This window comes from Lissotriton vulgaris, chromosome 2_1 (assembly GCF_964263255.1).
Source record: "Lissotriton vulgaris chromosome 2_1, aLisVul1.2, whole genome shotgun sequence".
NCBI lineage: Eukaryota > Metazoa > Chordata > Amphibia > Caudata > Salamandridae > Lissotriton > Lissotriton vulgaris.
The window spans coordinates 518,382,081-518,454,169 of record NC_141687.1 but is presented as its reverse complement, the minus strand read 5'-3'; positions in this window follow the sequence as shown (position 1 = coordinate 518,454,169).

Genomic DNA, 72,089 nt, shown 5'->3' with positions numbered 1-72,089 from the left:
TGCACTGTGCAAGGTGTTCCCCCAAGTCAGTGGGCAGCTATCTTGTGGCTCTCCTTTGAGGGTAAAGGAAGAGACAAGCTCCTCACCACAAGGGTGGAGGATGCTAATGATTACCAAGTCTTGAAAAATGCACTGGTTGATGGGTTTGGCCTAACCACTGAGCAGTACAGGGTGCTGTTCAGGGATACCCAGAAAACTCAGTCTCAAGATTGGGCTGACTTTGTAGATTGTGCCACTAAGGCTTTTGAGGGCTGGTTGCTGGGCAGTAAGGTTACTGATTATAAAGGATTGTACAATTTGATGATGAGAGAGCAAATTTTAAACAATTGTCAGAACCAGTTGTTGCATCAGCATCTTGTTGACTCAGATCTGACCTCTCCCCAAGAATTGGGAAAGAAGGCAGACAGATGGGTTAGAACAAGAGTTAAACAGAACCAGGGCCAGAATCAAGGTGGTCAGAAGAAAGCAGACCAGAAGGGTAAAGATTCTAAGGGGGAACAAAATGACCAGAAGTCTTCGACAGGTCCCCAACAACCCAAAGAGGGTGGGGGTCAGGCTCCCCAAAAGAAGAAAGAAGGCCAATCTAAAAGGTGGTGCCAATACTGCAAAAGTAAAACTCACTGGTTTAGTGAGTGCACCAAGAAAGGAGGAGGGCAGACTCCTGCCACTGCAGCCCCTAAGGCACCTGTGCCCCCTAGTACAGCCAGCAGTGGTAGTGCACCTCCCAAGGGTTTAGTAGGGTTAACCCTGGGTTCTGAGGGGGGTGACAACTTAGTTGGTACACTCACTCAGGCTGTCCTTGTTTGTACAGGGGATGTGGATATGTCCCCTGATATAAGTCCCAATACTTTGGGCAAATACAGACAGACACCTTTCATTAATGGAAAGATGGCTCAGGCCTATAGGGACACTTGTGCCAGTGTCACAATGGTGACACCTAGCTTTGTGGACCCTGGACAGATCATGCCAGGTACAGAATTCCTGGTGACCAATGCAAGCAATGTCACTACCAATCATAGTATGGCAATTGTAGCTTTCTCCTGGGGAGGGGTAACTGGCCAAAAGAAGGTTGTAGTTAGTTCAGACCTCCCAGTGGATTGTTTGTTGGGCAATGATTTGGAGTCATCACAATGGTCAGAAGTGGAGCAGAGGACTCATCTGGAAATGTTAGGTTTGCCAGCACATGTGTTTGCTGTGACTAGGTCACAGGCCAGAAGATGCCCCACTGAACAGGTGCTGGATCCTGGAACAATGGACCAGACACCTTCCAAGAAAAAGAGCAGTAGGGTTAAGGCTGTGCCTTCCCCCTTGCCCCAGGTTGTGGATCAAGTCTCAGAGGAGGCTGACCTGCAGGAGTTGAGGGAAACTGAGCCTAGAGAGTTTGAACTTGATCAAGTTGAATTCTTGGGTTCAGGGGGACCCTCAAGGGAAGACCTGGGGAAGGACCAGTTAGGCTGCCCTTCTCTTGAACCCCTCAGACAGCAGGCTGCTGCTGAGGCTGCTGGGAACGCCACAGGTACCCACAAGGTATACTGGGAAGATGGACTCCTGTACACTGAGTCAAGAGACCCCAAGCCTGGCATGACCAGGAGGCTGGTTGTACCCTTGTCTCAGAGAGGTTTCCTACTTACCTTGGCCCATGAGATTCCCTTAGCAGGACACTTAGGCCAGACAAAGACTTGGGACAGGCTTGTCTCACACTTTCACTGGCCTCACATGAATGAGGATACCAAGGAGTTTTGTCGCTCCTGTGTCACTTGCCAAGCCAGTGGTAAGTCAGGTGGCACAACAAAGGCCCCCCTTATACCAATGCCTGTGGTGGGGGTGCCCTTTGAAAGAGTGGGGATTGACATTGTTGGTCCAATGGAACCCCAGACAGCATCAGGGCACAAGTTTATACTGGTGGTAGTGGATCATGCCACCAGGTACCCTGAAGCTATTCCACTTAGGACCACCACAGCCCCTGTGGTGGCAAGGGCCCTGGTTGGAGTATTCTCCAGAGTGGGCTTCCCTAAGGAGGTTGTCTCTGACAGAGGTGCAAACTTCATGTCAAGCTATTTAACTGCTATGTGGAAGGAGTGTGGTGTCAATTACAAATTCACTACACCCTATCACCCACAATGCAATGGGCTTGTTGAAAGGTTCAACAGGACCCTAAAAGGGATGATTCATGGACTACCTGAAACACTCAGGCGTAGATGGGATGTCCTGATGCCCTGCCTTCTGTTTGCTTACAGAGAGGTCCCACAAAAGGGGGTTGGCTACAGCCCTTTTGAACTTTTGTATGGGCATCCTGTGAGAGGCCCCTTGTGTTTGGTGAAGGAAGGATGGGAGAGACCTCTCAAAAAGCCTGCAACCAACATAATGGACTATGTACTTGGTCTCCGCTCCAGGATGGCTGAGTATATGGAGAAGGCATCAGAAAACCTTAAGGCCAGTCAAGAACTTCAAAAAGCTTGGCATGACCAAAAGGCTGTCCTGACTGTTTATCAGCCTGGACAGAAGGTGTGGGTGCTGGAGCCAGTGGCCCCAGCAGCACTCAAAGACAAATGGTCTGGGCCCCACACAATCCTTGAGCAAAAGGGAGAGGTCACCTACCTGGTGGACCTTGGAACTCCCAGGAGTCCCCATAGGGTACTCCATGTCAACAGGCTCAAAGCATATGTCGACAGGAAGGACATGAGCTTGCTCATGGCCATAGATGAGGGACAGGAGGAAGAGAGTGACCCTCTCCCAGACCTGCTCACTCAGAATCCTGATGATGGGTCAGTAGATGGTGTTGTCTTTTGTGGCAGCCTCTCTGAACATCAGCAGAAAGACTGTAAACAGGTTCTTCAGTCTTTCAGACATATGTTCTCTCTGACACCCAGTCAGACCAATTGGTGTACCCATGAGGTTGACACTGGTGACAGCCTGCCAGTCAAGAGTAAAATCTACAGGCAGCCTGATCATGTTAGAGACTGCATAAAAACTGAAGTGCAGAAAATGTTGGAATTGGGAGTCATTGAACCCTCAGATAGCCCTTGGGCTAGTCCAGTAGTTCTAGTGCCAAAGCCTCACACCCAAGATGGTAAGAGAGAGATGAGGTTTTGCGTAGACTACAGGGGTCTCAATGCAGTCACTAAGACTGATGCCCATCCAATACCAAGGGCAGATGAACTTATAGATAGATTGGCTTCTGCCAACTACTTAAGTACATTTGACTTAACAGCTGGGTATTGGCAAATCAGGTTAGCTGAGGATGCCAAACCCAAAACAGCATTTTCAACCCCTGGTGGGCATTATCAATTTGTGGTAATGCCCTTTGGTCTGAAAAATGCACCTGCCACCTTCCAAAGGTTGGTGAATCAAGTCCTTACTGGGCTGGATGACTTCTGTGCAGCATATCTAGATGATATTGCTGTCTTTAGCTCCACCTGGGAGGATCACCTGGTCCACCTGAGGAAAGTGTTAGAGGCTCTGCAAGCAGCAGGCCTCACTATCAAGGCCACCAAGTGCCAGATAGGGCAGACACAGGTTGTATACCTGGGCCACCTTGTAGGTGGAGGCCAGGTTCAGCCACTGGAGAGCAAAATACAGTCAATCAGGGACTGGGCTCCTCCAACCACCCAGACTCAGGTTCGAGCTTTCTTGGGCCTGACTGGATACTACAGAAAATTTGTCAGGAACTATGGTTCCATTGTGACACCATTAAATGAACTGACAAGTAAGAAAATGCCAAAAAAGGTTCAGTGGACAGCAGGCTGTCAAAAAGCATTCGATGACCTAAAGCAGGCCATGTGCACAGCACCTATCCTTAAGAGTCCAGACTACTCCAAACCATTCATTGTCCAAACAGATGCTTCTGAGTTGGGTGTGGGAGCTGTTCTTTCTCAACTGAATTTTGATGGTCAGGATCAGCCCATTGCTTTTATAAGCAGAAGGCTGACCCCCAGAGAGAAGAATTGGTCAGCTATTGAGAGGGAGGCCTTTGCTGTGGTTTGGGCCCTGAAGAAGCTGAGGCCATACTTGTTTGGCACTCACTTCAAGATTCAGACCGACCATAAGCCCCTCTTGTGGCTAAATCAGATGAAGGGTGAAAACCCCAAACTGCTTAGGTGGTCCATTTCCCTACAGGGGATGGACTTTACAGTGGAACATAGACCTGGTACTGATCATGGCAATGCCGATGGGCTCTCCAGATATTTCCACTTAGAACAAGAAGACTCACCTGGTCAAGGTTAGCTTATTGTCCCAAAGTTTGGGGGGGGGTCATGTAGGAGAGTAGGGTCTGCAATCCTATGATCACCCAGATTTTTTGCTTTTGTTTCACTGGTTTACGACTTTCTCTGGCTGTGGGCCTGCCAATCAGACCCACAGCCTGGCTGTTCTCTTTCTAAATTACCTCATGTACCCTAGGTGCATCTACCAATTGGTACTGGGCCACCTTATCAGACTCTGTAACTCAGGGCATAGGTGTACCCAGGGCTACCAGGGGCTGCAGCACGTATTGTGCCACCCCTGGCTGGCCTCCTAAATTTGACACAACTGGCTGCATGACAGCTGGGGCAAAGTCGTGTAATCACCCTTTGCTGTAGGTGTAGTATACCTATACCTAACCCTAAAATGGACACACAGATTCCTATCAGTCACTCCTATGGCAGGCCTTGACAATCCTGAAGGCAGAGTGCTTGGAATCGTGTGAGATGGTGCTCTGGCATGAGCTGAGCCTGTCTGCAGCTTGCGGAATCACGTCCTAATAGCTGCTCCATGATATCGCATACCATATACTCTTAAGTGCATTATAATCCTCGCGGTTAAATGCTATCTTTGGTATTGCTTTATCAAAACATGTCGAGTAAGGTGTCATACGAATTGGAATACTAACCCCTCGCCAATTCTGGCGACGGGGTTAGCATTCCACCCTTCTAGAGGGACACGACATGTATGTAACTGTGAACCCCGGTTAAAGTTAACTGAAGCCTCAGCTCCACAAAATGGATGCTGCCACCACAGACACAAGTCTGACCCCCTACAGCTGGGAGTCCTTCCAGCGAGGGGAGCCTGGACAAAGGGTTTCCTGTCAGGGGCGGTGCTAGCACCGTCCCAGACAGGGTTTTGTGTATCCTGGGTAGGCAGGGCTTTACAGGAAGGTGACTGCTGAGTGGCACCCCGATGCTCACTACGCATAGGCCGGTCTGAACCAGTTCCAGGGGCACACCAGCCCCTGGCCTGGGGAAGTCCGGCATGGCTGAGGGGTGTAACCACCCCCCACCTAGTCCCACCCATAGGCAGGACCTAGTCACCGGGTCAGCCCCCTTTTTTAGTATAAAGATGGGAGCGGGCCCCCTGTTAAAATTAGATCATCTTTGGAATCAAGATACCACTTTCTTCGAAAGGACTTCACGATTTCTTCTTCAAGATTCTCCCTTGTGGCTAAGGAGTAGTCACCCTGCATCAAGCGGGCACCATCCTAAAGAACACTGCGGTCTGCTGCAAGTCCTTCATCACGAATCCGACGACCCAGCTCGACGAGACCCGGCTTCCCTGGCACCTCTGACCTCTACTCACCTCTACAGCCAAGCTGAGAACCGTGAGTGCGACGAGACCTCGAGGGACCGACGATCGCCAAGACTGCACGACATCTTTACTGCAAGCCCACCGTGTCCTCCACTGGTGAGTGCTTTGGGGTCCGAGAAGCCCCGACCCTGCGCAGCTCCAGCACCCAAGATCAGCCCCCCTGCATCTCCACGATCTGCGTGGGGCCCTTCTGCTGTTTGCTGTGCACCGCGTTGTTTGGCTACTAGCCGGCTGGCTTGTGGCCCTCTGAACGACGCCCAACGACTTCACGACTGCTGGTCTGGTTGCTCCAGGCTGGCCTTTGCTTCCTTCTTCAAGAGAGGCACCCCGGACCCTCCTGGTCCACTCCAGACGCCATTTTAGGTCCACCGCGTGGGCTTGAATTTGCCAAGGCTTTGTTGCCCAATCCTGGGTCCAGCGACGCCGACAGCTTCTATCTTCGTGGGACAGCTCGATCCTCCATCCTGGTCGCCGACAACGCCTCCTGGTCCGTGAGATCTTCGAGTCAAGCGTCACCCACTCACCTTGTCGAGGTGGCTACCATCCGGTGCCCTCCTGGTGCCCACTGACTACTGGCTAGTAGTCTCGAACTTGGTCCCCTCTGCTTTCAGGTGTCATCTATCTTCGAGATCCAGGCTTGGATCCAACTGAACTTTCTTCACTGGTCACCGGCCAGCATCTTTTCTTCCGGCTCCTGGTCCGTCTACGAGGATTCCCGACGTCTTTTCAGACCTATGCAGCTGCAGCCCCTGGGCTAGGTAACTTCGGCATTTCGGTGCCCCAGCATAGCCTCACTATCCAAGGGTCAGAATCTACTTTCGTTTTCTCCCTACCAGGTCGGGTTCGCCCGAGAACACTAACTTTCTAATTTCTAGCTACCATAGACTTTGTCCCGCATCTCGCGTGAGAGTGCACACACGGCACCCGAGTCCCCTGGGTCTCCTAGAAGTAATCTAACGATTCTATAGTCAAGTCCTAGCGATTCCAAAGCCTATTAGTACTGTACTTACCTGCTAGTAATTTCGCATTCCACTTTCAGAGTATATGGTTTTCCGTGCCCCTCGGGCATTTGTGTATACTGTGCTAACTTAAGTATTTTTGTAAGAGTTTTGGTTTGTGCTTAGTACCCTGTCCTCATAAAGAGTACAGGGCTGTTGTGATTCTTAATAAATATCTGTTTATTTTCATAACACTTGTGTGGTGTCCTTTCACTTGGTATTCAAGGGGTATATGTGTGGTAAACAGCTGGCTTAACACGCCCTCTCGAGTCTTTAGCCTTAGACTGCTCGTATCCACGCTACTAGGATAGCTGGTCTATAAGGTTGACTTACAACCAATCATCAATAAGGGTTGCTGGACTGATACATAGTGTTCACTAGAATAGTGAGCACTGCATATCAGGCCACCTTCTCACATGTCCCATCGGGCCAGGTGTATAACTCACAGGCTCGTTTTTTGTTTGAAATAAGAAAAGAAGAATTCATCTACATAATTCTGGGGGCCATTGACCCTTTGTTAGTAAGAGACCACGACCGCCAACTCCTGGACCTGCTCCTCACCTTGGCATGCAAGGTCGTTCTTTGTCACTGGAAGGCAGCTTCCGAGGTCTCTTTCATTGCCTGGAAGGAGTGGTTGGCTTGTATCAGAGGAGTGGACAATCCGGCCCTGAACTCTTCCCCGTGGCAAGCTACCAGCAAGAGACTCTGGTCCTCGCTGGACGCAGCCTCCCTTTACTTTAAACCACCATAGTGGATCCATCACTTGGTGGATACATGATCATATTTTAACAGGAAGTTCCTGCACATTGTTTGTTGAGCCCATTCTGGTTGCACAACCTGTTTCTTATACTGATAGGCGCATTAGCACGACGGTTGCTTATACATTGTATAATTTTGAGAACTGATTGTTAATCAGAACCCACACTGTGATCACAAGGATGTTGTATTGTATTATCGTATTGCTGATCGACAACTGTGATTCCCATAATCAGTCATTTGACAGTCTACTGTATATATTGTCACCTCAAGTATCAATACTATCTGTATGAGTGTCAAAATTTTATTCAGTGATGACGGTGTGGCTCTGGATCATTCTCTGTGTTAACTTATATTTCTTTGACCACTAAAGTGTGCTGACATGACTGTATTGCATTAATGTTTGTACATTTGCTTTTCTTTCCTTATTTTCTGATTGATTGCTTAATAAAAATGATTTGAACAAAAAAAAAAGAAATAAGAAAAGAAGTTGCAACATCAGTTGTTACAATCAGTTGTTACAACGTTGCTACAACCCAATAAATAATAACCATGGCAAATAGATTCATGAAAAGAGTGGAAGCCAAACATTGTTTGAAGAAAACAATGAAACAGCAATAAACCTAGAAACCCCACTGGGAAACGTCAGTCCCATGCCAAGTAAATTGATTTAAGATCTAGAACAGGCAAGCATCATGGAAGTGATAAAATGGTGGGAGATGACCACTTGAAAAAAATACAATGAGGTTGCACGAGTCCCAAGGGGACTGACGATTTTTGTATTTTCCACCTTTAGTGAAATGGACCAGACTAGCTCAAACCGTGGCAGCATGACACTGTGGAATGCTCAATGAAGCTGATGAATACTCTAATTGTTCATGCGGAACGCAAACTCGAAAAATCAGCATCAACAATTAGAGAGATAGAGCAAGCCAAGGAAGCAGGCAAATCCAAAGGGGAAAATAATAAAAACATTAAGTGAAAGGGAAAAAAGATAGAGAAACATGATAAAGAAGTACAATCGAAGAATTTGTTTGAGATAGTGTGGATGATGATACTGGGAGGGTTTACGGTTTACACCTTTGCAAGAAGATTTGACACCTTACATAACAGACAAACAATAGACAAAGTACTAGAAAAGTAAATGGCACTATCAAGTCTCTAAAGCTCAAAGGTGAGCTTGGGGGACGATAACCCATCCCTCCTCCCCCGGCTGATCATTTCTCAGGGGAGAGGCGGCTATACTAAATGCAGACCAGCACAAATTCAAGCAAACCAGAAGGTCCAAAAGGAAGAAGCAAAAGAGGAAACAACAAAAAGGAATAATCACATTTGACAAAGATCGTGTCATCAACCTATCCTAAAATTGGAACACAAACATCTCAAGCTATTAAATAAGGGCTTGACCTCCTGCCCTATAAATTGCATGGACTTGCCAAATGCAAGGATAGACTTGTATAAAATACTCAGAAAACCTCAAATAAAAAAAATTTGAATCAAGAACAAGAGAGTGATGCTGGCATTAAAACCAAACATCTCCCCAGTCACAATGGCAGATGTGAGCCACCTCAGACATCGAAAAGGAATCAATAGGTGTACCTAATGGATTAGAAAGGGGAGCTTTCTCAGATAAGGAATTCTGTGAGTCGATAGGAATTACAGTAGATGCCACTGTAACAAGTCAATGCAAATGAAATTAAAAATTCTGACCCCAATTACCAGATGGTAATAAAATCGACACATTCCAAGAAAATATGATAGAAGTTAAATAAAATCTGTGTTACAGACCTAAAGAATAAAAAAATTGAGATATTAGACATCGTACAAATATGACAAAAGATGAATGGATTGCTCTAAGAAATATTCAAGATGAAAGAAGAATAGTGAAGTCCTCGGACAGAAGAGGACATATTTTGATATATTGCACCCAGTACATTAAGGCGGCAAAGAGACACATCTGTAATAAAGATAATTATCAACAACTAAGCAATGATCCAGCAGATGAACATGCTAAGATTTACCATCCGAAGTTAAGGGAATAGCACAAAAAAGATCTATTGGATGAGTCTCCCATGCATACATCTCTGCAGATAGTGTACAGCTTCCAAAATTACGAGCATAAATCTTGAACATTTAATACATAAGGTCTGTATATGCCGTGGAGGGTATATTCTCTAAATATGCAAATAAGACCATCTTATGGGCACTGGGAGTTCAAAAGAATATATAACAACGGTAGCAGGTACAAGCAAAACAAAGGCACATATCACATCTAGCCATTGTCGTTGTTTGCAAGTGTAGGAGACTCAGGCCAATTTCGGGCCCAAGCCAGAAACGGTTCCCATATGTTACGGGGTCTCGAGGTCTGGGGCATAAGTTCCCAAAAAGTGCTCAGCTGTGTGTGGCCATGTGTAACATAATTCAACCAATCCTTGCTTGATGGTGCCCTCTTCCTTCCCCAACGGATTGCAACCTGTCTTTTGGCATAGAGTAAGAGGAGTGTGTGTAGCTTACAATGTGCCGGTGGTGTGTTTTTTACATACCCCAGGAGGCCCAGAAGGATCATCCGTTCTGCCAATTATTTGGTTTCCTGCCGCAAATATTTCCAGCCAGAATTCGGCTATCGGTGGGCATTCCCTTGCAAAATGTAAGAAAGAAGCCGGAGTGTATCTGCAGCGCCAGCAGCCCTCGTCTTCCCGAAGCTTCATACGACATAGGCTCACAGACGTCCTGTATTATCTATGCAAATATTTAAAATAGATTAGACGTGGCCTATAATTTGGAGAAAGTTCAGTAAGCTGCCCACAGCAGAAATCCCACTGGGTTTGTGTTTTGCATTTGGGTATATAAACGTGTGACAAGCTTGCGGGGGGGGGGGAGGAGATTTCAATACATTCTCTAAGGCTGGGAGCGATGGTGGAGCTGCAGGGAAACCGTCCCATAGGGCACGGCATGCTGCACCCAGTTTGTCATTTATGAAGAGCACAGCAAATGGTGTCACTTGATCTGCACCTGCTTCTGGGGAGGGGCCTAAACGTGTCATCAGGATATAAACCTGCAAATGTGTGCAGGTTCATGACGTGGCTTAATGTCTTACTGACACCATCCTGAATACAGGGCAGAATGGGATTACACGTCAGTGGGATGGAAGGAGCATAAATCAAAGGGATGCCAGCCCTCTTCTGCAACTCACCACCATGGATGGACATAATGCAGTGCTGAGAAAATTGTTTGCAAGTTGTGGGCAGTCGACCTCCCAGGAATGATCCCGATTGATCTGGGAGTGCAATCATAGGGAGCATGGGTTGTAATCTATTTGCAATCAACTTAGGAAAATGTTAACATCCACGTTTATCGAAGAAAGTGGCCGATATGAGTCCATCTCTGTTTCTGACTTCCCAGGTTTTAACAGGGTGATAATTATTGCCTGTCTCATGGACTGGGGTAGGACACCCTCCTTTAGAGCCTTGGCGCCAACTCCACTCCATATGTCTTAAAGAAAGAGGTAGTCAGGCCTCGGGCCTGGTTGAGTGGCAGGCTCTTTATAACCTGTGCAACATCCTCCACCGTGATGGAGAGGTCCATATATTCCCTATGGCCATTATGGAACCAGGCTAGTGCAATTGAATCCAAAAATTATTGCATCCCCTCTGGGCACGCCTATTGGGTAGCAGTGTAGAGATTGGAATAAAATGTTGAGAAGGGGTCTAAAATGTCTGTCTGTCCCCTAATGACATCACTACTTGTGGTATTGAGTTTGTGTATAAGCATAGCCGATCTAGATGGACGGATTAAACCAGCCAGTGTGCGACCCAATCTGTCACCCTCGCTATATCTACGCGTCTCCGCATATTTACCCAGGAATTTGACCTCAGGTTGGAACTCTTCGGCAAATTCCAACAGTTTAGTTTTCAAAAGGGCAGCGGTACCTGGCTCATTTGTGGAACAAAACTAGTTTTCCAGGACTTTTATCTGGCTTCTAATGAAGTGAGTGTGCCCCTTATAGCCTTCAATACTCCTGCTTGCCTGGCAATACACTGACCTCTAATAACAACTTTAAACACCTCCCACAGGGAGGCCTCAGTGTCTACTGAGCCAGCATTAATAGTAAAGTAGTCCGTAATATCCGCACGGATTTCTTCCTTGAAAGCCTCATCTAGGAGAGCATGTGGGGGAAGGCACCAAGTGAAAGCACGGGGGGCACATCAGGAAGTTGTAACTTAAGCAGACAGGGGGCATTGTCTGATAGAGAGCGTGACAAGTGCCGAACCTCAAATGTCCAGGTTGCTATATCTTGTGAAATCAACCAGCAGTCTAGTCGAAACCAGGCACTATGGTGGCTAGAAATGCACGTCCCCTCCCTGAGTAAGGGATGGCGACTACTCCAGACATCAAGTAACTCACTATTAGATATAATAGCTTCTAGGGCACTGCTGGCATTGGGGTGTAGGGAGCGAGCCGCACCTTGTCTGTCCATCACATCATCTAATATAGCATAAAAATCCCCACCACATAATATCGTGCTAAAACCAGTTGATCTCATCTGAGACCACCCGCTACGAAAGAACTCTGGTGAATCCACATAAGGGCGGTATATCGCTACTAAAACTAAGGATACGCCATCCAGTCTGCCATGTGTGAGAAGACACCTCCCCTCTGGATCAACCACTGTGCTTTTCTCCCTCCAAATCCACTCCCCTCCTTATCAATACCGCCACACCACGAGCATAGTTGGAGTAGATAGATGAATACACACTCCACCTACTATGTCTCAGTCTTTGCGATGGTTTGATATTTTGATGTGTTTCCTGCAAAAAACATAGATCAATGTTGTGCCTGGATAAATAGGCATGTACTAGCCTGGCTTTCCTATTATCTTTTAACCCCCTTATATTCCATGTGAGAAAGTTTATTGTATTAGTATGCAGTTTGGCATACAATACTCATAACCGCAATACTATCAAAGATAACGCGTTGGTACCCAATAGCAGTCACATTTCCTGGCCTACAATGCACAAGCTTTCTGGCTGTAAACAACAAAACATCCCCCACCCACCACCCACTACAACCCCCCAATCAGGTTGTAAAGTACCCACCCCAAACCTTAAACACAAGAAAACACAAATCAAGAGCGGGTTATTTCCCATGAGAGCGAGGTAGCACAGGCGAGCTTCCCTGTTTTCACAGGGTGCCCGGGAGTACTGTAGAGAAGCATGCAGTTAATATAGACAGGCAGAGGTCTCATAATTATTCCCAGCCTGCAGGGTCACAAAACATCTCATAACAACTTGAAGGTGCAAAATGGCCTACACATGTAGAGTCAGGTATTCATGATTGTTTCCTTCCTGCCTCAGTACGGCATTTGGTTAGGTTGAGCAGAGGTTAGGGATGATGTTAGTCGTTTTCACTGAGATTACCCATGAAAGTGCCCATGGCAGCTCCTGAGTTCTTTGCGTTTTTCCCACCTACATGTTTGGCGAATTTCAAGGCGGATTTCGCATCTGTGGAATAGTGAGCAGTGCCATCATGTGAAACCTTCAGCTTGGCGGGATAGAGCAGGGAGTAAGGGACCTGCGCCTGCATAAAAATGCGCTTGGCGGGGAGGAATTCCCGCCGTGCTGCATGTACCGCTGGTGTGAAGTTGGGGTAGAATGAAATAGTATTAACTTTATGAGAAATTTGTCCTTTTTCTCTAGCCAAGCGCAAAATAATATCTCTGTCCTAATAGTTCAACAATTTGGCCAGGATTGGTCTAGGTGTGGCCCAACAGGAGGATTCGGCCCCAGAGACCTGCGCACCCTCTCCACCACGAACACTGTTGACAAATGAGGGTCGAAGAGTTCATGTAGGAGGTCAGTGACAAAGGTCTCCATTTTGGAAGTGGCGTTGGTCTCCAGAATGCCTGTTATGCGGAGGTTATTTCGCCTAGACCTTGCCACCAAATCATCATTTTTGGCTCTGATGATGCCCAGTAATTTATCCATGTGTAACAGTTGCTCTTTAGTGTCCACCTGGAATTCATGGAACTCAGTGTGCCGATTTTCAAGACAATCCAGTCGGATCTCATGTGTAGCCACTTGTGTCTTAACTGAGTCCAATTGCGCAGTCAAAGTGTACAGTTTAGTGTCTATGTTACGCAGGCTTGAGCGCATCTCTGACATGAGGGTCCGCAGATCTTCCCCGTGATCTTCCGGCAGTGGTTCGTGTTGGCCATCCCCTTGTGCATCCGAATCTGTTTCCGTGTGTCTCGTAGAGCGTTTTTTCAAAGGTTAGTTTGGGCTGCTTGGCATCCTGTATGCCCATTGTGGCAAAAACGCAGGAGTTCCTCAGAGCAAATCGCTGTTTGCCCACAGGCTAGATCTGCACAATGGCCTGCAGTTGTATGCGATGTGGCAAAGCAAATCCAGGGCACCGGGCCTCACCGTTCATCAATCCAGCATCACACCCCACAATGCCTGCCTGTAGTCACCTAGGGCAGTGCAACAGAATCAACGCAGGTGGGACAGTATTTGGCCCACCCTTATCACAAGTATATGTGTAATGCGATTTATGCAGCTTCTTGGGCAGGGGTGCAGATTACCAGGAAGCGCAATGGACTGCGGTTGCTGCCCTCTGACGATGCGATAATCCATTCTTGCCTCACCAGCTGCACGCACACATGTCCAGCAGGCCTAGAGCGCTATAACATCCTTGTATTTTACAATTAGGGCTAATCCAGGCGCCACCAGGCTCTGAGCCCTAATAACGTGGTGTATAGATGGCGGGGTGGGCCCGATGTAAGTGAAAGTGAGTCTCGGTGGGAACTGCACCACAAAAGAGGCAGCTCTCTCTAATTTTCTCCCTTCGGCGCTGCCTTCACCAACCGGAGCACATCCTCTGAGCAGGTAATGGTGGGAGCAGCGCAGCACAATCACTCCAGCAGATCAACCTCCACTCACCTCCGGGCGCCGATGCCTTTCCCACAAGATGGGGGCCGCGGCCTCTGGGAAATCGTGCCTCGTAGCTCCACGAGTGTTGTGCTGCCGCCTCCGAACACTCCGCAGCTCACCAATTGGGTGCAGGCACCGACTTAGCCCCAATTCCACCGGTGGAACGTAGGTAGGAGCCTCAAAGCTGCGCGATCCGCACAGAGCCCAAGGCCCATCCGCAGCCTCAATTTACAGGGCGGCCCGGCCACGATGGGGAAGAGAGGCCAGCAGTTAATCTGCGGTACAGCAGACTGCCCCATAACGCTGGCGCACAGCACACCCTATCCGTGGGGACACCAGCAATAGGGTCCTGTACCGTTCCGTAGTCTCAGGAGTGGTGATAGACACCGCAGCAGTTCTCCATTGTGAGGATTAATAACAGGATATTGTCCCGGCCAGCGGAGCTCGCTCATAGAACGGCCATTCCGCAGCACTGCAAGCCCCGACCGCCCAAGAATATCGATACTTGAAAATGATCACCTGATTCAACCTACTATATATTTCTTGCCGAAAGTGCACAAAGACATCATTTACCAAGCCCGGTAGACAAATAGTCAGTGCCATTGGATGCTGGAGAATATATCTAGATTTATGGACATCTTTCTCTTTCCACATGAACTTACACTACCATCTTACATAAGAGACTCAGTGGATTTTCTAAAATCAAATTCATGGAATTCCTTGGGAGAAGGGATATCTCATGGCAACGATTGGTTTTGTTTCACTGCATACATCAATAGAACACACAGATGGCATGAATGCATGTAGGTATTTTTTAAGATCTATGACAGCAATGGGTAAATAATTTGCCATCATTTAAACCAACCTCAAAATGGGCCATTGGGAGGGAGAGAAAATATGGTCTGCAAATACATGGAGGCTCTGGAGCATGTGATCCTAAGGGTATGATTTAGAGACAATTTATTCCTGATACGGGAAAGAGGTGAGCAAGATCTAAAAAACGTCATTAAATCTTTGGAGGACAATCCACAAAAACGTAGATTTACCCATTAGTTCATTGCTACTGAAATAAACTACCTAGATATAGGATTCTATATTCAAGATGATAAGGTATGTACTCGGATACACAAGAAGCTTACAAGCTGCAACAATCTACTTCATGCCAACAGTGGACACCCACAGGCACTTAAATGGAGTATACCTTTTAATGAACTCCTAAGGGCTAGACGAAATTGCTCAAAGGGCACTGAATTTAAAATACAGGCTTATGATATGTGCAAAAGATCCTAGCTAGAGGTTACCCAAAGTCCATACTAGATGATGCACGCAAAAGACCATGGACACAATAAAGAGATGAACTGTTGATCCCCGATATACCATCTCAAGAAATGCAAAGCAAGAAGTGGACATTAGATATATAATGAAATACAACTCTTCAAGTTTTCAGATTAAAATGTGTTACAAAGAAATTGGCCACTAGTAGGGTTGGATGAGCCACTGAATGAGATATTGCCAGATCACCCCATGATCACAAACAAAAAGACTGCATCATTAGGAGATAATCTTACCAGCAGCTTCATGACAACCCCATTAACAACAATTCCAACTGACTTACAAATCACCACGAAGGGTTGTGGCGGTGTCTAAAATGTAAAGCCTGTTTGTTTGGCCAAAATGAAAACTTAATTCCAGAGCCACAGTATTAGAATGCAGCTGTGGTAGGAAGTACTTTGGCAGCACTGTCAATAAATCAAAGTTATGCATTTTACAATATTCATGGGCAATTACAAATCAAGACTTTACTTATGCCATGGTCAAGTATATATGGTAAGATCATGAAGGAGATAAATCAGCCTTATGTTATTAGGCATCCATCATGTCAGCAAAGGACTTAAAGGGGGTGATCGAGAACCAGCTTTAAGAAGATCTGAATCTAAATGGATCATCCTCATGGACACAGAGGTTCCATTGGGGCTTGAATTCAGATGCTAAATTATATGTACATTTAAAATAATTATTTCTTGTTCTCTCCCCATCCCTCACACTTTTCTTGAACGCTAAATGTTTTCTACTGCTTTTTTAAGGTTTTAATCTTGAGAGTGCTTGTCATTACAGTCTAGAGATGAGAAAATTATGAGGTCCATGTATGTGAAAAATGAACACATATCTGTATTTACATACTGTGGGCGGATAAGATGTTTAGTTTAGGAATCAGGAAATTGCTATTTGTCTATGAGAAAACTGCAGGGCTAATGTTATATACGTTTCCCCTCTTTGGATCTGATCATTTTATTAATCAAATTAATCGAAATAATTCAGGTAAGAATAGTCCATGCATGAATAATTTTACTATTGCTAAATGACAAACTTGGGCCTCCTTTAAGATATATGGTATAGTATCCATTCTCCAAAAATGAATATTAGAACCTCTCAAAGGAGTGTAAGTTTGATCCAGTGCACACGTAAATAGAACTCCTGTAGCAAAGGATTAGTAAGCAGGCGCTGGATTGGAGAATATTTTCTCCTTCAGTGTAAGTTTGTGTTTTAGAAGAATAAGGCACAAGTTGCCTTACTTTTGTGAACTTAACACAGAAAGTATCAGGAGGATTACAGATCTGAAGTTTAGTATAACACTCACATTATTCTTCAAATACTTTTGCACAACGACTATGGAGATTCCTAAATTTAAAGCACTTAATGGACCGTTCCTGGCATCTGAATGGATTAGTATATGTGAGAGCCCTATATTAAGTTTTGGTTTACATTGCAATGTGCACTTCCATAAAATGAACTATAATGCTATGTACACCCCTGTGTTACAACTTAGAACTAGTTCACATTACTTTGTACATATACACAACTTGGCAGATCTAGCTCTTTGGACGACGTTATTTAGCAGAGAGATATTGAATGCACGCCATTTTAACTTGTCAATAGGCACTTGTCACTTTAACAAGCAACTGCTCCTTAACGTAATTAACTTGTCAGTAGGGACATGCCACTTTAACGACCGATTGCTCCTTGACATAGTTTTACTGGAATGTATATTCTTTTTGCTAACCAGAAAACTAGTAAACTAGAAAACTGGTGATATGTCTTTTCGAAGAATTATCTGATTAGGAGATCTTGAAAGACCAGTGTGGTGATAAACACAACGTGATGTTGCATCTGTTAAATCGCGGCACACTTAAAACAGAAGTGCAAAAAATCTTGTTATATCAGAAGTGTGGTCCTTTACATTTACCAGAATTATGCTGCTATATTGTTATTTGCATCTTAGTCTGAGAAGCAGTACTTAGCCTAAGTAATTATTTGCATTAAAGTATCCTGTATCAAACAGCCACATCTCACCTCTAAACATGATAAATCTAACTCTATGGAAAACAATATTTTGCAATGAGACACTAAATATGTATGTCATTTTTCCTGGGCAATAGGCACATGGCCCTTATTTAAATTCTGCACTTTAATGCAATTTCATTGCACTTTATATCCGTTTTTTGTAAGGTGGAAAATTGGTGCTATATATTTTATAGAAACTGTGTAACTGAGGGATTTTTAAAAGATGAAATGTGACAGTAGATATAACATCATGGGGATGTGCAAATAAAGTCTGTAATGCAAAAAGCATGGATCTTTACATTAACAAAAATATGTTACAAATATATACACTATCATAGATTTAAAATTGGGGTGCTGAAGGAAATGTAAAATGGCGTGAGATGTGGGACATAATTAATGATCAAACCAAGGTTTATCAGTCTAGTTGTTTGTTTTTAACAAGGAGTTGGGGGACGGGCTTTAGCCCTTTTTAAGACTCTTCACCCTTAGCACCCTATGGGCAGTTGATTGCTCCAGCCAAAGTGCATCACCATATTCTTGTCATCACTTTTCACTTGTTGCTAAAAATTAAAAAAAATAATTCAAAACGAGCTTTTTGAAAAAAAGATTTCTTTAAAAAAAATATATATATATATATATATTTACATATGTACGAAAGGGCTCCCACAGCAAGTACGTTCCCAGGAACAACAAAAAGACTCGAACACCAGGGTCCGTGTAGAAAATTGCGTTTATTGGCGACGCGTTTCAACCAGACGGTCTTCTTCGTAAGCCGGCCACATAAACACACAATCACCATTTTATAAAAAAGTGCACAAGGATAGTGGAGGAAACTGAGGAAGGACCACAGATGAAACAAGGACTACAATTCATGAAACTACAAATGAGGTGGAAGACAGACTTTGTGGTACATGGTTTCACAATTTAAACACTACAGGAATCAAATATTGTAAATGATTGAATAATTAAATAAATACACAAACATTATTTAGGTGCATTTCATATTATCATATTTCACAGGTCACATTGATATATCATTCAATCCAAGGTAACAAGGTTAGATAATAACAGTAATGATAATAACAATAAAAATAATAATAGTGATGGCCAAGTGGCCTATGATTCCCATATGGCCGGGATGCCTGTCACCCCCTCCCAACACAATCCCCAAGGATGGGAAGACGGACGCAGTTCTGAACTTTTGGAAGGCGGAAGGGAGTTACCCTTCCAGCCGTATTTATTAAAATATGAAACAAAATTAAAACATTAAAATAACAGTTTCATATTATGTACAATTTTCATTTATTACATTTCGATGAAGACATGTTCTTTGGCTAACCTTAACAAATCTCTAGTACAAAGGTTTTCCTAACCGAGTCTAACATCCTGCAAATGCATACTTTCTAAATTAAAATTGTACATCCTAGCATTACGGGCCAACGGCAAGGTCGCAACCGGTGTCAGATCCCTACTACCAGAACTCTCCCCCTCACGATGTGAGGACGGGCGCGCAGAGGACTGTACCTCTGTGCCAACTCCAATTTCCCTTGTCTTGAGGGGGCCCCCTATTTTAACTCGACGCCATCTTAAGGGTCGTCCGAGGACTCGTGTGAGGTGTCTGTAAGAAGGTACCGTGGACCCCCCTCCCACCCCACACTGTCTATCACATCCGCCGTCACGGATATCCGGGCCCCGGGAAATTCGTAGGAGGGGCATCTTAGCCGCCTCCTCTCCTGGAAGGGGCCTATGGCCGTCTTCCCTTAGGCGACCCATACTTAGTGGGTGCCGCCTCCCCGTGTGAGGGGCCAATGGCCGCCTCCCCCCGGGCGCTCCCATCCATAGTGGGTGGCGCCCCCCCTCTAGGGACCTTGAAATTACTGCTCACCGATCATGACCTTACCGCCCGACCAAAAAATAAATACGACATTTGTTTACCTACTAAGGGAGAAAATTATACTGTACATTGCAATATTTGACTCTACTACTAGACATTTTATCACATCATTAAACTTAGACCGTTATCATCTGCTAAACCAGGTAAGAAGATGTTATCAAGCAAATCACTTTATTGCAGTACTAACATTGCCATGTTATTAACCGCCTCACAAGGGAAAACGATGTTATCAAAGCAAATCACTTTATTGCAGTACTAACGTTGCCATAAGGGGCTGGTGGGTGGGTCAAAATTGCTCCTTGTTCCGTCGAGGGCTCACGTGCAACGAGTGGGTGCAGCTTCCAAGCATAGGAACAAGAGGATGCTTCTTCGGATTCCTGCTCTCTTTATTCCTCTTCGGGAGGGCGTGTACCCTCCTCCGGTACGCCTACTGGGCGTGGCCAACGGTGTAGGTGTCTAGGACAACCCCTCCTGGGAGGGAAAAGGCGCGCCCCGGCTACGCCACTTCGGGCATACCAGCCGTGACACGCCCCCGCCCAAAATGGTTTCCCGGGGGGATCCGGGCCCCCTACCATACGTTCGGGGGGACCGAGTGGTCGCCCCTTTCAATATGGCGGGGATGCCTGTCACCCCCTCCCAACACAATCCCCAAGGATGGGAAGACGGACGCAGTTCTGAACCTTTGGAAGGCGGAAGGGAGTTACCCTTCCGGCCGTATTTATTAAAATATGAAACAAAATTAAAACATTAAAATAACAGTTTCATATCATGTACAATTTTCATTTATTACATTTCGATGAAGACATGTTCTTTGGCTAACCTTAACAAATCTCTAGTACAAAGGTTTTCCTAGCCGAGTCTAACATCCTGCAAATGCATACTTTCTAAATTAAAATTGTACATCCTAGCATTACGGGCCAACGGCAAGGTCGCAGCCGGTGTCAGATCCCTACTACCAGAACTCTCCCCCTCACGATGTGAGGGCGGGCGCGCAGAGGACTGTACCTCTGTGCCAACTCCAATTTCCCTTGTCTTGCGGGGGCCCCCTATTTCAACTCGATGCCATCTTAAGGGTCGTCCGAGGACTCGTGTGAGGTGTCTGTAAGAAGGTAGCGTGGACCCCCCTCCCACCCCACACTGTCTATCACATCCGCCGTCGCGGATATCCGGGCCCCGGGAAATTCGTAGGAGGGGCATCTTAGCCGCCTCCTCCCCTGGAAGGGGCCTATGGCCGTCTTCCCTTAGGTGACCCATACTTAGTGGGTGCCGCCTCCCCGTGTGAGGGGCCAATGGCCGCCTCCCCCCGGGCGCTCACATCCATAGTGGGTGGCGCCCCCCCTCTAGGGACCTTGAAATTACTGCTCACCGATCATGACCTTACCGCCACAGGCCGGATAGTTGACCGGCTATCCGGCCCCCCCACAAACTCCTACTAAAGGTCATGCTTTTACAAACCCCTTAACCATGCTATGAAGTCTCCTATGAGTAAGACATTCCCCTCCCGGGACAAATGGACCCCATCATCGAGATACATGTGATCCCCCCGAATACATCCGTGCGGAATACAGTGCAACTGCGCCGAGCGAAACAACCTACCAAGTTTGTTATTGACCTTTTTCACTGAATGGTTCAGCGCTGACACAGAGAGGCCCCCCCGCCACACCTTCCTGGGAATCATGTGGGACCATGCTATCGTGCACCCCGGGATCCTTCTCGCCAGCCAGCTAACAGTAGACAGAACTCCCTAGAGTAGTACTCGCCGACCGAGTGTCACCAAGTCATTGCCCCCCAGGTGTACTATGATTACAGACGGCGGTGACCTCTGCCGCCCTAACAGTTCCTCGACAAAACATTGAAACTGGTCAATACAGAGCCCGCCCCTTCCGTAGAAGGTCACCCTGTACCCGTATTCCCCAGCTGCGTGAGTCACGTCACCTGCTTTGAATACGTCCCCGGCCCGCCTCACGTATGAGTGGCCCACGACCCACACCACTCTTTCATCAGCCGGTGATCTCTGACCGCTGGTCCCCAGGTGCCGGGTCGACTGCACAGTCCGCCCCGCATAGCATGATCGCGAAACTGTAAACCAAACAGAAGACAAGAAGCGTGAGTGCATGAAATTGACTTCACAACATGTGCAACCGCACATACCTTTTATAACAGTTCGAGGACCATCGTCCCAGTTGTTTCACCTTCTCAACACTCTGACCCCTGGCTGTAGCCTCTGTAGCAGCCCCTATCCTAAAGGAATGGATCCCGAAATCGCCCGGGTCCAAGCCCGCCGCTGCGATTGCCATTGTTAGCACCCTCTGAAACTGAAACCTCGTCAGTGGGGTGGCGTCGATGTGTCTCAGCAGGCTTCCCCCCCATGTATCCGCCCTTCGCGTCAAATATTCCTCAACGCACTTCACCGGGCACATGGGGGACCCTCGCATGCGCTGGACAATAATACTGTCTCCCATAGCACTCTGGTCGGTCTTGGACCTGGTTATTGTGACCACCATTGAATCATCCTTAATTAGAATGTGATCCCGACACAGACCTCCCTCCACATCTTTCTTATTTCTTGCAACCAGCTCGCTCACCCGCATAGCCCCATGGAACGCTAATGCAAAAGCGGCCCGGAACAGTACTGCCTCGAACTGGGAGGAACACGTCGTGGGGAGTATCGACATTAGCAGGGACAACCTTTCTAACCCAATCGGGCGCCTCTCGTCTACTCTACGACCCTCGAGGCGTTGCCAACCACGAAGGGCTTTCTTTACCAAAAAGGACGATGTCGGGTCCTTGATGCCATGCGCCTGCGCCATGAATGAAATGGCGGCCCAGTGCCTATTGGCCGTTGCCGCTGATCGGCCTTCACTGTGCAGTGCTACTAGAAACTTCAGGACATAATCCTCCTGACCCCAATTGTCCCCCCCTGCCGGACCCAAAAATGCACAATAGGAACGAAACGCTCCTTCGTATGCCTTCCTTGTCCTGGGGCTAAGCTTGCTGCCACGAGGTCTTGTAATCCGGGGCACAGAGTAGCCAGAGTGCTTCGGGAAATGGTGCCGCCGCTAGGTCCGCGGAAGGTAGATAACCCCTGAAAGCCTGCATGTGTGAACGAGAGAGTGCATCAGCCGCCTGGTTCAGTACACCTGGCACATGCTTCGCCCTGAATTGTACGTTCAGTCTCATGCAAAGTAGTACAATTTCCTTCAGTAATCTCAATATCCACTTGCAGCGTGCTGCCTGATTATTTATGCACTCAACTACAGTCATATTATCGGACCAAAACACCACAGAGCGATCTCGGAACTCATCCGGCCATGCCTTCAGAGCCACAAAAATGGGGAACAACTCGAGAAACCCAATGTTACCTGTGAGACCGCTGGTGTGCCACCACGTCGGCCATGTTTGTGCCGACCATCGATTACAAAAGATGGCGCCAAATCCCACGCTCCCCGCCGAGTCGGTCCACAAACCCAGCTCGTCCGAGGACGCTGGCGGCTTGTTCCACACCACTCGACCGTTGAAATCCGCCAGAAATGCCAACCATATGCGCATGTCCTGGCGAACCTCTGCAGACAGTCTCGTGCGGTGGTGTCCTTCCTTGAGACCAACCATGGCTTGTGCAATAGAGCGGGAAAAGGGGCGGGCCATTGGTATCACTCTTAGGGCAAAGTTAAGCTGGCCCACTACTTGTTGTAACTGATGGAGAGTGACTTTCTCATTGCTAATGCACAGTTCCAGGGAAGCCCTGAACTTCGCTACTTTCCCCACTGGCAAACGGAAACATCCCTCCACAGAATCGAGCTCGATTCCAAGAAACTCGAGTGAAGTAGATGGTCCAACCGTCTTACCTAGTGCCAATGGCACCCCGAACCCCTTCATGAGAGTGCAAAATTCCTGTAACGCCTGCGCACATTTTGTGTCGCCGGCTGCCCCCAAGAACAAAAAATCATCTAGGTAATGCATAACCTGGGTTTGGCCAGTGGCTTTGGTGAACGCCCATTCCAGAAAACAACTGAATTTCTCAAAATAAGCACAAGAGATGGAGCAACCCATTGGCATACATCTATCCATGTAGTAATGGCCCTGGAACACAAAAGCTAACAGACGCTGATCCCGTAGGTGTACCAGGAGCAACCGGAATGCTGACTCGATATCTGACTTCGCCATCAGCGCTCCGGGCCCCAGGCGATTCAACATGGCGACGGCATCATCGAAGGATGCGTACTGCACCGAACAAACTCCCGGGTCAATCGCATCGTTCACCGAAAGACCCCTCGGAACAGATGAAATTAGTTACTGGCGGGTGCCTATATGGGCCAGCAACCCGGCCAAGGGCAACCTCCTTTGCAATCTTCTTCTCAACCACCGCTGGATTATGCTGAGCAGACAGTTGGTTTCTACAAAGTGGTTCCCCACGAAAATCCCCCGCCGGGATGTGGAAACCATATAAGAAGCCGTTCCTCAACACCCCAGCGGAGACATGATCAGGGTATTCGTTTAGCCAGGGGATCATTGCCATGATATCTACGGGGGTAGGTAGCGGTACACAATGGTCCCCCTCAGACCTGTTTGGCCCCTCCTCTACCCCCCGTACCACCATTCTTGGCTCTGCACGAACTCTCGGGGTGTGAAGAATTTCCGCAACCTGCACACACATGTCTGAACTTACATGTCCCTTGTGGCCTTGTGCAATTGCCCCTGTTAAAGTTCCAACAGACCCCTTTCTTACCCCCATTCCCACCATTCCTTGGTTGGTGGTCGCCAACGGGGCCCGCTCGAAAGGGCGCCACAGGCTGATGGCGGGAAGGCCCCGACCCTTTCCCTCCAAGTGAGGACGACTTTGTCGCGCCCGGTAGGAGCTGCTTCTGCCAAGAGATCGAGTCGAGACAATCCCATGTCAGAGATGAATCGTACTCCTTGGCCTTACGAAACTTCATATCGTAACCCATCCACTCATCGCCCTCATACGTTTCATAAAAATCCATTATTCGTGCCTGATAGCAGGACAATTCGGGCAAAACCTCGGGCTTACGTTCCCCAATAATTGCAGAAAACATCGCAAAGGCCTTGGCCCAATTTGAGATTGTCTCATCAACCCTGAATCCCGCCATTTTGGCTCGCCATACACTCGGGTGCCACAAATCCTTCTGTGTCTTAACATACTCCATCTCGCGATGGTCAGTCAGCAGGGAAAACATATTCACGTACTTATCAGCCCATATCAATTCTTTCGTGGCCAACGGTATATGTTGGACCACCTTCTCCCGTCTTGAGGGCAAAGACCCCTCCCTTGCCATTGGCAATGCCTGCTTACCCGGCTCCATTGCTGTTCCCGCTGTCTTTTCGATGCCAGCTGCCGGTCCTTCCGAGGTCACCTGTGGGGGGACAAGAGGGAGATTCGCCTTCGCGGCATCTCGCGACTGCCGCAACTGCTGCATTAGTAACTTGGCCTCTTCGGCCGTGTCTCCCGGTGCCGTAGCACCCCCTGTTTTTCTGCTAAGCCATGCGGCCAACTGGGCGGCTAATTCAGGAGGCATGTCCTCCTCGCTGGCGGGCGTAACAACAACCGGAATCGGTTGACCCGCGTCTGGGATCGGTACCGGAGCCTCGACTGGAATGACCGGGCTTGCCGGGGGTAACTCGGGAACCGGGACCTCCTCCCCCGCCGTCCTATTCCTGACCCTTTTCCCCCTCCCCGCGGGGACAACTCCCGGCAATGCCGGGCCTATAACCTTCTTCGGTTTACCCGTATTGTTCATCGCTGCCATCTGCTTCTTCATACTCGCCATATCTTTTATCAGCATGCGAAGCATCTGATCAGTCCCGGACTTATTTCCCGCCTTCTTGCCAGGCATTGTTAACGGATATTCGATCCCCGTTGCTCAACACGGTCCTGGACCCTTAGGCTCGAAGTCCTGAAAGAGAAACACAAAAATTACAAGTTCTCAAAATTGCTCCTTGTTCCGTCGAGGGCTCACGTGCAACGAGTGGGTGCAGCTTCCAAGCATAGGAACAAGAGGATGCTTCTTCGGATTCCTGCTCTCTTTATTCCTCTTCGGGAGGGCGTGTACCCTCCTCCGGTACGCCTACTGGGCGTGGCCAACGGTGTAGGTGTCTAGGACAACCCCTCCTGGGCAGGAAAAGGCGCGCCCCGGCTACGCCACTTCGGGCATACCAGCCGTGACACGCCCCCCGCCCAAAATGGTTTCCCGGGGGGATCCGGGCCCCCTACCATACGTTCGGGGGGACCGAGTGGTCGCCCCTTTCCAGAATCCTTTTAGAGTCCATATGTTGGCACCACCTCATGTCCATCCTGCTCTAGTTTAAACCTTAAAATTTAATAGTCAGATGGTAAAGTGAGAGGTCAGTTTTGACTCTCGGCCATGTGGCCAATCAATCTATCTATTGATTAACAATAGCTATATTGTAGTCTAATTAGAAATACGTGTCCCAAGGCGGGGGGTCCTTCACATTTTGAGTAATGGAGTGCTCCAGCATTGAAAGAGCCACTCCGGAGAGGTAGCAAAATTAAAAGAATTAAAGGGTGACAAGGTGCCAAAATGCGTCTTTCAGCACCGTGAGTTATACAAAGCGTGAACCCTGTACTGACTGTAGTTCGCCTAGCCAGGCATATAACAACAGTCAATTTGGGTGTGATTGTGCAAATACAATTGTGGAGTAAGGATGTGCCTGTGGGGGAGTCGGGGAAACTGTCATCCTAGTGGTGATAGTGATGGGATGCTCTCTAGTATGAGCTCGCCCATGTGCTGGACCGAAGTGGTCCTGAGGTTGGCGTTAAATCTAAGCTTAGATGTGAAGCTTCCAACTGTATACCCGTCAGCAGAGAGAGCCCTCTCTGGATGGGACTGTGAGTAGGACGTCGCAAACACAAGAGCTGGGGCGAGGGGGTCAGGGAAGCAGTAAAGGGGGGATGAGGATCATGTGCAGTGTCAAGGCAGATCTTCCGGCTTAACATAAGGTTCTCAGCCAATATGCACGTATAACTCCTCATCCTCGTTCAAACCAAAGGGGTTTCTTGAATCCAGACGGATGATGTACCGGGATTCCAGGACACGTAGCTGTTTGAGACGGTTACCCCCTCTGGGATTCACTGGAACTCTGTCAATGCCAAAAAAGGAAAATTGGTTAACATCACTATTGTGGAAACGCAACCAGTGACGTGCAGTAGCATAAGACATATCAACATTTTTGAATGCCCTCATGTGTTCCAAAATTCTTTTCTTTATTGGGAAGATGGTACTCCCAATATAGAACTTCGCACATGGACAGGCAATCACATACACACAATGGTCAGTGTTACAATTCATGAATTTCCCAATGTTTTCGCTCTTGCCAGTAAGGAGGGGGTAGGATTTCACATTTTTACTGGTGGCACAGGCCTTACATTTGCCACATTTGTAAAAACCTTTCTGCTCTTTCAGCCAATTCTTTTTCTTGACTGGACCCTCAAAATAACTCTTTACTAGCATATCTTTTAAGGAGCGTGCCTTCCTGTAGGTCAGCTGTGGTTGTCTATTGATCAATTTTCCTATAGTTGGGTCACTCTTCACAATATGCCAATGTTTTCTCAGTGTCTCTCGTATCTTGCCTGCTTCCACACTGTACGATGTTATCATCCTGACATTGTTGGATCCCAGGTTATTACGGTTACTAGCCATATTTTTTTTTTCCCCCAGGGATAGAGATCCGGCGAAACAGATATCAACGAGCCCACACAGTCAATTTCAGCAGGTAAGATTTATTTTCCAGGCAGACAGGGACAACGCATTTTCGGCCACGTCCGTGGTCTTGGTCACATATAAATATATATATATATATATTCACTGAAAAAACATAGGTTTCACACACGTTACAGTTAGGAATTAGCATTTAAAAAAGCTTAGAAATTCACTGAAAAAACCATAGGTTTCACACATGTTATAGTTAGGAATTAGCTTTTAAAAAACCTTGCTAATTTACTGAAAAAACCAGAGGTTTCACACATGCTATAGTTAGCTGGACATTTCACTCATACAAACCATTGAAATTCCCCCGTTATAGTTAGTTCAGCTAACTATAACTCGCACGCCCGCAATGCACTGCTGATGACGTCACATATTACATCACTCATGACATGGTCAGTGACATCACTCATGACATCACATATTACGCTATTATGCTGAGAGGAGGTCTGTCACTCTTTCACAAGGATGTCATCAGTGATGTCATCACTGATGTCATTTGAGATGTCATCAGTGATGTCATGAGTGATGTCACTGACCATGTCATGAGTGATGTAATATGTGACGTCATCTAACTATAACGGGGGAATTTAAATGGTTTTGGATGAGTGAAATGTCCAGCTAATTATAACATGTGTGAAACCTTTGTTTTTTCAGTAAATTTGCAAGGTTTTTTAAATGCTAATTCCTAACTATAACATGTGTGAAACCTATGTTTTTTTCAGTGAATTTCTAAGTTTTTTTAAATGCTAATTCCTAACTATAACGTATGGGAAACCTATGTTTTTTTCAGTCAATATATATATATATATATCCAGAATACCGCGTCTCCACCCAGCGTGCCGTACTCTCGCACAGGAAGGGATAGCACGGACACAGACCAGGTAAGTGCTGATGGTTTATTAGTGCAAATTCAGCCGCATGACGTTTCGGCTCCGAGGAGCCTTGCTCACATGACAACATTCACAATAAAAAAACGCTCATTTAAAGTGCCAGTAATTGGTTGTTACAGCGTCATGTGTGAGGGCTGGGAATAGATATGGGCAAAATACTGTGGTTTAAATTTACCAGCAGAGACATTGCACGAGTTAGTATTGACATTATTGCAAAATTAAACACAATATAAAATAATGTAAACCAATCACAGTTAAATACTGTGTTTTGTGTGTCTAAATTAGAAAGACAACACATTAAGGACTATCTGGGCAATTTGCAAAAACAAATCACTGTAAAATACCTTTTTGTACTCAGTACCAATCAATGTGGTAAGTACAACAATCATAGTAACAATCATGTCTCCTTCAGCCACACTACGGATCTCCTCTGGACTGACCACAGCTGCATTCACTTCACCTACAACAAGCCGAAACCCACCAACCACCTCCAACCAACTCTGCAAAGATACTGGAACAAAATCACCATCGACCAGATCTTCTCATCGCTTCTCTTAAACACCCCAGCCCACTCTTCTAACCCAGACCAAGCCGCCGCCAACTTCACCCTATGGTTATCCAACACCGCCGACATCCTAGCACCACTGAAAAAACGTCAAAGCAAACCTGGCTGCAAGAAGGCCTCATGGTTCAATGATGATCTTAAGAAATCCAAGAAACTCTGCCGCTCCCTTGAGAAGGCCTGGAAAAAAGACCCAACAACCAGCACCAAGGACGCCTTCAAAAACGCCACCCGCATACACCACCAACTAATCCGAAAGGCCAAGAAAACAGCATTCAAGGATCGACTAGACAACAACGCCCACAACAGCAAGGAACTTTTCAACATCGTCAAGGAATTCACCAACCCCTCGGCCAACTCCAACGACATCACCCCCTCTCAAGCCCTCTGCGACTCCCTGGCTCTATTCTTCCACAACAAAATTGCAGACATCCACAACAGCTTCGACAACCAACCCGGAGACCAACCCACCCAACCATATGCTGAACACTCTCCCCCCTCGAACACCCTTAACGACTGGAACCCAATCTCCACTGAGGACACCATCCGCCTGATGAACTCCATCCACTCAGGATCCCCCACAGACCCATGCCCTCACCACATCTTCAACAAAGCAGACTCCATCATAGCACCGCACCTCCGAGACGTCATCAACTGCTCCTTCAACTCCGCCACCTTCCCGGAAAGCTGGAAACACGCTGAACTCACCGCCCTTCTGAAAAAACCCACAGCGGACCCCACCGAACTCAAAAATTCGCTCCTTCCTTTCCCGGCCAAAGTCATCGAGAAAGCTGTCAACAACCAGCTCGCCGCTTTCCTCGAAGCCAACAAATCCCTCGACTCCTCACAATCTGGCTTCAGAGCAAAACACAGCACTGAGACCGCCCTCATCGCAGCAACAGACGACATTCGAACTCTACTGGACAATGGAGACACAGTCGCCCTCATCCTCCTCGACCTCTCTGCAGCCTTCGACACAGTCTGCCACAGCACCCTTTTACAACGCCTCAGAAACATCGGAATACAAGGAAAAGCACTTGAATGGATCACCTCGTTCCTCACCGGAAGAACCCAGAGAGTCCGCCTTCCACCATTCAAGTCCGAGGCCACTGAAGTCATCTGTGGCGTACCACAAGGATCATCACTCAGTCCCACCCTCTTCAACGTATACATGAGCCCCCTTGCGGCCATCGCTCGCCAACACAATCTCAACATCATCTCCTACGCGGATGACACTCAACTGATCCTCTCTCTCACCAATGACCCCAGCACCGCCAAAACTAACCTACACGAAGGAATGAAAGAAGTTGCCGAATGGATGAAACACAGCCGTCTGAAACTGAACTCAGATAAAACAGAAGTCCTCATCTTAGGTACATCCCCCTCTGCATGGGACGACTCCTGGTGGCCGGAAGCCCTTGGAAAAGCACCCATCCCGACAGACCACGCACGGAACCTAGGCGTTATCCTGGACTCTTCACTCTCAATGAACAGACAAGTCAGCGCCGTATCCTCATCCTGCTTCAACATTCTTCGCATGCTCAAAAAAACATTTTGCTGGATCCCCACCGAAACCAGAAAAACAGTCACCCATGCTCTGGTCACGAGCCGACTGGACTACAGAAACACCCTCTACGCAGGTACTACCGCTAAACTCCAGAAGAAACTCCAACGAATCCAAAACGCCTCAGCCAGGATCATATTAGACATCCTGCGTAACGAACACATCTCTGGTCACCTGAAAGACCTCCACTGGCTACCCGTCAATAAGAGGATCACTTTCCGACTGCTAACCCACGCACACAAATCACTCTACGACATCGGACCAGAATGCCTCAACTCACGACTGTCCTTCTACACCCCCTCCCGCCAACTACGTTCTTCCAACCAAGCCCTCGCCACTGTACCTAGCATCAACAAGACCACCATGGGAGGCAGATCCTTCTCATACCTGGCAGCTAAAACATGGAACTCACTCCCCACTTACCTTCGCCTTACCCAGAACCACCTAGCATTCAGAAAGCAACTTAAAACATGGATATTTGACAAGTAATCCTCCTCCCCTCCCTAAGCGCCTTGAGACCCTATGGGTATGTAGTGCGCTATATAAATTCTTTGACTTGACTTGACTTGACTTACAACGCAGAAAACATCCTATTCAAATAATGATATATCCTACTAGACAGCAAAACAGTGAAACTAAAGTGCTAGTTCCTCGGACTAAGTGCAAATCACGCAAGAGTGCAAATATTTTATCCTTAGGATATATATCTCCTTGGAATCTTGTGTAAAATACGCAAATGTGCAAATAGCCAGTCATGATCATAATGACAGTCAAAAGTGCAAATAGTAATGGAGCTGTGCAAATATTACAAGTTTCACTCATTGCCTATTATGTATAAATAACATTTCTAGTGGATAAAAAGAACGTTAAAAACTGCAACAGTGTTATTATCATAATGTAGATAAAAATCACGTAAAAAATTCCTCATATTTACATCACAATTTATAATTGTTGTAAAAGCCCAAATTCATATAGTCCTATAAGATGTCTCTTTAAATAACCCACTTTGATTGTCCATAAAGTGAAAAAATTAATTAGTGTGAATAAAAATGTAAATCAATCATCTTAAAGTACAACTAATAGGGAATAAGGACCCTCATAGTCTAAAAGATGATGTATGCCCTTCTTTCAACAGACATTACTCATGTAAACAGCAGCAGCATGGGCATATTAAAGACCTCCTTCAGAAAATATCAAGGTATATACAACTGATAGTTGTTCAAACTGTTACTGAATCCCCAACCTATATAGAATAATGTAGTTTTTCCAGCCGGGAAAACCTCTTAGTAGGGTGCTCAAGTTATCGTTACCTGCGTAGGGATCAAAGAAACAACAGAGGAGATGGCCTAATGTAAGGTGGGGTTACTTATGGGAGGCACGTGTACATGTCCTCAGTCATATTCAGCCCCCTTGGGGTTTTGGTGTCGAGTAAGAGGATGTATCGGGTTTCTAACCTCCTCAGTTTGGCCTCTCTGTCCCCACCACGCCTACTGGCCTTGACTGCATCAATAACAAAATATTGCAATGTGGTATTCATTCACACTCTTATGACAGTCACGAAAGTGCCTCGCTACCGGGTACGTATTATCTCCATTTGTGATGGCCCTTAAATGCTGGAAAATACGTTTATGTACCGGTAGCTTGGTACTCCCCACGTATTTCAGCGGACAGGGGCATTGCAAAACATATATTGCGAACTCCGTTTTACATGTTAAAACCTGAGTTATGGGATGTCTTAGGCCACTAAACCCATCAGTGTAAGTTTTAACATTAACCCCATGGTTGCATGCCTTACAGGTTTTACACCTGAAGAATCCCTTGTTGTTCAGCCACCAACTAGTTCTCTCAATTGGCTCAGGATTAGTATCCACTATTTGGTCTCTGAGGGAGGGCGCCCTACTGTATTTTAACGACACCCTCTTAGGTAAAGTGGCACCAATAATTGGGTCACTCGTCACAATAGGCCAATTCCTGTTTGCAATTTTGTAGATCTCTCTATGTTGCTTACTGTAACCAGTGATTATTCTGAAGCTTTAAGTTTCCTTTGTCTTCCTAATGCTTACATCTGGCTCTAGTGCAGGTAGATCTCTATTGATGTTTTTAGTAAGGAGATCCTCTCTGGTTCTGACCATGGATTTAATTCTGGCCTTCTCAATTAGCTGTTCTGTGTAGCCCCTTTCAAGGAAACGAATTTTGCTTTCAAGTTGAGCCTTCTCCAGATCAATGGGATTGCTGCACACACGTCTCATGCACAGCATCTCCCCGTAGGGGATACTGGAAACAAGGTGTGTGGGGTGTGCACTGGCCGCATGTAAAATGCTGTTACCTGCAGTGGCTTTGCGGTAAATTTTGGTCTCTAATCGTCCATTTCATATATATAACTCAGTATCCAAAAATGTAACTGAATATATATATATATATATATATATATATATATATATATATATATATATATATATATATATATATATATATATATATATATATATATATATATATATATATATATATATATATATATTCACTGAAAAAACCATAGGTTTCAGGCCCTATATAGTTAGGAATTAACATATAAAAAAAACACTGAAATTGCTCCTATATATTTAGTTGAACTAACTATATATTTTGCGCATTCGCAATCCACTGCTGATGATGCCACATATTACATCATTCATGACATGGTCAGTGACATCACTGATGACATCACTGTTGACATCTCAAATGACATCACTGATGACATCACTGATGACATCTAATTTGACATCAATGATCACACCACTGATGATATACTTCATGTGATAATACAATGCTCCTCCTTACACTCTAATATAACCTCTGTTACACCTAGTGTTAAATACAGAGTATCATTTTTGAAACCATTGACACACGAATACCAGTTACTACATACACACTCACTGATTCCTACGTCTACACACACATTCACTCATTCAGCCATACAATCACTCGTACATACAGTCACTCATTATTACAACACTATCATATGCACTCATACACCTATGCAGACACTCACACACTGCCACTCATCCATGGAGTTACTCACACACCTAGTCAGTCCTGAAAAGAATCAATCACACTTTGATTTCTCATCTATACAGTTAAACACAGAACAGCTTACATTTTCACAGATATACTAACACATACTTACTCACTTATACAATCAAATCCTTCATCCATACTCTTATACATCCACTCATTCTTCAATATGTAAAACATATTTAAACTTTACAAAAACACACAGACACTGGATGATGTAATCAGTGATGTCATCAGTGATGTCATTTGAGATGTCATCAGTGATGTCATCAGTGATGTCACTGACCATGTCATGAATGATGTAATATGTGACATCATCAGCAGTGGATTGCGAATGCGCGAAATATATAGTTAGTTCAACTAACTATATAGGAGCAATTTCAGTGGTTTTTTATATGTTAATTCCTAACTATATAGGGCCTGAAACCTATGGTTTTTTCAGTGAATTTTCAAGGTTTTTTAAATGCTAATTCCTAACTATATAAGGCCTAAAACCTATGGTTTTTTCAGTGAATTTCAATGGTTTTTTATATGTTAATTCCTAACTATATAAGGCCTAAAACCTATGGTTTTTTCAGTGAATTTCAAAGGTTTTTTAAATGCCAATTCCTACCTGAATAAGGCCTGAAACCTATGGTTTTTTCAGTGAATTTGCAAGGTTTTGAAAATGCAAATTCTATTAGAGGATAACGTTTAAATATGTTAATATCCTTGTGGGACCACCTGAGCAGCCCTAGGGATCCGATTTTTGGACCGGAGCAAGATGCTCTCTGATTGGGCCGTATTTCTTGCCTTCTGCCCCCCTGATTGTGCCGTATTTCTTGGCTTCTGCCCCCCTGAATATGCCGTATTTCCTGCCTCATGCACCCTGATTGTGCCATATTTCTTGCCTTCTGCACCCTAATTGTGCTGTATTTTTTGCCTTCTGCTCTCTGATTGTGCCGTATTTGTTGCCTTCTGCCCACTAATTGTGCCGTTTTTTCTTGCCTTCTACCCACTGATTGTGCCGTTTGTCGGGCCTTCTGTCCCCTGATTGTGCCGTTTTTTGTGCCCCTGCCCCCCTGATTGTATTATTTTTGCCAGTGTTGGTTCGCTGCTGGTATTGCCTTTGTCCGTGTTTTTTTTTTGCTGCTGTTATTGTCTTTGCCTTTTTTTTCTGCCGTTATTGTCTTTGCCAGTGTTTGTTTGCTGCCGTTATTGTCTTTGCCAGTGCTTGTTCTCTGCTGGTATTATCTTTGCCAGAGCTGTGTGGGCTGTGGGAGCTGTTTGGGCTGTGAGAGCTGTCTGGGCTATGAGAGCTGTTTGGGCTGTGAGAGTGTGGGCTGTGTGGGCTGTGAAGGCTGTGAGAGCTGTGTGGGCTGTGAGAGCTGTGTGGGCTGTGAGGGCTGTGTGGGCTGTGAGGCCTGTGAGAGCTGTGTGGGCTGTGAGACCTGTGGGGCTGTGAGAACTGTATTGGCTGTGAGAGCTGTGTGTGCTGTGTGTGCTGTGAGGGCTGTGAGGGCTGTGTGGGCTGTGAGGGCTGTGTGGGCTGTGAGAGCTGTGTGGGCTGTGAGAGCTGTGTGGGCTGTGAGCTCTGCTTCTTTTGTGCCTCGGTCTACCTAGGCGGGCTGTGAGAGCTGTGTGGGCTGTGAGAGTTGTGTGGGATGTGAGAGCTGTGTGGGCTGTGAGGACTGTGTGGGCTGTGAGGTCTCTGTGGGCTGTGAGAGCTGTGAGAGCTGTTTGGGCTGTGAGAGTGTGAGCCATGTGGGCTGTGAGAGCTGTGTGGGCTGTGAGAACTGTATGGGCTGTGTTGGCTGTGAGAGCTGTGTGGGCTGTGAGGGCTGTGTGGGCTGTGTGGGCTGTGAGGGCTGTGTGGGCTGTGAGAGCTGTGTTGGCTGTGAGAGCTGTGTGGGCTGTGAGAGCTGTGTGGGCTGTGAGAGCTGTGTGGGCTGTGAGCTCTGCTTCTTTTGTGCCTCGGTCTACCTAGCACAAGATGGATGCCAACACTTCCTGGTTTGTAGTGTTGACAGCCAATGAGCATGCAACTTTCTCTGGAAGGCATGCTGATTGGCTGCTACTGTCTATCAACACTCCAAAACAGAAACAGTTGGCAGCCATCTTGTGCCTCAGTAGACTAAGGCACAGGAAAGCAGGAAAACAAATGTGTAGAACTCGAAAAGGGGGCAGGGTAGAAGCACCCTGACCCTCTAGGCCTGCTCAGGGGGTCCCACAAGGACCCCCAAGGCCCCTAAAAATTATTATTTTTTTTTTTAAAAATCGCGGGGTGCTTACACGGTGCGCGCACGGTGCTCGCACTATGCGCGCTTATAGATATATAATTGATTTCAACTTTAATTTTCTCAGCAACTACTGGAGGGATTTATACCATTTAAGCAAAAGCGTGATCTGCGAATCAGACTCTACCATTTTGCCAAATTTCTTGTAATTTCGTTCAGCCGTTCAGGCTGTAGCCGTGTCTAAAGGTCCTATGGAAAATTGCATGGGGAAAACACGTTTTGGGACCCCCCTTTTTTCTCGGCCCCCGCTTCACGAATCCCCCCGAAACTTTCGTGGAAGGAGTGGAGCATAACGCGCCATCTTCTTTGAGAAATTCACATAGATTGATCAACCGGCGCCAAAGTTATTCCCAATAGAATGTTGCGGATTTCCTATGGAAACTAGGTCCTAACTATATATACCTACTGGCGACTGCCAGTAGGTAATATATATATATATATATATAATATATATATATATATATATATATATATATATATATATATATATATATATATATACGCACAGGAAAACTAAACAGGCACTTCCCTTACAAAGAAGTACAAAGTTTGCATGTCTGCAGCCTTTCTTATTTTTCACCTTATTCATCTTCTGCTCAATCAACACATCATCCACACATACACACACCTACTTGCTGCCTTTCTTGGCTGGGGGTTATCAATCATTCTTCTTTAATTCAAATTCAAACTACAGGCCCTTTATCAACGCTTTTTATTATAACAACTACCCCGGCCGAAGGCACTATGAAATGTGCACACTTGCTCCCTTTCTTGGCTGCACTTATCAATTATTCTTCAATTTCATATTTTGATTCAAACTGAACATTATGTGTCCACAAGGAGGTCAAGGCGTTTTTTTGGTATTTCACCCATGGGGGTGGAGCAATCCCCACAGTAGCAGGAAGGGGCGGAACATATAAAGTCTGAAATAACTCACCTGCACTTTGAAAGCAACACCCACGGCGCTGAAGAAGGCAAACCACGCCGAAATGCATTCGCCAGAGCGGGTGTACCTGGACTTCAATTTGCCATCTGTTTCCTGATTAAAGGTGCCTCCAAATGTCTCCCCTTAAGTTGGTCTTTTCTTTCTTCTTGGAGGAAAGTGGATGTACATTTGCAACGCGACTCCCAGTGACGCGTTTAAAAGGCTCCCGCAGCGCAAGCGGCTTTTGCTTCTCACTGGTTCCACTTCGGTGCTTTCCTTTCCTGGGTACAGGAACAAGCAAGGCTCACCTCCAGAACTCGGATGGATTGGGAGCGGTGTAGGTGTCATCTGACATCACGCTGGGCGAGGTATGATTAGCCTTGCCCCCGCTTTATTTCCCTGAGTGAAAGAGGTTGTTGCGGTTGGGGACTCGAGGGGGCACCTGAAGTTGGGACGGCTGGACATTGGGGCTCAACGTAGATTGCTCCACCTAACGCATTTCCTGCCAGCATAGAAAGGAGCATGCTGGGACCTGTAGGCGCTGAACATTATGTGTCCACAAGGAGGTCAAGGCATTTTTTTGGTATTTCACCCATGGGGGTGGAGCAATCCCCACAGTAGCAGGAAGGGGCGGAACATATAAAGTCTGAAATAACTCACCTGCACTTTGAAAGCAACACCCACGGCGCTGAAGAAGGCAAACCACGCCGAAATGCATTCGCCAGAGCGGGTGTACCTGGACTTCAATTTGCCATCTGTTTCCTGATTAAAGGTGCCTCCAAACGTCTCCCCTTAAGTTGGTCTTTTCTTTCTTCTTGGAGGAAAGTGGATGTACATTTGCAACGCGACTCCCAGTGACGCGTTTAAAAGGCTCCCGCAGCGCAAGCGGCTTTTGCTTCTCACTGGTTCCACTTCGGTGCTTTCCTTTCCTGGGTACAGGAACAAGCAAGGCTCACCTCCAGAACTCGGATGGATTGGGAGCGGTGTAGGTGTCATCTGACATCACGCTGGGCGAGGTATGATTAGCCTTGCCCCCGCTTTATTTCCCTGAGTGAAAGAGGTTGTTGCGGTTGGGGACTCGAGGGGGCACCTGAAGTTGGGACGGCTGGACATTGGGGCTCAACGTAGATTGCTCCACCTAACGCATTTCCTGCCAGCATAGAAAGGAGCATGCTGGGACCTGTAGGCGCTGAACATTATGTGTCCACAAGGAGGTCAAGGCGTTTTTTTGGTATTTCACCCATGGGGGTGGAGCAATCCCCACAGTAGCAGGAAGGGGCGGAACATATAAAGTCTGAAATAACTCACCTGCACTTTGAAAGCAACACCCACGGCGCTGAAGAAGGCAAACCACGCCGAAATGCATTCGCCAGAGCGGGTGTACCTGGACTTCAATTTGCCATCTGTTTCCTGATTAAAGGTGCCTCCAAACGTCTCCCCTTAAGTTGGTCTTTTCTTTCTTCTTGGAGGAAAGTGGATGTACATATATATATACGCACAGGAAAACTAAACAGGCACTTCCCTTACAAAGAAGTACAAAGTTTGCATGTCTGCAGCCTTTCTTATTTTTCACCTTATTCATCTTCTGCTCAATCAACACATCATCCACACATACACACACCTACTTGCTGCCTTTCTTGGCTGGGGGTTATCAATCATTCTTCTTTAATTCAAATTCAAACTACAGGCCCTTTATCAACGCTTTTTATTATAACAACTACCCCGGCCGAAGGCACTATGAAATGTGCACACTTGCTCCCTTTCTTGGCTGCACTTATCAATTATTCTTCAATTTCATATTTTGATTCAAACTCAAGGCCTTTATCAAGCCTTTTTGTTGTAACTACTGTTGCAGTGATTCTGTTCGTACACACAACTCTGCATAAAGACGTACGACCTCAGTGAATTACGGTGTTCCAAACCCCACCTTAGTACCCTAACCCCCTAACAAACTAGCAATCAGTGACTCATTGGTTCCTCCTCCTATAGCAAAAACACCAATTATTAGTCAACCCACAACATGCGACTTAGGTTACCTCAGGTAAGGTAGAGCACTCTTTCATTACATTCTTACACAAGTCCAAAACAAGCACTTAATAAACACACCTGCAACTTTGAAATGTTTATTTCTAACACCGTAATCTCAAGCCCAGTACCTTACATATTACAAGCAAACATATTATCAGAAACAAAGTTGTCAGCATTGTTACTATTCCATAAAATACAAAGGGAGAAAGCATTCTATAATGCAAAAGGGGAACAGATTTAAAATATACCTAAATTTCACCCTCCCTACTTAGCAGGTTAGTTTATAACTACAGAAGATCACATACGACTACATAGGCAGACCCATACCTCTGTTACTCAGCAGTAGTGGATCACATTGAGTTCTACACAAACTGTCAAGATACGAATGTTCTCAAACTGTGTGTAATCATGCCTGCACACTTCATTACTAAATGCGCAAGTATAAGAGATGCCACAGCTGCATATCTCTTATTACTCGAACGTGCGAACATCATTCCGAATAACACACAGTATCCAACATAACCTTGATGTTTCATGCTCTCACTATACACACTAAAGTAGCGAGACAGTCTACAAATGTAGTATATCAAATTATTCTCATATGAAGCAAAATACTCAGCCTTCTCTAAACAATATTGCAAGTGCGTGTTGTGTACAAACCAGAGCAGGAAAACAAAAATGGCATTTAAGCTTCTAAAAAACCCATGCTAATAATATAAACGTGGGCAAATTACGAACGCAGACTTCAAGCCTAAAAAGCAGAGTCAAGTTCAATTTTGCAAAAAAAATTATTTGATCTTTTATTAAAAGCAGTAACTAAATAATAAAGAATAGGAAGAAAAATCAAACAGTCTTATTCCACCAGCGTATAAGCACAGTACGTAGCAACAGCCTCCAACAGGAAGTCATTGTTCTCATCTAAAAAAAATTCAGCCATCCAATTCAATAGTGGGAATGAACATACATGTTCCTCAACGACCGGAGCCTCTATCACCATCGGAGGAAAACTCGGGTCATCTTCAATGTAACTGCGTGCCAAGAAGTCATGCGCCGCTGCAAAAACATTCCAATGTCCCATTATTCCATGTGTTGCTGCTACGGCCATAATCCCGCCGCCAGAACAGAGCAGATCATGAACCACTAAGGAGCTCATCAGCTGGTCATAATCCGCGTTGGGAGACCCCGTACTACAAAGACACAAATCCAGGGCCCAGTCGAAATCACAGCTCAGGCAATGGTACACAGGTTGAACGCATGTGAAAAAGGAGAATCGAAACGATAATCCATAAGCTGCAGTCAACGTTGCAAGAGGCAGCGCTCCATAGTAACTAAGCAATTGGTTGCGGACCAGCAACAACCGAGAAATATTGTCGTCTGTTGCAAGATGTGCATCCATATTTAAGTAAACAAATTAATACAAGTACACCGGCAACTAATGTGAGCATTAAGCACAATTCACCAAAGATGCTGGAAAAAATCGAATGAAAAAACACAGACAAGACACCAAATATAGGGGCATATTATCAAGACAAGTGATAACATTATCGCCGCTTTATCGGCAGTTTTCTACCCATAAAGCGGCAATAATATTATCGCCTTTCTTGGTATACCTCATAATTCCTTAATGATTCCAAATTGATTTGTAAATTAAGAAGAATACCACTCACACAGTGGATATTCTTATACAGAATCTCTCTAGTTCCGTGTTTGCAGCAGAACCGTCAAATGGAAAATTTTCCCCTCTCATTTTACACATACATAAATATAAATAACCAATTAAAATCCTGCACACATTAATTCAAAACAAAACACGCATTTCTATTGATTTACCATTCCAAATCTTTCCAACTGACATAACTTTCCACCCTACCCCCAATAGATCATGCAAAAGTCAACTGTCAACAGAGGTCAAAAGTTTAGCACTGTATAAAACACTGCTCCTCAACAAAATTAGACTATGGATAAGCACTTGCTTATAAGTACCAATAAAGCAAAAACGTCTCATTACAAGCAACAAAGATATACACACATAAACTTGATAAATCTCTGTAAAAGATTTATTTTTAATTCATTTTTCTTGCTTACGTACGCTTATGGAACAACTTTCAAAATTCACACTGTACACGCACAATAAATATACCGTAAAAAAAAAAAATAGCATACATCACTCATTTTTTACAATCACCGGACACCCCATCCACCAAGGCTCAAATATAACGTTCAAGACCGTAGGTAGAGCCCCAAATCCACCACGGTACCAGCCGCCTCCCTGCATCATTCGGGAGCCGGAATTGCTTTTGGTCAGAGAAACTACCTTACATACTGCTCTCCAGGCCCGGTTCTAGCGGGTGGGCCGGGTGGGCCAGGCCCACCCAAACATAAACCTGGGCCCTGGCAGTGACGTCAGCAAGGCCAGCAGAAAATGGCCACTGCAATTTAAAACATTCTCTGAACGTTATTTTTCTTCTTTCTTTAGGAGTTGTGTGATTGGGCCTGGGCTCGCACCCCCAATCACGTATCTCCTATTGGAAAGGTGGGCTTTGTCTCCGCCCACTCGTGCAGGTACAATTGGGGCATGGCGAAAGGGACAAATCCTTTCGTTGGCACTGGATTTGTGTACCGTCCTGCTGCGTGGATACTTCATTCTTTTCAGCTGGTGAAGAGGAGTTTGTTTCTGCCGATTCATTTTCCTGACCTTCCTGAACCCTTGAGCTGTTTATCAGATCGGGCTGTGCAGAGTTCGTAATTAGCAGGTAAGAGACTGTGTGGCTATTGTTGTGTTTTTAAACCTGTGAGCAAGACACAATCTTTGTGTGCCGCGTATACCTCATTTGAATCGTTTGTTTAAATCGTATTATTATCATTCAAGTCTTGTTCTGCCAAGGATGCACAGCAACTAAATGTCCAGATAACTCTGGGGTTTAATATACTGCTGGCGAGCAATCTTTTGTCTGTTTGTAGTTTTTAAATGCAGAGAAACTGCAGTTAACATGGATAGCTCAGTGGGTTACTGCCTTTGTTACAGGGATCCTTTGATTATTTGCAGTTCAGAAGTTACAATCCTAACATAGGACAGTGACCAATGGACTGTCATAAAGGACCTGCATTCAAACTAGAATGGTATAATTAGATTTTTTTTGTTTGTTTTTGTATTGCTAGTTAGTTCGAATTTTCCAAGTCTCATTATTCTAATGTTGCAAAAAAGAGTTTGGCCAGATATACATTCTAATCAGTAAAGCAAACCACTGGGGTATGCTTTAAATCCTGTATGTGTGCTTCTCCAGACCCAACCCTCTTAAAACATATTCCCAGGCAGCATGGATGACATGTGATTCCTACACCTGGTAATCCTCATGTGACATTCCCTATTGGCTGATTTGCATATTTTTATGAATCATTGTCCCTGCATAGTGTGTGTGATGTACAGTACTGTGACAGCCTACACTATGAGTAGTGCTATACAACAAATAAAATGCATATGAGAGAGGGGCTACGGAGAGATGATGGGCACTGTTGGAGGGTGGCAATTAGGGAACCTGAGGGGGACATCATGGGGGTGGGGCATTGGAGAGATGAGGGGCACTGGTGGAGGGTGGCAATGAGGTAATCCGAGGAGGAGGTCCTGGGCGGTGGAGATACGGAGAGATAAGGGGCACTGGTGGAGGTTGTTTGTGAGGGAATCTGAGGAGGAGGTCATGGGGGAGGGGCTTTGGAGTGATGAGAGGCACTTGTGGAGGGTGGTAGGGAGGGATTCTGAGGAGGAGGGTGGGACTCTGAGGAGGAGGTCATGGGGAGGGGCTATGGAGCAATGAGGGGGAGGGGCTTTGGAGCAATGAGGGGCACTGGTGGTGGGTTGTAGGGAGGAAGTCTGAGGAGGAGGTCATGAGGGGAAGGTCATGGGGGCTTTGGAGTGATGAGGGGCACTGTTGGTAGTGGCAGAGTCTGGGAGGAGGGTGGCAATGAGGGAATCCGCCGAGGAGGTCATGAGGGGGCGGCACTTTGGAGCGATGAGGGGCACTGGTAGAGGGTAACAGTGAGGAAATCAGAGGAGGAGGTCAATGCGGAAGGGGCTACGGAGGGATGAGGGACACTAGTGGATGGTGGTAGGGAGGAAGTCTGAGGAGGAGTGTGGCAGTGAGGGAATCAGAGGAGGAGGTTAATGGGGGAAAGGGCTATGGAGCAATGAGGGGCGCTGGTGGAGGGTATTTGTGAGGACTTCTGAACAGGAGGTCATGGGGAGGGACTTTGGAGAGATTAAGTGCACTGTTGGAGGGTGGTAGTAAAGGTGTCTACCGAGAAAGAGGTCAGTGGTTGGACACCAATAAATACTTTCGCACCAGCGCTAAAATAGACCCTGTAATGGCCTTTATGTTTTTGCTTATTTAATTAGCAGTTGGGTCATTAGGGCCACAGTGTAACTTATTTTTAAAGTGTGTGCTAATTATATTTACTGTTATATTCACAGTTTTGAGTTTGAAGGTGATTTTCCTAATGTTTATTTAGTGGGAATAAGGAAAATGAAGCCGGGTGGTGGCTGATATGGGGCTGGAGATCAAGCTTAGCTGTGAGATAAGGTGCACGGTAGAGGGATGGTAGAAAATTGATAATCAGGCCTTGAAGGGAGTGTGCTGCAGAGTGTGGGTCAGCTGGATGTATTAATGAAGAGAGATTCTCTCTTAAGGCTGGCAACGAGGGAGGCTGAGTAGTGTTATTTGCCTGATACTCCCACCTCAGAAACCTCCTCTTCCCATCAAAGGGACCTTACATGGGGAACGAAACACTTTTTGAGAGTGTTAACGATTAGAAAGATTTGCAAAATAATGCATTTTACTGGGCCTTGTAAGACTAAGGAGAGATAAAGAAGGGCCCTGAAGTAGGCCTTGCTAGATATATGGGCCCATCTCTAAGGGTGGGTGGGACAACAAATTAACAGGAAGAGCCGAGGCAGTTGAGCAATCCATTTGGCTTGCTTCAAAGACTCTGGCAACAAGCCGAGAACTGAAAGTTTGCACTGTAAATTGTACAGCATACCGCCTGTGAAATCTCTTCAAAATTAAAAAGGTCCTTTCTTAAATGTTGAAGAGATTTTCCAGAGGGGTAACATCCCTTCTCTGGAGGAAATAGGTTCTCTGCATAGAGAGTACTAGCACTTCTAAGGAGCAAATAGGTTCTCCGGAAAGAGATTACTGCATGTTCTCAGGAGCAAATAGTTACTCTGAATAGAGAGTACTACACTTCTCTGTGGCGAATAAGTACTACAAAAATAGAGCTCCTGCACTTCTGGATTCTTGAGCTCTTACAATGCATCTTAGTCCTGATTTGCAGCCCTGCTAATTCTGCATTAATAATCACTAAAGTCCTTTACATTACATTTAAATGGTGACTTGTAGTACTCCTGCTTTGCCGTCTTGGAAACTGCCTCCAGGCTGATTATTGCCCTACTGTTTTTTAACTTTTAAATACTCACATGTTAAACCTCACTCACAGTTCACTCTGTGCACATCAACTAGGATTCTTGCCTCCAGTGCCATTTCTGTATTAATCAAATCTGAACTAAAAGGCCAGCTGTTATGTGTGACCTACTTGTGGCTTAGATTCTTAGTGCAGAAGAAGCATTATTATAGTATAGTAAATTAAACAGAAAATGTGTTCTCTATGGTGCACAGCTAGAACGCATGTATTTGTAGGTGCACTCTTATGTGATGATGAATAAAGGAGGATCTTGGAAATAAAGAATTGGCTCGGATCACACAATTGGGTCAAGCATGGAAGTCAGGATTGATCCCAGATTTTGTAGTTTCACATTGTGCAATTCAGTCAATAGATAGGTGTCTCACTCTCCTGTTTTGCATTACAAATTAATGCTTTACCGTTCATACTTGGCATATGACATTACAGCCTGGGCAGCAGGCAGAAGCCAAATGAAAGCTAGGCTTGTTTTGGAGCACGAGGATCAAAGAGGACCTTGAGCTGAACCAGGAATCTGGCTCAAACCTTAAGTGACTCTTGCAGCAGAACTAACTGTTTCAAAACCATTGTTACAAAAGAAAGTCCCAGATGGTGCAGATGTTGCCAACATTTGTGAACTGGTACGTGATTATGCTGAAGCTTTCCCAGCACTTCATGAAATGTATGTATCTGCGCTGGTTATAGGGGTTTCAACCGCAGCCTGTGAGAGCTCGTTTTCAAACGGATGCATGACGGTACGACGCATACCGTCACAACGCGTGCTTTTACAACGCGTCTTTGACAACGCAAGTTGTTACAACGACTTGCGTTGGGGGGCGCTGATAGTGAATAGTATGATTTACTATTCTAACACCAGTCCCCGTGGATACTAGGGAAGGTGTTGGAATAGTAAATATACTATTCTTTATCCTCTACCGCCCTCCAGCGCAAGTCGTGGTTACGACTTGGGTTGTAACGGACGTGTTGTAAAAGTACTGCGGGGTAACATCCGCGTCAAAAAGGATGTTCCCCTTTCAAACCTATCCCGCGTCCTCAAACCTTTCCGACGCACAATGAATTGTGATTGGAAACAGAATTTGACTATTTTAGCACATGAGAAAGAGCTCACCACAAACCTATGTATGTATGAGTTAGTAAGGGAGTTTTCAAAGAACAATAGAAGATTACCTCTGATTGGAACTGGCAGTTTTGAAATGGTCGGTGTGAATACTGCTGGCAGTTTTCAAAAATACTCCTTTCTCTTTTTTCAAATGTGTTACTGGTTTTCAAGAATGTTTATCTATGAAAGTACTTTGCAAAAAAATGACAAGAAAATAAAATTTATAAAGTTACATTTGTGCAGAGAAATAAGTGTTGGGCAAATTGCAACAAGTAAATTGCCAGCCTTTCTAGTGCAATGGTGTCAAGGCTTTCGTGTAGTAATAGGGACTTCCTTAATCTTGAATGCTTCATAATATGCTTAGCATTCAAGTACTTGTGTTGAAGCCAGGGAGCTGGAATTCGAGGGTTTGCAGTTAGGTCCAGACATTGCTCTTACTGCCTAACCAGCTGGAATTTGAGGGTTTGCAGTTAGGTCCTGACATTGGTCTTACTTTCAAATAACTCTCCACATGCTCTGGGTACACACAGAAACAATCCGTTGTCTCATGCTGCCTGTTTGCAAGTACATATGTTGTAATCTAGGGCTTGTAGGCTACCTCCAGAAGCGACAAATTGGGCCCGCAGTGGCCCACCCGAATGCGCCCTTGGCCCACCCAAATAAAAATTCCTGGAGCTGAGCCTGCTGCTCTCTCAGACAAAAAACAATCTGCTTTCCCACGAATAGGCACCCTATAACACTACAAGAGCCGACCCTCGGAGAAGGTGCTCAGCAGGGCCATCAAAGGCTCAACAAAGGCCATCAAAGATTTTGAACTTGGATATCATTGTAAATCCCCCTAAGCAGTCCTACGGGATCAGGCAGTCCTATAGCAAATAGCAAACTTTTCCGATCAAACTACACACTCAATCTACACACATATACAAATAAATAAAAAATCACATTTATTCCCACGTTAAATTCAAAACGAAACACATTTATATTGCTTGAACTTTTGCACCCTTTCCAACTGACAAAACTTTCAACCCTTCCTCCATTCCACAATCTGCCAGTTACCATAGAAACACTTCAGGGAACACCTAATTCAGCACACAGGTGAAAAGTTAATCATACATTGTTGCAAATTAAAACAGCAAGTATGCTTCACTTGAGAATATACCAGATTATTTTATGTAATGTTCTTTGCTAACACTTATTCTTAACCAATAAAAATCAGCCTTTTAAAACATAGAAACATTCATCGTAGCTTAGTGCAGAATGTTCTCGAACAACTAATCAATCCTTTTCTTTTTCAAAACTGCATGTTGCCCACCATTTTAGAAAACATCTCACTTTTCAAACTGCCACTTCATTTACAGAGACCTTCATAGTGCATCCAGACCTCTCTTCAAGATGCTTACAGTGAGGATTCCCGAGGACCCCATCCCCCGGGGCTCAAATCTAACGTTGCGGACCGTGGGAACAGCCGCAAGGCCTTCACGATCCCAGCCGGCTCCCCACTTCCTGCGGGAGCAGGCATTGCTATTCCTCACAGAGAGCAGCTTACATGCTTCCATTCTAATTTCAAACATGATTTCAACAGTTTGTTATACATTTTATAAAATAATATAGTACTGCACGGTAAAGCGGAAAAGTCAGCACAATTATGATAGAATACAAAATAGAAAAAAATATATATATTTCAACACTCAACAAAGAGTACACAGTTTAATTTAAAAAACACCCTACCACAATTAGTTTTTCAAACGCATTGTACAATAAAATGCGTCACAAAATAGGTCAAATAGGACTCTATAACATCACATAGAAAAAAGAAGGCCACTCGTACGCTACTAGGAAAACACAACAAAAGTACAAGGCCAAAACTTCCATTGTAGTGATTTCTTAGTTGCAGGTCTAGTTGTCAGATTGACACACACACTCCCTCATGACTGGTATACACCCACACCACACCCATTCAGTCCATCACTCACTATACACGTGACCCTATCTATAAAAAAGACAGAGCACACGTGTTGTACGCCATTTTAGAGTTGTTCCCAAAGCACCGAGCAAAGGGCCCACTACCACATGAGTGGCCTCTTTGGTCACTGAGATACTGGTGCCCGAAGCACTGAGTGGGTGAAGAACCTGCGATGATGATGATGATGGGAGCACGAGTATGTCGTGAGCCATAGAGGTATCAAGACTCGGCAACACGTATGAGACTTCTTTGTTGAAGATCGCGACTACATCATGAAGAAACTCGTTTCCACAAAAGGTGAGCAGTGACACTTGAGTATGCATCAGAAGGAGTCAAAGGGTTTTAGCGGACTACACACAAAAATGCGACTTAATATGTTAGATGACCGGACTCCTATTTAATTTATTTATTTACATATTTAATTTTTTTTCCCAATAGCAGTAACATTTTTATAATCGCTGAAATGTCCGGAATATATTCACGCAACTCAAGTTTACGATTGACTAATCAAAATGTCCTTTTGTTTCCTTCAGCAAACAACCTTCAGAAGCAACCACGGCCTATCGATCAACAGCAATGGAATTGTCTGCAACGTATTGAATATACTTTGACGTATAGAAGCAGAGTTCAAGTCGAGTGGTGAACTCCGGTGGCCGCACTGTTTATACAAGGTAAGCACAGCAGCCTACATATACTATGCCATCATAGCAATGCATTAGAAATAAATCAGCATATTTACAATGCCGTTATACCACTTTTGCGCCAGTAACGCAGTAGGCACTTCCATATAGACACCACTTGAACGCAGCACTATAACAAGTGAAATGTACCAGGTACACGCCACTCGTTAAACTGTAGTGTTACCTTTATTTGTGAAAGGAGACAGGGCCATATTATCAAGCCTTGGCGACAAAATTATCGCCACTTTCTCGGCAGGAAAGTGCCACTAAAGTGGCGATAATGGGTTTGATAATATGCTCTATGGAATTCCAATCGAAGCTCATGTTAGATGTCCTTCACATCTAACATGAGCTTCGATTGGAATTCCATGGAGCATATTATCAGACCCATTATCGCCACTTTAGCGGCACTTTCCTGCCGATAAAGTGGCGATAATTTAGTCGCCCAGGCTTGATATTATGGCGCAGAGTGCGTAGTGTACAGCAGCTTCTCTGTAAAATCTATAATTACCTCCGAGCAGTGACAACAGATAGGTTACAACAGTCTGACAAACAGATCCACAACCTTATTACGCCACTTTTGAGTCACTTTTAACATGGGTAATGTGACGCCAGGAGCTTGTAAATCTACGTCTGACTTTTCAAGAAAAAATCTCAACTCCAGACTCTGCGACAAAGTTTTAATGTTGTTTTCTCTCTCTTTCTCTCTCTCACTCTCTGTGACATCATTTCTCTTTTTCCCCTAAACTTATAGACACTGCTGTCTGCTTGGACGTGTAGAAGAATTGTTCAAAACAAGTTGTGAATTTAACTGCCTGAAATGTGTGGCCGCAAGGTTTATACAACGGTAAGCACAGAGGCCTAGATTTCCATAGCCTTCATAGCAATGCATTAGAAATAAGTCGGCCTAACGGGCATCAGTAACGCAGTAGCCACTTCCATATAGACACCACTTGAACGCGGCAGTATAACGGAACTGAAATGTACAAGGCATACTGCACACGTAAAACTGTAGAGTTACCAAAACTCGTAATGCTTAAGCTCATGTACTCACATCTACATAATTCTAAACTCTAATTTTCTTTTTTGTTTTGCAGATTACCAATCGGATATCTTTTGGAGTCCATTTAACAATTTGTTTATAATATTGTTTGTTGTTAAAGTTATTTTTCTAGTTGCTTCTAATATAGTTATAATTCAGTTTTGTTTACATTTATTGATTTAATAAAAGTTAATTAAAAAAACTACATACTTCTTTTATTTTGTGGGGGAGGGGTATGACGGTCCACAATAAAAATAATGTTGAAATACTATAGTAAGATATTTAAAACTAGGATTGAAAACTACTGAGTTCTAAGTAACAGATATATTAAAAATAACGAGGAAAAACTACTAAAATGGCGGTGGACGGAGTACGTAATCAACGTTTGGCGCCTTGACACTACCTTTCAAATAAATATAGAAAAAATATGATTATTAATATATTACAAAAGTACAGCAACGAATGACACACACGACCCGGGAAAAGAAAGCGTCAAATTTACTACCTGAAATAAAGAAAGGTTTGCTTGTTGAACTTGAAGAAAAAGAAAAAACATGGGCTTCGAAACGAGGCTGCGCATGCGTAGAGAGTACAGCTGCTACACAAAAAAAAGGAAAGTTTTACATACTATAATAGAAATAAAGGGGCATATTATCAACAAAAGGCGATACATTATCACCGCTTTTATCAGCAGGAAACTGCAGATAAAGCGGCGATAATGGGCTTGATAATAGGCCCTTGTAAATTCCCATAGCAGCCCAGGTTCTGATGTTAACCTGGACTGCTATGGTTTTTCACAAGGGCATATTATCAAGCCCATTATTGCCGCTTTATCCGCAGTTTCCTGCCGATAAAAGCGGCGATAATGTATCGCCTTTTGTTGATAATATGGCCCATTGCTCTTTTTTTTGACCAGTAAACTTAGGTTCATATTATCAAGGACCGGTGTTTAAATTATCGCTGTTTTATTGGCAGGAAACTGCTGATAAAACGGCGATAATGAGCTTGATAATACGGCCTTGTTATTTCCCATAGAAGCCCATGTTAACACCACAACATAGCCTTCTATGGGAATTAACAAGGACGTATTATCAAGCCCACCCTCCCAACATTAATAAAAAACCCCAGACAAATCAAGTACCCGGAGCTGGAAGGTCATTTTACATATTACTGCCCTAGAAAGGTGGCGTTCCCCGCGACGTGTACGGGGAGAGAGAGAGAGAACTACTGAGTTCTAAGTGATAGATATAATAAAAATAACGGTGAAAGACTACTAAAATGGCGGTGGACGGAGTACGTAATCAATGTTTGGTGCCTCGACACTACCTTTCAAATAAATATAGAAAAAATATGATTATTAATATATTACAAAAGTAGCAGCGGATGACACACACGACCCAGGAAAAGAAAGCGACAAATTTACTACCTGAAATAAAGAAAGGTTTGCTTCTTGAACTTAAAGAAAAAAACGTGCACTTCGAAACGAGGCTGCGCATGCGTAGAGAGTACAACTGCTACACAAAAAAAAGGAAAGTTTTACATACTATAATAGAAATTAAGGGGCATATTATCAACAAAAGGCGATACATTATAGCCGCTTTTATCGGCAGGAAACTGCAGATAAAGCGACGATAATGGGCTTGATAATAGGCCCTTGTAAACTCCCATAGCAGCCCAGGTTCTCATGCTAACCTGGGCTGCTATGGTTATTCACAAGGGCATATTATCAAGCCCATTATCGCCGCTTTATCAGCAGTTTCCTGCTGATAAAAGCGGCGATAATGTTTCGCCTTTTGTTGAAAATATGGCCCATTGCTCTTTTTTTTGACCAGTAAACTTAGGTGCATATTATCAAGGACCAGTGTTAAAATTATCGCAGTTTTATTGGCAGGAAACTGCCGATAAAATGGCGATAATGAGCTTGATAATAGGGCCTTGTTATTTCCCACAGTTTCCAAATAGAAGAACATGCACTTCTATGGGAATTAACAAGGACATATTATCAAGTCCACCATCCCAACATTAATAAAAAACCCCAGACAATGTAGGTACCCGGAGCTGGAAGGTCATTTTACATATTACTGCCCTTGAAAGGTGGTGTTCCCCGCGACGTCTACGGGGAGAGAGAGAGAGCGCAAAACATATTCTTTTTTTAAAAAGACCCGAGGGGTGCCGCTCCCGGAGGCTGCGGGGAGTAGGACCGTAACCCCCCCGGATACTTCAAAATAAAACCAGAGGAGTGCCGTTCCCCAGTGCTCGTGGCACCTTACAAGCCCCCATTATGCAAAGAAATTGCCCCCGTAATTTGCCCCCCCTGGGACCTGATGAAGAAAACGGACTTCTAGTTTTTTTTCACCTTTTTCACCGCGTACAAGTACTGTACGAGTACCCCGCCGTTTTTTATTTTAAAAAATATAAAAATTGAGCCTAAACATCTATGTACGACCCCCTGAGTAAGCCTAGAGGTTCAGAATGTTTCTAGCCTGCCCCCTTCCCTTATTTCTCAACTTTGTTTTACTGTTTTCTTGTGACTCGGTTCTACCGAGGCACAAGATGGCTGCCAACACTTCCTGGTTTTGAGTGTTGGCAGACAGTTCACAGCCAATCAGCATGCAGCTCGCTCTCGTAATTGAACGAATTTCCATACGCGTGCTGGACTCCGTCTCTAGATATCGCTATAATTTTACTTGTAATTTTCTTAGAAACTACTGAACGGATTTACACAATTTAACAAAAAGCACAATCTGCGAACCGAACTCTACCTCTCTGCCAAATTTCGTGTAATTCCGTTTAGCCGTTCGGGCTGTAGCCCTGGTTAAATGTCCCTATGGAAAATTGCATGGGGAAAACACGTTTTGGGACCCCACTTTTTTCTCGGCCCTCGCTTGACAAATCACCCCCAAACTTTCAGGGAGGGAGCGGAACCGAGCAGGCCATTTTCTTGGAGAAATTCACAAAGATTCGTCCACCGGCGCCAAAGTTATTCCAAATAGAATGTTGTAGATTTCCTATGGAAACTAGGTCCTAACTATAACTACCTACTGGCGATAGCGAGTAGGTAATATATATATATATATGTATATATATCCAAGTTGGTTCCCAATGCTCTGCCTCTTAAATACGGGAAACAGACTCCACGATTTGTGCTCTATTAGATTTTTTTTATTTGTTGCATGACAGGATGACGAATTTCGCCCACCACACTGGGCTTGCTCACATCACACACACACACACAGCCACACACACACACACACACACCTACATTCACACACAGCAATATTGTGCGCTCTCAGAAACTCGAGGGTCCACCAGATTTTAAGTCCAAGGATGTTTATTCATTTAACAACATGTTTCGGCTTACTCAGAAGCTTTGCTCACGTAAATGAAAAAGTGCTCGGGACAAACTAATAAAGGATTCAGCTTGTATGCAGACACAAACGAGGGACTGTAACTGAATGTAATGCAGCACAAATGTGGAAGCTATTTAGTAATGGGAAATTCGGTCTTAATACAGTGATAGAGATTCATTATATACATTATATATAATATATGATAATTGCATATTCATGTGTGCTTTCTTATAGCAGTATAATACACTTAAGCGTAACATGCCCCGTCCTGTAAACATTAAATAAAGCGAGGCAAATTATCCACACGTGTGAAAAACTAACTGTACATGCAGAATGCATTTGACCAACAAGCTGAATGCTTCATTAGTTTGTCCCGAGCACTTTTTCATTTAGGTGAGCAAGGCTTCCGAGTAAGCCTAAACATGTTGAATAAACACCCTTGGACTTAAAACCTGGTGGACCCTCGAGTTTCTGAGAGCGCATGATATTGCTGTGACTTTTTGTGGATTTAACTACTGGCGTGCTCCGCCGGTGTGTGTGCCAATTCCCACGGGACCCGAGCAGTCAGAAGGAGCGACTGTTGGAAAAAAAAATGATATATATATATACATACATATATATATATAATTCCTTTCAGCTACAACTTGAAAGTTCCATCTATATAATTATAATATTACATTTTTTGACCTCTTTATGGCAATTCTTCATCAGGAATTTCCTTAATTCGTCAAACAGAGGTAGGTCAGTTCATTTACTATTTCCACTATATACTAATACTGTTATTTCGTCTTCCTAGACCACTCCACAGGGTGACTGTATGTTGACAAACTTGCCCAGCACTGAGGTCTTTTTGCAGTGCCCTATTGTTCTAACACCAGCGCTAGCTCGAGATATCCAGTGGAGCCTAATTCAACGCTCTTGGTCTTAGAGACTTCAAAGTCTTAAATACGACTTTGTCCCTAGTATCTACTCATGACAGTGCCATTATGGCCCATCTGAAAACCTGCTAACAGTGGTAGAAATAGTGTCTTCATGGCCTTGAGCTAAATGACCTATTTGGTAACTGTAGTCAAGGACAACCCAGCCCTCTATGCTCAGTTAGCTAATAAGGAGTGCACTTTGGCGCCCACCATTGAGCGGTTTCCAGATCCTTCAACTGTGCCCTCCCTTTTGTATTTATGTCTCTCTAGTGGTGACAGCATAACATGTTGTAATGATAAGGTTGTTGCTTCCATGAACTTCACCCTGAAAGGATCTCGTGAACTTTTTGAGAAAATCATTGAGCACAAAAGTAGGCATCCAGAAATTCTTAAGTGTCCAGGTCCCACCCTATGTTCCAAAGGGTCTTTTGAGTACCTTTGCCTAACTCCGTGTGAAGCGGTCGCTCCTGCCTACCTCCCGACCTGCAAGCGCTATAGTGGTATCGTAGCGCTGCCTGTCCACACTGCCATTCAATATTTTATTCATCCTGTGTGCATAGCGCTGCTTATTGTCACTTCGCATTGCTTTCAGTGTTTTATAATATTTTAATTTGACCTGTGTGCATAGCGCTGCTGATTGTCACTTCGCATTGCTTTCAGTGTTGTATAATATTTTAAATCGACCTGTGTGCATAGCGCTGCTGATTGTCACTTCGCATTGCTTTCAGTGGTTAGATTACTTTAACTGACCTGTGTGCGTAGTGCTGCCTCTCCCCCACTGCCATAAACTTAATTGATACTGACTCAGATGCCGGTCTGTGGCATAGTGCTCCGCATTACTTTGCTCAGTGATTTCATCAATATTGTGTGGTCCACCGCTAGATCGCACTAGTCACATTGGCCCCTAAGCACAATTGCAGCCTGATTGTTTGCGCCCATAGCGTCCTGTTGTCCTTGTTGTTGTTGCTTCCACCATTTTGTTGTGCCTGCAGCCCGTCCCTCCCCCTACGCTACCGCCTCCCAGCTCCCCCTCCCACGCTCCGCCCCCCTCCACTTCTCCACTTATGTCAGAAGGACCTACGCGCAGCAGTCACGCGCAGCGGTCGCGCCCCAGCCGCGCCTAAGGTGCGCCAAAGGTAAGCCCGTCTACGCCCGTCCGCGCCTGGACCGCGCCCAGCGCCAAACCCCCCGCCCCCCGCCGCTCCCAACCCACAAAAATCACATATGACGCCGCTACTCTCCTCGCCCTCAACCCCGGACACTCTCCACAATGCTGCGAAGCCACCCCAGGACGTACTCACGGCCCATTCCCCTGCCTCTCCTGCAAATTCAACTGCTTCAGGACCCTCACCAACTCCACGTCCTCCAAACACAACTCCGACTCAAACCGCCTAAATTGCTTCCTGCTCAACACCCGCTCGATCCACAGACACGCAACAGAACTCTGGGACCTAATCGACTCTACGTCACCTGACGTCGCCTTCCTTACTGAAACTTGGATGAACACATCATCAGCTCCCGACATCGCCATTGCCTTACCGGACACTTACAAGATTATCCGCAAAGACCGCACCAATCAAACAGGAGGAGGCATCGCCATCATCCACAAGAACAACATAAAATCACAACCAGCTCCGACGATAACCTTGCAACCGCCGAACACCTCCACTTCCAGATCCACACCGACCCCAGGACCACACTGAGAGGCACCCTCATCTACAGACCTCCAGGTACCCGCACCAAATTCAGCAATGACATCACGGACTTCGTCAGCCCACATGCCCTAGCCTCCGAGAACTACATTCTTCTAGGAGACCTCAACTACCACCTTGAAAACAAACACAACAGCAACACCACCACCCTTCTGGACAACCTGGACAATCTGGGACTCAAACAACTTATGGACACCCCCACCCATGTAGCCGGACACACGCTCGACCCTATCTTCACATCCAGCAAGCACATCTCCTTCGTTTGCACCACAGCTCTCCACTGGACGGACCACAGCTAGGTTCACTTCAGCTACAAAACCTCCCTAACCCACAATCGCCCTCAACCTATTCCAAGGAGAAACTGGCACAAAATCACCTCCGACCAACTCTTCACTTCACTCAACCTAAACCCCCCCCAGCCTCTCACTGGACCCAAACCAGGCGGCCACCAAACTCAAGCTATGGATCACCCACAGCGCTGACGAATTAGCACCCCTGAAAAAGCACCAGATCAATTCAACCAGCAAAAAGGCCCCCTGGTTCAATGACGACCTTAAAAAATCCAAGAAGCTATGCCGCAATCTGGAGAAGATATAGAGAAAAAACCCTACCCCAGACAACATGGCCTCCCTCAAGTCAGCCACCCGCAAACACCACCAATTGATCCGATCCGCTAAGAAATCAGCATTCAAGGACCGTCTCGACAACAACAATCATAACAGCAAGGAACTCTTCAACATCATCAAAGAATTCACCAACCCCACCGCAGCATCCAACGACATCACTCCCTCCCAAGACCTCTGCGACGCGTTATCCTCCTTCTTCTACAACAAAATTGCCGACATCCACAACAGCTTCGAAAATTCCCCCAGCGACCAACCCTCCCCACCCCCTTCAGTTCCTACTCCGACAACTAACATCCTCAACGCCTGGAACCCAATTACCACTGAAGACACCATTCGCCTCATGAACTCAATCCACTCTGGCTCGCCCACCGACCGATGCCCCCACCACATCTTCAACAAAGCTGACTCCATCATCGCACCCCACCTCCGGGATGTCATCAACTGCTCGTTCAACTCTGCCACCTTTCCTAAAAGCTGGAAACACGCCGAACTCAGCGCCCTTCTGAAGAAACCCACAGCAGACCCCTCTGAACTTAAAAACTACCGTCCCATATCCCTCCTCCCATTCCTGGCTAAAGTCATTGAGAAAGCCGTCAACAGCCAGCTCCCCGCCTTCCTCGATTCCAACAACTCCCTTGATCCATCTCAATCCGGGTTTCGAGCCAAACACAGCACCGAAACCGCCCTCATCGCAGCGACCGACATACAAGGAAAAGCCTTGGACTGGATCATCTCATTCCTCGCTGGAAGAACGCAAAGAGTCCGACTTCCCCCATTCTACTCAGAGGCCACCGAAGTCATCTGCGGCGTACCTCAAGGATCCTCACTCAGTCCCACCCTCTTCAACGTCTACATGAGTCCCCTCGCCTCCATCGTGTGCCATCACAACCTCAACATCATCTCTTACGCCGACGACACCCAGCTGATCCTCTCCCTCACCAAAGACCCCAACACTGCCAAAACCAATCTTCACGAAGGCATGAAAGAAGTAGCTGAATGGATGTAACATAGCCGCCTAAAACTCAACTCAGACAAAACGGAAGTACTCATCCTAGGATCTTCCCCCTCAGCTTGGGACGACTCCTGGTGGCCTTCAGCGCTGGGCGCAGCACCCACACCCACAGACCATGCACTTAACCTTGGCTTCATCCTAGACTCCTCCCTCTCGATGTCCAGACAAGTCAACGCCGTCTCGTCCTCCTGCTTCAACGTACTTCGCATTCTCAAAAAGATCTTCCGCTGGATCCCCCTCGAGACAAGAAAGACTGTCACCCACGCACTGGTCACGAGTCGACTGGATTATGGTAACACACTTTACGCTGGAATCACAGCAAAATTACTGAAAAAACTCCAGCGCATCCAAAACGTGTCAGCAAGACTCATATTAGACATGCCGCACCAAGATCACATCACCGGACATCTAAAAGACCTCCACTGGCTTCCCGTTAACAAAAGAATTACTTTCCGCCTTCTCACCCACGCACACAAAGCCCTCTACAATCTAGGACCCGAATGCCTCAACACTCGACTGTCCTTCTGCAAACCCACCCGCCAACTTAGATCGTCCAATCTTGCCCTCGCCGCAGTCCCGCGCATCCGAAAATCCACCATGGGTGGCAGATCCTTCTTCTTCCTGGCTGCCAAGACCTGGAACTCGCTCCCCACCCACCTCCGCCTTACTCAAAATCACATCTCCTTCAGAAAAGAACTTAAAACCTGGCTTTTCGACAAATAATTAACCCCTTCCCCTAGCGCCTTGAGACCCTCTGGGTGAGTTGTGCGCTCTATAAATACAAGAACTTGAACTTGAAGGAAGCTGGGCAACATAATTTGTCCCTTGGTCCACCTAATTGCAGCTACTTGCTTTAAGTTGCCACAGCAATTGCTGCTTGAGCCACGCTTATTATTAATGGGCGTCGGTGAGAGCAGGAACGCAGGAGGGGCTGTGGTTTCCTACCAGGATATCTAATTTCTTAAGTGTGACAAAAATGAATCACATGCTGCTGGAATGGCAGGAAGGAATCTGACCATCATAGGTGTGTTACTAGGATAGTGTAAATAACATTCTGTCTGACAGCAATATTCAGCCTTAAATTTCATTTAGAAAAACTTTGTTCCAGTGGAATTCATAGTAGGAATCTATACTAATTGTGAAGATTCTTTTTGCTTGCAAAATTTAGGGCACAATATTTCTGCCAGACAATAATTTTGCTGATGATATTCTTACCACCACTTTTGGCGCTTTATTCATTTGCCTTATTAGAAGGCTGTTGCTAGCTGCTCCAGACTCCCTCGAGAAATGTTGGGACCCACCATAGATAACTGGGGAATGCTTAAGTCCTCAGTTATCTGTGTTGGGTCCTGCTGAGAGTAGGTAAACAAGCTGGAGCAGGGCTTGCTAATGGCCCATCTAATTACCACCGGTGACATAAAGGAAGCAAGTGTTTCTGGAGCAATGTATGATGTAATGTGGACACAGCAATTGCACTTTGTTCCTTTGACCTTCCCTATTGCTTTTACTTGCACCAGACACTACCTACTCATTGATGTGTTATTGCTGACACCGCTGTTCATCAACACTGGGGTATTGTGAAAGTGATTAAAAAGAAAGGGTTGGATGCAGAGACACCTATCTGTCTGAGGGTGACATACATGAAAAGCACAGTCTTGAGCAGCACAACAGTGGTATGCCACCCCTGACGATACATGCCAGTCAGTACTGCTTTTATGCTGAGAGGCGCAAAAGGCCTGGAGCATGAATTACTGCTCCTCCTTGATCTTTTGGGATACCTGGAGAATATTGTGTAGTCCCACTTACTAACCTTATGTAGCAATACCATCAGTTCCCAGCTACTTATGATAGGAGTGATTAAGCCAGTGTGGGTAAGCACAGCAACCACCCCAATATCGTGCCTCCAGGAAATGCAACTTGTTGATCATCTATTTCTGCATTGCTGTGGGTGCTTAGCCACCTCTGTAACCAATGTAGCTGCTTTGCTAGGCAGCACACTTCGCAGTTAAGGTTACCCAACCCTCCCTTGTGGGTGTGCCACTGTAATTTATGAATCAGAAAAGGGGGTGGTGATGAACAGAGTGTCTGAATTAAGCAGACAACTCTTACCCAGTCCAAAGATCAGGGCCTTGCTTCATCACTGTGTTTTAGCTCACTGAACCATCCCAGCTCAGAACCTGGCTACATGCAAATGAGTCTGTTCCTGTCCCAGTGCATGATGGGAACAGGGCAAACCAAACTACCAAGCCAATTCTTATACTGGGAAGGAAACAAGCTTCCGGGGACCGATTTCTGGCATTTCAGCCGTCGTCGGCCCGGCTTGCTTGAATCCTGATGGTGCAATGAGCAAGGGACTCACATCTGAGTATACCCTTCCACGCTTATGGTGGACAAAATTATTCAGAAAAGGGGGTGGTGATGAACAGAGTGTCTGAATTAAGCAGACCACTCTTACCCAGTCCAAAGATCAGGGCTTGATCCATCACCGTTTTTTAGCTCACTGCACCAACCCAGCTCAGAACCTGGCTACATGCAAATTAGTCTGTTCCTGTCCCAGTGCATGATGGGAACAGGGCAAACCAAACTACCAAGCCAATTCTTATACTGGGAAGGAAACAAGCTTCCGGGGACCGGTTTCTGGCATTTCAGCTGTCGTCGGCCCGGCTTGCTTGAATCCTGATGGTGCAATGAGCAAGGCACTCACATCTGAGTATACCCTTCCACGCTTATGGTGGACAAAATGATTCAGAAAAGGGGGTGGTGATGAACAGAGTGTCTGAATTAAGCAGACCACTCTTACCCAGTCCAAAGATCAGGGCTTGATCCATCACCGGTTTTTAGCTCACTGTACCATGCCAGCTCAGAACCTGGCTACATGCAAATTAGGCTGTTCCTGTCCCAGTGCATGATGGGAACAGGGCAAACCAAACTACCAAGCCAATTCTTATACTGGGAAGGAAACAAGCTTCCGGGGACCGGTTTCTGGCGTTTCAGCCATCGTCGGCCCGGCTTGCTTGAATCCTGATGGTGCAATGAGCAAGGGACTCACATCTGAGTATACCCTTCCACGCTTATGGTGGACAAAATTATTCAGAAAAGGGGGTGGTGATGAACAGAGTGTCTGAATTAAGCAGACCACTCTTACCCAGTCCAAAGATCAGGGCTTGATCCATCACCGTTTTTTAGCTCACTGCACCATCCCAGCTCAGAACCTGGCTACATGCAAATTAGTCTGTTACTGTCCCAGTGCATGATGGGAACAGGGCAAACCAAACTACCAAGCCAATTCTTATACTGGGAAGGAAACAAGCTTCCGGGGACCGGTTTCTGGCATTTCAGCCGTCGTCGGCCCTGCTTGCTTGAATCCTGATGGTGCAATGAGCAAGGGACTCACATCTGAGTATACCCTTCCACCCCCTTTTCTGAATCGTTTTTGGCCACTATAGGTGTGGCAGGGTATACTCAGACATGAGTCCCTTGCTCACTGCACCATCAGGATTCAAGCAAGCCGGGCAGACGACGGCTGAAATGCCAGAAACCGGTCCCCGGTAGCTTGTCTCCTTTCCAGTGAAGAACTGGCTTGGTAGTCTGGTCTGCCCTGTTCCCATGATGCACTGGGCCAGGGACAGACTAATTTGCATGTAGCCAGTTTCTGATCTGGGATGGTGCAGTGAGCTAAATAACGGTGATGGATCAAGCCCTGATCTTTGGACTGGGTAAGAGTGGTCTGCTTAATTCAGACACTCTGTTCATCACCACCCCCTATTCTGAATCGATTTTGGCCACTATAGGTGTGGCAAGGTATACTCAGACATGAGTCCCTTGCTCACTGCACCATCAGGATTCAAGCAAGCCGGGCCGACGACGGCTGAAATGCCAGAAACTGGTCCCCGGTAGCTTGTCTCCTTTCCAGTGAAGAATTGGCTTGGTAGTCTGGTCTGCCCTGTTCCCATGATGCACTGGGCCAGGGGCAGACTAATTTGCATGTAGCCAGGTTCTGAGCTGGGATGGTGCAGTGAGCTAAATAACGGTGATGGATCAAGCCCTGATCTTTGGACTGGGTAAGAGTGGTCTGCTTAATTCAGACACTCTGTTCATCACCACCCCCTTTTCTGAATCGTTTTTGGCCACTATAGCTGTGGCAGGGTATACTTAGACATGAGTCCCTTGCTCACTGCACCATCAGGATTCAAGCAAGCCGGGCCGGCGATGGCTGAAATGCCAGAAACCGGTCCCCGGTAGCTTGTCTCCTTTCCAGTGAAGAATTGGCTTGGTAGTCTGGTCTGCCCTGTTCCCATGATGCACTGGGCCAGGGACAGACTAATTTGCATGTAGCCAGGTTCTGAGCTGGGATGGTGCAGTGAGATAAATAACGGTGATGGATCAAGCCCTGATCTTTGCACTGAGTAAGAGTGGTCTGCCTAATTCAGACACTCTGTTCATCACCACCCCCCTTTTCTGAATCGTTTTTGGCCACTATAGGTGTGGCAGGGTATACTCAGACATGAGTCCCTTGCTCACTGCACCATCAGGATTCAAGCAAGCCGGGCCGACGACGGCTGAAATGCCAGAAACTGGTCCCTGGTAGCTTGTCTCCTTTCCAGTGAAGAATTGGCTTGGTAGTCTGGTCTGCCCTGTTCCCATGATGCACTGGGCCAGGGGCAGACTAATTTGCATGTAGCCAGGTTCTGAGCTGGGATGGTGCAGTGAGCTAAATAACGGTGATGGATCAAGCCCTGATCTTTGGACTGGGTAAGAGTGGTCTGCTTAATTCAGACACTCTGTTCATCACCACCCCCTTTTCTGAATCGTTTTTGGCCACTATAGCTGTGGCAGGGTATACTTAGACATGAGTCCCTTGCTCACTGCACCATCAGGATTCAAGCAAGCCGGGCCGACGATGGCTGAAATGCCAGAAACCGGTCCCCGGTAGCTTGTCTCCTTTCCAGTGAAGAATTGGCTTGGTAGTCTGGTCTGCCCTGTTCCCATGATGCACTGGGCCAGGGACAGACTAATTTGCATGTAGCCAGGTTCTGAGCTGGGATGGTGCAGTGAGATAAATAACGGTGATGGATCAAGCCCTGATCTTTGGACTGGGTAAGAGTGGTCTGCCTAATTCAGACACTCTGTTCATCATCACCCCCTTTTCTGAATCGTTTTTGGCCACTATAGGTGTGGCAGGGTATACTCAGGCATGAGTCCCTTTCTCACTGCACCATCAGGATTCAAGCAAGCCGGGCCGACGACGGCTGAAATGCCAGAAACCGGTCCCCGGTAGCTTGTCTCCTTTCCAGTGAAGAATTGGCTTGGTAGTCTGGTCTGCCCTGTTGCCATGATGCACTGGGCCAGGGACAGACTAATTTGCATGTAGCCAGGTTCTGAGCTGGGATGGTGCAGTGAGATAAATAACGGTGATGGATCAAGCCCTGATCTTTGGACTGGGTAAGAGTGGTCTGCCTAATTCAGACACTCTGTTCATCATCACCCCCTTTTCTGAATCGTTTTTGGCCACTATAGGTGTGGCGGGTATACTCAGACATGAGTCCCTTGCTCACTGCACCATCAGGATTCAAGCAAGCCGGGCCGACGATGGCTGAAATGCCAGAAACCGGTCCCCGGTAGCTTGTCTCCTTTCCAGTGAAGAATTGGCTTGGTAGTCTGGTCTGCCCTGTTCCCATGATGCACTGGGCCAGGGACAGACTAATTTGCATGTAGCCAGGTTCTGAGCTGGGATGGTGCAGTGAGATAAATAACGGTGATGGATCAAGCCCTGATCTTTGGACTGGGTAAGAGTGGTCTGCCTAATTCAGACACTCTGTTCATCACCACCCCCCTTTTCTGAATCGTTTTTGGCCACTATAGGTGTGGCAGGGTATACTCAGACATGAGTCCCTTGCTCACTGCACCATCAGGATTCAAGCAAGCCGGGCCGACGACGGTTGAAATGCCAGAAACTGGTCCCCGGTAGCTTGTCTCCTTTCCAGTGAAGAATTGGCTTGGTAGTCTGGTCTGCCCTGTTCCTATGATGCACTGGGCCAGGGGCAGACTAATTTGCATGTAGCCAGGTTCTGAGCTGGGATGGTGCAGTGAGCTAAATAACGGTGATGGATCAAGCCCTGATCTTTGGACTGGGTAAGAGTGGTCTGCTTAATTCAGACACTCTGTTCATCACCACCCCCTTTTCTGAATCGTTTTTGGCCACTATAGCTGTGGCAGAGTATACTTAAACATGAGTCCCTTGCTCACTGCACCATCAGGATTCAAGCAAGCCGGGCCGACGATGGCTGAAATGCCAGAAACCGGTCCCCGGTAGCTTGTCTCCTTTCCAGTGAAGAATTGGCTTGGTACGGTAGTCTGGTCTGCCCTGTTCCCATGATGCACTGGGCCAGGGACAGACTAATTTGCATGTAGCCAGGTTCTGAGCTGGGATGGTGCAGTGAGATAAATAACGGTGATGGATCAAGCCCTGATCTTTGGACTGGGTAAGAGTGGTCTGCCTAATTCAGACACTCTGTTCATCACCACCCCCCTTTTCTGAATCGTTTTTGGCCACTATAGGTGCGGCAGGGTATACTCAGACATGAGTCCCTTGCTCACTGCACCATCAGGATTCAAGCAAGCCGGGCCGACGACGGCTGAAATGCCAGAAACCGGTCCCCGGTAGCTTGTCTCCTTTCCAGTGAAGAATTGGCTTGGTAGTCTGGTCTGCCCTGTTCCCATGATGCACTGGGCCAGGAACAGACTAATTTGCATGTAGCCAGGTTCTGAGCTGGGATGGTGCAGTGAGCTAAATAACGGTGATGGATCAAGCCCTGATCTTTGGACTGGGTAAGAGTGGTCTGCTTAATTCAGACACTCTGTTCATCACCACCCCCTTTTCTGAATCGTTTTTGGCCACTATAGGTGTGGCGGGTATACTCAGACATGAGTCCCTTGCTCACTGCACCATCAGGATTCAAGCAAGCCGGGCCGACGACGGCTGAAATGCCAGAAACCGGTCCCCGGTAGCTTGTCTCCTTTCCAGTGAAGAATTGGCTTGGTAGTCTGGTCTGCCCTGTTCCCATGATGCACTGGGCCAGGGACAGACTAATTTGCATGTAGCCAGGTTCTGAGCTGGGATGGTGCAGTGAGCTAAATATTGGTGACGGATCAAGCCCTGATCTTTGGACTGGGTAAGAGTAGTCTGCTTAATTCAGACACTCTGTTCATCATCACCCCCTTTTCTGAATCGTTTTTGGCCACTATAGGTGTGGCAGGGTATACTCAGACATGAGTCCCTTGCTCACTGCACCATCAGGATTCAAGCAAGCCGGGCCGACGACGGCTGAAATGCCAGAAACCGGTCCCCGGTAGCTTGTCTCCTTTCCAGTGAAAAATTGGCTTGGTAGTCTGGTCTGCCCTGTTCCCATGATGCACTGGGCCAGGGACAGACTAATTTGCATGTAGCCAGGTTCTGAGCTGGGATGGTGCAGTGAGCTAAATAACGGTGATGGATCAAGCCCTGATCTTTGGACTGGGTAAGAGTGGTCTGCTAAATTTCAGACACTCTGTTCATCACCACCCCCTTTTCTGAATCGTTTTTGGCCACTATAGGTGAGTCCCTTGCACACTGCACCATCAGGATTCAAGCAAGCCGGGCCGACGACGGCTGAAATGCCAGAAACCGGTCCCCGGTAGCTTGTCTCCTTTCCAGTGAAGAATTGGCTTGGTAGTCTGGTCTGCCCTGTTCCCATGATGCACTGGGCCAGGGACAGACTAATTTGCATGTAGCCAGGTTCTGAGCTGGGATGCTGCAGTGAGCTAAATAACGGTGATGGATCAAGCCCTGATCTTTGGACTGGGTAAGAGTGGTCTGCTTAATTCAGACACTCTGTTCATCACCACCTCCTTTTCTGAATCGTTTTTGGCCACTATAGGTGTGGCAGGGTATACTCAGACATGAGTCCCTTGCTCACTGCACCATCAGGATTCAAGCAAGCCGGGCCGACGACGGCTGAAATGCCAGAAACCGGTCCCCGGTAGCATGTCTCCTTTCCAGTGAAGAATTGGCTCTGTAGTCTGGTCTGCCCTGTTCCCATGATGCACTGGGCCAGGGACAGACTAATTTGCATGTAGCCAGGTTCTGAGCTGCGATGGTGCAGTGAGCTAAATAACGGTGATGGATCAAGTCCTGATCTTTGGACTGGGTAAGAGTGGTCTGCTTAATTCAGACACTCTGTTCATCACACCCCCTTTTCTGAACTGTCATTTATGAAGCACAACTCTGGATCTAGACTGACACGCCATCTTAGACATATGTACTATAATTACAAACACAGACATTCTATCTGTAATAAATTGGGTTACTGGTTGACTGAGGTGTGAGCCCTGGTCAAGCAGCAACCTCAATGCTTGTAAGGGATAGGCACAAGCAAACCCCAAATTAACCTGTGCTTAACCGTCTGGTAGCTTGACAACAAGCTGTCAGCCTTAACCTAGAGGCAATGTATAAAGTATTTGAGCAACTCTTCTAACAGTAATTCAGAGCAAGTATCACACAAAAAGATTCCACACAGGTTAGAACAATAGAACTTAATTTATTAAATAAAAGAAGACCAAAAAGACAAAAATCCCATCAGGAGAACATATTAAGAATTTTTGAAGAATAAGCTGTAAACTTGTGCTTAGAAACAGAAAGCACCAACTGTGACTCTGGTTGCGCTGGATCGGGTCAAAATCAAAAGTTCAGGCCAACCGCAATGGAGCACGGGTCAAATACAGTCCCAGATTAGTCTAGCTGAAGTTTTACCTTCTCAAATTTTGTGCCATGAGTCCCACATTGGAGAGGTTTGCAGGTAGCAAGGAGAGTATCGCAGGCAGTGGTCAGCGTGTCCTGAAGAGCAAGCTAGGCATTGTGGCTGGGTGAGCTGGAGCTTCAGGTTGACATCCCTCCAAGGGCTGTCAATACTGCTGAGCACAGAGGCAGACGGTAGTGGCTCACACTGATTTTTGGAGTGGGTGAGCTGGAGATTCAGGTTAACGGCCCTCCGAGGGCTGTCGATACTGCTGAGCTTAGAGACAGGCTAGTAGTAGCTCACACTGATTTTTGGACTGGGCGACATGGTTCTGGTCAAAATGGGCTCGTTCATGGTCATGGAGAGCACAAAAGCTTGATTTAATGCACTCTAGAGCCACACATAGGGTCCAGGACTTGAGAGGCACCACATGGGGGTTAGAGACTCACTGAAGACGGGTGCAGGAGCTGTTGGGGAGCCTTTTATGTTGAAGCGCAGATCAGGAGGCCAGCAGATTTGCTATTTTATACTATTGTAACTCTGGGGTCCTGGGTTCAATATGAAGTTGATCCAGTCTTCCCCAGGCAAGAGGGCCGCAGACAGCAGGTCAGCACAGCAAGGCTGCAGTTCCTTTAGAACAGCATTCCAGGAGATTGGCAGTCCTTGTAGTATTACACAATTCATTCTTCCTGGCAAAGTATATCTAAGTCTAGAAGTGTACTGAAATGGTGGTGTCTGAAGTCCTTCTTTTATACACAATTGTGCCTTTGAAGTGGGGAGAAGCTTCTAGAGCCATACCTTTGAAGTGCAAAGATGCCCTACCTTCCCTGCCCCGGCTTCAGACTAACTACAGTGGGTATGCAACCCTTTGTGTGGGGACAAGACACAGTCAGGTGTAAGTAAGACCGGGCACAGCTCCTCCCTACCCTCCTGCCAGTGATGGCCAATCTAGTCACATCTAAGGACCAATTGTGTGTGGCTGACTAGTACAAATACACAATGCCCAACTACCAACTAAACCCGGTCATTTGGCCAGAGACAGATTGCAGGCACCAAATGGCTAATGCATAAAAAAGGCAACTTCCTAAAAGTGCCATATCCAGAATTGTAATTTAAAATCCGACTTCACCATAAGTTAGGATTTTAAATTAGGATTCCAGAGACACCAAACATGACCCAGTCACCTATTCCCATTTGGAAATGACACATAAAATGTAATAGGGCAACTCCAATGTTATCCCATGGGAGAGATGGGTCTTGCATTAGCGAAACACAGATTTAAGAGTTTTTTATTGCCAGGACATGTAAAACTTAAACGTACATGTCCTACTTTTTAAATACATTGCATCCTGCCCTCTGGGCTGTCTAGAGACTACTGTAGAGGTTACCTACATGTATTAAAAAGGAAAGTGGGCATGGCAAAAGGTTTATATCAGGTAGACATGGCATGTTAAAACTGCACACACTGGCTCTGCAAAGGCAGGCCTTAGGCGTGTCAGACCCCCCAGGATATTGCGGCACAAAAATAGACCTTTTCCAGCACAAAAATTGAAATTTTGCGGCATTATTGTGGAATTTTATTTTACTTTTAATCATTCTTGTTCAGCCTTAAATCAATGGAAACTGTTTTAGTAGAGTATTCCACTTCTACTTTGTGTGTCTGAGACTGTTTCTTTGCTATATTCTCCTTTGTGGTGTGAATCTGGATCATAGGCTAAGCCAAGAACAATAGCACAGGGTTGCTACTCATCCTGTTTTTGGTTGCATTGTGCTGACTTGGGCCTAGCTGGATCCAATCCCCAGAGCCATCTGCCGTAGTACACCATGTTTTGATATTCCCACTATGTGCAAAAGACAACACGATTGATGTGGCATAGACAGGATGATTTTAACAGTTGAAGGTTTCAGGGTCTTTCATTTAACCTATTTCTATTTAGGTTGAGCGGTTACATATCTTTTCTTAAGCTCCTGAATTTTTTTAGAATATCTAGCCAGGTAGGTTCGTCATCTGAAGGTACGGCTCACCTTCTGCAGCCGAGGGGTCTTTTAGTGGGAGTTTGTTATTGTGTGACCTCAGAATAACCTACATAATATTAAAGAAATATGAAAGCCGCAGCAGAGGCTTGCTGCCTGCATTTTTATACAAATTGTCAACTGTGATGATTTGGAGAACAAACAAAGGTTAAAATTAGGATTCCAGAGACACCAAACATGACCCAGTCACCTATTCCCATTTGGAAATGACACATAAAATGTAATAGGGCAACTCCAATGTTATCCCATGGGAGAGATGGGTCTTGCATAAGCGAAACACAGATTTAAGAGTTTTTTATTGCCAGGACATGTAAAACTTAAACGTACATGTCCTTCTTTTTAAATACATTGCATCCTGCCCTCTGGGCTGTCTAGAGACTACTGTAGAGGTTACCTACATGTATTAAAAAGGAAAGTGGGCATGGCAAAAGGTTTATATCAGGTAGACATGGCATGTTAAAACTGCACACACTGGCTCTGCAGAGGCAGGCCTTAGGCATGTCAGACCCCCCAGGATATTGCGGCACAAAAATAGATCTTTTCCAGCACAAAAATTGAAATTTTGCGGTATTATTGTGGAATTTTATTTTACTTTTAATGATTCTTGTTCAGCCTTAAATCAATGGAACCTGTTTTAATAGAGTATTCCACTTCTACTTTGTGTGTCTGAGACTGTTTCTTTGCTATATTCTCCTTTGTGGTGTCAATCTGGATCATAGGATAAGCCAAGCACAATAGCACAGGGTTGCTACTCATCCTGTTTTTGGTGGCATTGTGCTGACTTGGGGCTAGCTGGTTCCAATCCCCAGAGCCATCTTCCGTAGTACACCATGTTTTGATATTCCCACTATGTGCAAAAGACAACACGATTGATGTGGCATAGACGGGATGATTTTAACAGTTGAAGGTTTCAGGGTCTTTCATTTAACCTATTTCTATTTAGGTTGAGCGGTTACATATCTTTTCTTAAGCTCCTGAATTTTTTTAGAATATCTAGCCAGGTAGGTTCGTCATCTGAAGGTACGGCTCACCTTCTGCAGCCGAGGGGTCTTTAAGTGGGAGTTTGTTATTGTGTGACCTCAGAATAACCTACATAATATTAAAGAAATATGAAAGCCGCAGCAGAGGCTTGCTGCCTGCATTTTTATACAAATTGTCAACTGTGATGATTTGGAGAACAAACAAAGGTTTTTTCTCTGTTGTGTGCCCAGTTTATCTAAGGCTTTTGCTACAGGCTTTACATTATAAATGAATATCTCCATCTAAATGCAGATTTGTAACTTTGTACCACTATGCACAGACGAAATGACAGACATGCACACATAGTGGAAGAGAGACAGAGCAGTCAGTTGTCTTGGGAAGGTGGTGTATCACCTGTGTATTTTAGGAGCAGACTGAGACAGGTTTATGGAAATATTTCTTAAATGCACCCCCACAATGTCCACGAGTACCAGAAAAAACTGCTTGGCACCTACACATAACCAAGCTGTTGTACATAGTATAGTTTGCATTGTCAAAGCATGTTTATTTGTAGTTTATTCTAAGTGCTATTCATATATTATGCTAAACAGTTTAAATGGTAGTCACCTGCTTTATCATGTAATTAAATAGAATGTTTAATCGTGTACTTCTATGACGTTTTGGAATGTTGTCATGATTCCGACCTTTATTTGTGCCAAGAGCAGCACGCCTGGTTTCCACCTGCGTGTGTGCTGTTTTGATATTTATTTCATTAATAAATATCTTTATCACACCTCCTTCTCCTGTCATAACAAATTTGGTGACGATTTTTTATGAACAAAGAAAGGCCCATCACAGCAAAACGGAAAATAGGCATATTTGAAGACTGTACACAGTGCTGCATGTCGAAAAGTAAAGGAAAAGTCTTGTGGTTTGACGTGTGAAAAAGAAAACATAAGGTTAGTGGCAGATGTGGTGCAAATTTGACTTTGCTGTTCGAAGATCTGTGTGAAAGTAAATAATAAAAACGGTTACCTTGGGCTAGTTGACCGCTCGAGACGTACAGCCTCAGATTTTCAAAAGAGCGCATTGTTCTGTAACGTATTATTATCTTTGCGCTTGAGTGGCCTGTGGTGTTTGCTCTCTTGAGACACCTTACCAGAAGGGCACGTACGCAGCCTGCTGACGTGCCGACATTTTGTATTGAGAAAATTGTCGGTACTTCAGTTTAAACATGCGTGAAGAAGCCAGCTTCCCACAGAAACACATCAGTAGGGAAAAATTATTTAAGTTCATGAAGCGGAAGTTTTGAAGTACAAATAAGTACAAATAAGGCCAATAAATGAGATTTTCTATTTAGAATAATACCAAAATTAATAAAAAGTTTAAACAACAGGAAACCTTATTTTACAACTAAATATTCCATGGTGGATCAAAATAACAGCACAGAGTTGAAAAAAGGCACAATGGCTCAGCGGAATACAATTTGTGTATGAGCAAATTTTTTAAAGGAACCTGACAAACCACCAATGCACTGGAAAAGTTGGCTTAGGGCATTCAAGAGCTACTTAATAGCAATAGTTGGCAAAGACAATAATGCAGAAAGAAAAAAAGCAATAATGTTTAGGTTGCTGGGAAATGATGGCCGAGAAAAATTTGACGGCTGACCAGAATTTGAAAATGCACCTGGGTAGTTCATACATTTGAATGATTATCAAGAGGCAGTCAAGCGTATGGAAGAGCAATTCTCAGAGAACCAAACATTAAGGTAGGAAGTCATAAATTTGTGATGCGCAAGCAAACCGAAAGTGAAAATATTGAAGAATACTTTGCGGCTTTAAGGATTCTTGCCACTAATTGTGAGTTTAATGAGATGGTGGACATTTACATCAGGGACCACTTCGTGTTTCATTGCTTTTCAAAGAACGGTAGTTAGGATGTAGAAATCTAAGTTTACAGGAAGTGATTGACATTGCTAAGGGAATTGAACACTATGTTGTCATCTAAAGTATTATCAAATAAAAGTACACATTTTACTAATGTTTTTGCCTTACAGGAAAAGAAGAAATTTGAACAAAGGGGATGTAAAAGAAATAGAGGTGGAAGAGTAAATGAAGATAAAACTTGTATGTTTTACAGGTGCGGATCAAAAAATCACTTAGCAGATTTTCAGGGTTGTCCTGCAATTGGCAGGAGATGCATTAAATGTAAAAAATAGGACATTTGACATCTTGTAAAAACACAAAGAGTAACTTTAATACTAAATTGAAAATTAATACTATCAATGGGTTTGATGGTGAAATATTATTTTAACTGCTGATGCACCAGTAGGTAAAATAGTAGCACCACTTCGTAGTGTACTGATAGGGAAAATTGAACTACAAGTTATGGATGATTCAGGTTCGCCCATAACAATTATTTCTGATGCTGCACTTTACAATTCTTGGGAAAGTGTTGACCTTCAGGATACTAATGTTAACCCCAAAGCATTTGGGCATTTTGATATCGATATGGTTGGGTACTTTGAAGATACCATAAATATTAAAGGAAGGGTGATTAAAACAAATCTCTTCATGGCTGAGAGCTCGCAATATCGTATTGTAGTTTCAAATGTAAATCTAGATTTAGATATTGTTTTAAAGAATAATAGTGATGTTTTTGAGGAACACATAGTATGGGTTAAAGGGCTCAAACGTAAAATCAAACTTAAGGATGGTGCAATACCTATAACACAAAAGGTTTGATCTGTTCCTCTTTCAATGAGAAAGGAATTGAAAGAATTACTATACAAACTTTGTGAAGAAGGTGTGATTGAGTGCACTGATTCTTCGGAATGGGTTTCCGCCATTGTTGTTACAAAAAAGAAAAACTGTGAGATCAGACTTTGTGCTGACTTGAGATCACTTAACAAAAACATTGTTGTGGATTGCCACCCTCTACCAAGATTCGAGAGATTTTGGCATCCACTTCAGGATCTAAGTTTTACTCAGTGATTGATCTCAAGTCAGCATACCACTAGATCAAGTTAGCAGAGGGCTCTAAAGATTTAGAAAAAGTTTTGACTCTGTTTGGTGCATACAGATATGTGAGATTAACTTTAGTACTAGCGTCCTCCGCTATTGTTTTTCAGAAATTAATGGATATAATATTTAAAGATGCGGAAGGAGTAGAAAAGTTTCCGGATGACATACTAATATTTGTTAGAACTGAAAAAGAACACAATGGGAGATTTAATACTGTGCAAGCCATACTAAAAGAAAGAGGCATGACTGTGTTAAAAAATAAATGTACATTTTTACAGAGCAGCACAGATTATTTAGGACATTTACTTACACCTGAAGGTATTAAACAGAAAAACGATTTAGTGAAAGCCATAAAGGATGCTCTTAGACCTCGTGATAAGGACATTTGAAAACCGTTCATGGGTCTTAGCGAGTATTATTCGCGATTCATTTCAGGATATGCTGATAAAGTAGAACCTCTACACAAATGTCTAACGAAAGGAGTGAGGAGTGAAATTTGTTTGGACAAATGAACAGGATTGCGCATTTGATGAAATTAAGAGAGCAATATGATGCAAATAGGCGGGACTTGATTACAGTTAATGCCGGTGAGGGGTATACCACTGCATATACCTCAGTAAGATTGAAATATGCAGAACATCTTTACAGTACAATCGAACGTGAGACATAAGCATGTAGAAAATTTTTAAATGTACTTATGGGGAAAAGAGTTTGAAATAATAACTGATCATGCACCTTTGATTTATATGATGAATGGTTGCGGGAGTGACAATGGTACAGCTTCATCAAGATTGGCTAGACTAATTGCAAAACGACAAGAATTTAATTTAAAAATGAGAATTTCTCTCTAGGTTAACGGCCAATGATAATGAAGAAGAATGTTTAGAAGACATAGAATGTGTTGTT